The sequence below is a fragment of the Diadema setosum genome, unplaced genomic scaffold (assembly GCF_964275005.1).
Source record: "Diadema setosum unplaced genomic scaffold, eeDiaSeto1 scaffold_47, whole genome shotgun sequence".
NCBI classification, from domain to species: Eukaryota; Metazoa; Echinodermata; class Echinoidea; order Diadematoida; family Diadematidae; genus Diadema; species Diadema setosum.
The window spans coordinates 19937-92025 of record NW_027307673.1 but is presented as its reverse complement, the minus strand read 5'-3'; the positions used below and the strand labels follow the sequence as shown (position 1 = coordinate 92025).

Sequence of the window (72089 nt, the reverse complement as noted above, 5' to 3'; positions counted from 1 at the left end):
GGAGGGGAGGGGGTGGTCGGGTTTTTTATGACTGATTTCATTCTAGATTCGTGTAATGTATTTGTGGGTTTTTTTTATGTATATGCCCTTGTAAGTAAGAAGGTGTTACATGATCCAAACCAATGTATTCAAGGAATATAGGTTTGGTAGGGCCCTACATATCAAAACTTTCTCGTGAAGGAATTGTTAGTAGGGTTGGTCTATAATCGAGTTATCTATGTTGAAGTGAGATTATTTGTGGTATAAATTGACAAATGGATTTGTTTCTGTTTCGAATTGCCATTTGTAACTTTTCTTTTTTCATGTTACACCCAGAATGAGTCGATTTATGAATGATTTGAATGAAATCAATGAATATCAAGGAAAAAAGTGTTGAGTTGGTTTATTTGCATTATGAGGATTTGTTTGAGTGTTTGTTGGTGTTTGTTTGTATTACGTATGTATTAGCGGTGTGCAATGGCAGTTCGTTTGTGCTAAAATCAACTAACGATTGACAAATTTTTTACGGCGTGTGGAAATTATTCGCTCATGCATAAAGCATGCCAAACCTATTCTGGGACAAAGAATAGTGGTATGGACGTTCTAGTTTAAAAGACTGATGGAAGAAAATGACTGCAGTGAAAAATGAACAAAGACAAATAACATTTGGGGAGGGTACCTCCCTCGTATGTATTTTCTCTCGGTCTCTCTCGCGCCTAGCCTGCCTCACCGCTGATATTGGTTCACACACCCATACTATTTTTAGATCAACGCTGGTGTGAATTTTTTAAACACGTGCTCATACACTCTGAAGGCGTTTGTATTGCCACAGTAGCGCCGCTATATTCCACATACACACGTAAGCATACAGGCACACGTATGCACACCACCGAACTAAAACATAGTGGAATGCGTGTTCACCCAGGAAATACGCAGCCACCAAAACTTGCTACCACCGCCATTTTGTTCGGTCAAATTTTCCTTATGATGGAGTGCGGGCTGTGTCTCCGATGCGCAAGACCATTGTCATGTACAAACGTGCATTGTTACGTCATAATCACTAGCCACTGGACGGCGTACTCTTACTCGCGCGCGTACCAGGCCCAGTCTGACCGCGCCTAAGCATGCACTCCATGTAAGGAAAAATTGACCGAACAAGATGGCGACGCAACACGGTAATTTGGCTGCACGGTCTCGTGTATGTTGGGAATAGGGACACGCATTCCACTATGTTTTAGTTCGGTGATACACACAGACAAACAAACCACTACCACTATGACCACCACACATGCACAGTTTCTACATATTGTATTATTATACTCCAAACACACACATACACACACACACACTTACACATACACACACACACACACACACACACACAACAAATCATACACATCACATATCATGCAGCTCACAATACACACACACACACACGCACACACACGCACACACACACACACACACATACGCATAACTTACCAGTCATACCCATCCCACCAAAGCTTAACACCGGTCTGGAGGAACCACCCCGAGCCCGGGGCGACAATCTGTGACGGGGCGACAATCCGTGTCGCAACAATTTTTTTGCCAACACGGATTGTCGCCTTCGAAGTCAAAAACTGGGAACTGCACTAGCGTCACGGATTGTCGCCAGGCGACAATCCGTGTAGGGGGCGACAATCCGTGCCGCCAGCGCCCGTCACGGATTGTCGCCCCGAGCAGGAGGCGACAATCCGTGTAGGGGCGACAATCCGCGTCGCAACAGGGGGTCTACGAGTTTCCATTTTTGGCGGTCATTTTGGTGGCCATCTTTATTATCTCAAAACCATAAGGATACAAGAGTTTTATCAAGATTCTGATCCAGCACCCTCGAACTAGGGTAAAACCATCAACAGTTTTTCAATTCCTCACTATTTAGAAGGAACTACAGGGGAATTTCCGGTTTTAGCAGCCATTTTGGCGGCCATCTTGAATATCTCAGAACCCTTAACGGTGCAAGAGTTGCATCATACTGATTCGGATTCACCACCGTCGAAATAGCTTCGAACTATCACTTGTTTTCAATTACTCACCATTAAGAAGGAAATAAATAGGAATTTCCGGTTTGGGCGGCCATTTTGGCGGCCATCCTGAATATCTCAAAATCCTCAAGGATGAAAGAGTCGCATCAGCCAGATTCGGATTCAGCACCCTCGAAATAGGGTAAAACCATCAATTGTTTTCAATTTCTCACCATTTAGAAGGAAATACATGGGAATTTCCGGTTTGGGCGGCCATTTTGGCGGCCATCTTGAATATCTCAAAATCCTCAAGGATGCAAGAGTTGCACCATGCAGATTCGGATTCAGAACCCCCGAAATAGGGTAAAACCATGAAAAAACATTGGTTGGACGGTAAAACAAGGTTCAGCCTTTGGCACCCAGACTATCTTCTGGCCTCTCTCCTCCAATCACCGCAGCTCGCGGTGACAATGTTTGTGTATGATGCGTACACACACACGCACGCACACACACACACACGTGTCTCAGTGGCAGCATTGTTCCACACGTTTATGGATATACAGTTCGACCTCGATTATCCGGCCATGTCGGGACCGGCGCTCATCCGGATAAGGGAATAGGCCGGATATGGGAGACATGTTAATTATGTACATAGCTGCCGTCCAAGCTGTCGACCCAGTGCACTGGCAACTAGGCAGGTAGCGTACCCCGCGACGGTGGTGATGATGACTGCTTACTTTTACGATTATAATGTGGTGTGAATTTATGTTAGTTCTGTCGGAAATATTGTAAGTAAATCGTGTGAGTTTTGTAGAAATTTTAATTGAGTTTAAATTCACTGTTTTTTTCTCAATTTTTGGATGAAAAAAAGAGTCCTTCACTGCGTGAACGCGTCCGGATGATAGAGATTTCCGGAGAAAAGGAGGCCGGATAATCGAGGTCGAACTGTAGCACCGAGTCTGGCATTGCGCAATTGCATGCACAAACTTCGGTCGTTCGGAGTTTACGTACCATTAGGGATGGCGATCGGCTGCCTTTAAGCTTAACTTGAATTCTTCTGTTATTCAAAAAACTATGTATCCATGTAATAATTCTTCCACGGAAACCCATCTTTTGCATCTTATAAGTAATTGCTTCTCTGTACAACACATCATAAGCTTTTTCAAAATCCAAAAAACAAGATATAACATATTCCTTGTATACCAAACCTTCATGTACATTATTTTCTAAACTAACGATCGCGTCCATTGTGCTTCTATGACTTCTGAAACCAAATTGATTAGAGGATAATAACTGACATTTCTCTATTATCCACAACAATCTGTTATTAATCATACGTTCCATCAACTTACACATCACCGAAGTCAGAGATATTGGTCTGTATGACGAGGGTTTTGATGGGTCTGAGTCTTGTTTCAGAATCGGGTTAATGATTGAATGGGTCCATTCTTGTGGCAGCACAGATGTTTTCCAAATAAGATCGAAAATTCGTAACAAATAATATAAGGCACACTCAGGAAGGTGTGTAATCAAAGGTTGGCAGATATAATCATGCCCTGACGCAGTATTTTTAGTGGCCTTAATAGCCGTAAACAATTCAGAAATAGTAAAATCTTCATTTTTAATTTCATATTTATCGTATTCATTAAAGTAAATATAAGACTCCAACGTATCTATTTGCTTTCGCAGATTTTGAGCATTTGGCGGATGGAATGATGTGTACATCCTTGCTAACTCCTCTGCCTTTTCCTTATCATCAGCAACAACTCGGTCTTCAAAAATAAAAGCTGGGGTCCTTTTATTTACCCCGGAAATATTACCGTTCATTGACTTTATTTTATTCCATACTTTCCCAATCGGGGTGAAACGGTTTAATGTTTCACAAAAATTTCTCCAATGAGAATATTTTGTTTGTCTTATTATTCGTTGTGCTATTGCCTTTTTGCGAAGGTATATTTGCAAATCCGAATGAAGTAATGTTTTCTCAAATCTATTTTTGGCTTTATTTCGTGTTTTCACAGCTCTCTTACACTCGTTATTCCACCATGGTGTCGGCCTTCTTTTTACTGTTCTCATCTCGTGTAACTTAAACATGTCATTTGTAGTACAAAAAAACCTTCTCGATAAACAAATCATACTGCTCATGAACAGTACTTTCACGAGACATAGGATTGTTGTCAGCACAGAATACAAAACAGATTTTCTCAGAGTACAAATTCCAGTTAGCATTCAGGAATGACCAAATATGTTTTCCATTATTTCCAGATTCATGGACTTCGGGGGAAGTACCAGACATCTTGATGGTGGTACGGATAACATAATAATCACTTCCGTGATTCTGTGTAGTAGCAAACCAATTACAACGTGCGCCGAGGTCCTTTGACACTAAGGTCAGATCAAGGCTAGAAAAGTTTCCACTGCGGGGATCTAACCGCGTGGGGGCACCGTCATTCAGTAGCCGATCGTTTTTATGCCTCCGCCACGAAGTGGTGCCGGAGGCATTATGTTTTCGGGTTGTCCGTCCGTCCGTCCTTCCGTCCGTCCTTCCGTCCGTCCGTCCGTCCTTTTTTTTTTCAATTTTTTTCAATAGTTTATTTATTTTTTTTTCAATAGTTTATTTAGTCCTTTCAATAGTTTATTTAGTCCTTCCGTCCGTCCTTCCGTCCGTCCTTCCGTCCGTCCGTAATGAATTTTGTGGACAGGGTAACTATCAAAACCTTTTGAGGTATCCTAATGAAACTTGGCATGTATGTGTATTAGGGGGTGAAGTTGTGCCTATCAACTTTTGGGTGCACATGCACAAGGTCAAAGGTCAAAAGGTCAAGGTCAAATACACAAAATTTCACTGTTTCCACCATATGTATGCAATGAATGAAGATTTTTTTTTTAAACTTAGTGAATACATGTATTACCCAATTAAGATTCTCTTGTGAAAGTTTGGGTCGTGAGGTCAAAGGTCAAAAGGTCAAGTAAAAATATTAAAACTTCATCTTTTTTCTCTGTACCGTGGAAATTGTTCAAGGTATCTTAATGGAACATAGTATCTATACATGTACTGACTGGCAGTGATTGTCTAGAGAATTTAGGGCTGATGGGGTCAAAGGTTAGGGGTCAAAGGTCAAGGGCAACACTTCAAAATTTTACTATTTCCCTCATGTTTATGCAATGCCAGGAGGATTATTTTTTTACACTTGGTGTATGCATGTATAACCTTTTAGAGATTCTCTGGATAGTTTCTTTTTTCTTTTGTTTTTGCCTCAAAGGTCAAAAGGTCAAAGATCAGGTGAAAGTGCTCAACTAGTTTTTCCTCCATATCTCGGAAGTGGCTCAAGTTATCTTGAAACGTACTACATATCTATGCATGTTCTGCCTGACAGTGATTATCTTATAAATTTTAGGGTCAAAGGCCAGATGAAAATGGTAGCAATTTACTATTCAATACAGAACTTGCACTTTTTCTCCATACCGTGAAAATTACTCAATGAATAAACGTATGAATGGGTCAAAGTCAAGTTAAAATCCTTAAATCCCAAATACATGTTCTCCTATTCATCCAATTAAACCTAGGTCAAGGAAGGTGAACATTCAACACATTTGTGACAAACTTGTCATTTTAATATTTTGCCAATTTTGTGAAAATGTAATCACACATTGTCCACATTTACTATCCAGACCTATTAGGAGAATCACGCGTTATGGCGGAGGCATACCAGTCGCCATAGCGACATTTCTAGTTCGCTATGAAATTCTCAACTACATCTCCGTTTTTATCAGTGTGATCACTGTCCCACAGAACATTATGGCTGTTGAAATCTCCGCAAAGGAATAATCTTTTCCTGGATTTGTCTATGAGGCTCTGTAACTTGGTCTCTGTCAAAGTCGAACAAGGATTATAAAAATTTATTATCGAGAGTATGAATTTATCAATAAAAATATCTACTTGTTGACATTCTGCTTTCACATTACATTCGATAACTTGGAAAGGGATTGACTCATGGATGTGGATAGCACAACCTCCCCGTGGGGTATCCCTGTTTCGGGGTATGCAGTGGTAGTGAGGAATATGAACAATATTTAGATCATGAAACCAGGTTTCCTGTAAACATATGACATGTCCCGGCGTACGTTGAGAATTTGACTTTGTTAAATATTGAATAAATTCAAAACCGTGAGCGTTAAAACTCTGTGAGTTCCACTGTAATATGGCGATTATGGGAAGTAGTCGGGCCGCCATCGTTTATACTTTCAAGTCTGACAGTAGTAGATGGATATCCTCTGGTTTGACAGAGTCTATACCCAGGAACGCAATCGCTGCATCAACTACAAGTTTGATTCTGTTTGAGTGTGATTTGTGTGAATCTAAATTGTTGATGATAAAAACAAAAAACGACAGAAATTTAGTGAAGTCAACATGGACGATTAAGTTGTTGTTCGGCTTTGTATTTCCCACCTTCTCTGTTCTCACTGATGTATGGTTTTCGTTTGCCTTTTCACAGAGAAAATCCACTGGGGTAGGTTCTTGAGTAGCGGGCATTGCCGTTTTGTTAAACTTCTCTCCATTGTTCCTATTTCGAGTATGGGAGTTTGAGTCAATGATTTCCTGAACATTGGCAGTGCGGCTTTCAGCCTGTTTTACTACTTCCTCGGTATGTGTAGTCTGCTTGGTGCGATTATATAGCTTCGCTGCGTCTGTGTAAGAGACGCGTTCTTGGTACCTGATGTTTTGTATTTCCCGCGCTTCTTTGTATTTTGGAAACCCTTTGTACGCGGCTGAATGATTCTAATCACATCGTACACATTTTGGGTTTTCTTTTGATTTGCATTCATCGAAGGAATGAGGGCCGCCACAGCGGACACATACTTGCGTTTTTGAATTACAAGAGTCTTGGGTGTGGTTCAATCGTTGACATTTTTATCTAATTGGTGGTGGAGTGAATGAAGAGCCCTTGTGGTGTTCGTAACCAAGTTGAATGGATTCTGGAAGTTCTTTGCTATTGAATGATAACAGAACCGACCCGGTGGCTTGCAAAGCCCCGTTTCTTTTCTTCATGAAGCGTTTCACTCTTTCTACCTTTTTTGTTTTTAGGTTGTCTAGGATTTCTTCGTCTGTTAGCTCCGTATCTACCTGATGTATAACACCACGTGAAATGTTTTCGAAAGGCTCGTAGACTTTTACACAAACCGACATTCCCCCGAACTCCGTCAGCTCGAGAAATTTAGACACCTGTTGTGTGGTTTTACACTTGATGAGTAATGTGCGATTTTTGCATCTTTTCACAGACTGCACATCCCCAACATATGAGTGTATTTCTCGTGCAATTTTGAGGAAATTCAGGGAGCAAACGTTCTTTTTTTTCCAGGGCAGAAATTACTACCGATTGGTTGTGAGTTTGAGTACACCTGTGCGGACTTTTTTGGTTGTTAGTGTGGGTTTCATTTTCTGCAGTATTTGATCTTGTCGTGGAGACAGACGACGAACGTCTTGGTCTTTTTTCCTGGTATTATGGGAGTCATCTGACCCACCAGTATTTTGTCTTTCTTTCTTTTTTCTACCAACAGTCTTCCACACGCCTTCTTCATAATGGTCAACATCTTCGTCCTGGTCACTGTCACTAGGTCTATCTTTACGTCTATGGATCATGGAGAGGGAGGGCCGTAGATTTTCTACAGGAGTATCAGGATTGGGGGAGGCCAGAAAAGAGGCATATTCTTCGTAGGCCTCCTCTCCGGAGGAGTCCGACATTGTTCCTTTTTCAAGTTTCAGAGATGGGGGTTACATGCCTTAAGCCCCCGTCACACTAGAGCGGATCGAGCCAACGAATGCCCAGCGGATCCGAAAATTTGGAGATACGCTCACATCCGTTGCTCGTCGTTCGTGACCCGCTTGACGTTCGGTGTATCCGCTAGCTGTTCGCAGAGATTCGCAGAGATCCGCCGGAGCCAAATTTTGATTTTGGACATGTGCAAAATTTTGAGCGGATGACGAACGGAATGACAATCCGCTCTGTGTTCGCTTAGCATCCGCTGATCGAAAGTTTTGGTCGCTCTGCGTTCGTTTCTTATTCGTCCGCCGTTCGTCCAAATTCGCCAAGCAAATCTGCACAGCAACACACGTTAATTAAATGTAGTAGTAAAAAGCAAATAGATATTCATAGCACACATAATGACAATAATGATAATAATAACAATAATAAGAAAAAGGTCTTATTAACCCAGGGTAGCCTCTTCAGTGTTGCCATTGCTCGACCAGAGGGCCCTGCTATTATCATTACCCTAACGTTGCCAGGTACCCATTTACACCTGGGTTGAGAAGGATATCGTAGGTAAAAAATATTGCCCAAGGATGTAAGCACTGGGCGGTATTCGAACCCGGGTCCTCGGTTCGGGAGTCGGGAGTCTTATCCACTATTGCACACCCTCTACATGACATTTAATTATACGTATTCTGGCATTAAGTAATAGATGGGAACTGTCGAGGGTAGTGACATCAGGAGTACTAGTACTTGGTGGTGACTTCTGCTTCCTTGTTTTGGGGGCCATTTTCACAGTCACAACATTACTTGACACTGTCACTGCTCAAAATTATTTGGTGAAGTGTACGTCAGCCGAGATCAGTCACGTGATCGCCGCAGTATCGCTCTGCATATGTTGGGCATTCGCTGCTCATTCGCTTTGTCCGCTCAGCATCCGTTGGATAGACTGTACGCATTCGCTTTCATTCGTTGTTTTATCCGCTCGTAACACGGTTAGCATATGCCGATCATTCGTTAGGCATGTTAGGCGAACGTTCGAAAACCACATTTTGCTTGCGAATTCGAGCGGATTTGAGCGTATCTGGACTTTGCCAAATTTTGCCCATCCGCTAGGCATTCGCTGATTTATACGCTGTAGTGTGACGGGGCCTTTAAATAGGCGTTTTCCAGGCCTGTTGGCCCACTTTCAAAAAAAAAAATATCAATACTGTCCAAAAAAGAGAGGAAGAGAGACAATAGTGCTCGTAATCGTATATGCTCGGGGTGCTGTTAAGGTGCAGCCCTGGTGCTTCTAAGAAAAACCCGCTATATCTACGTGGGCTTACCTGTCTGTTTTCGGTTTTGTGAACTTTCAGTCTGGTTGGTGGAAAATCAGAGCAGAAACATAGAGTAGAGCAGAGCAGAGCAGAGCAAAGCAGAGCAGAGCAGAGCAGAGCATAGCAGAGCAGAGCAGAGCAGAGAGTAGAGCAGAGAGCACCCCTCGCACGTCCTCCCTCTTCGCAAGTCCTTCCTCTTCCTAGTGCCTATGCTATACATACATACACACAGATGATGCACACTCGGAATAAGAGCGAAATTCCATGATTTTTACATTTCCATGAAAAAGCCCTATTTGTTTCTTAGATTATCATTATTATGTGTTTGTTTTTTGTTTTGTTTTTTGTCTTTTTTTTTGAGGGGGGGGGGGGATTCCACCAAAAGTTTGCACCAGATCGCTGAATTGCAGGTCTGAAAATGCAAAATCACCTTCGTGTGGGAGGAGAAATGCCCCTTTTCTACACCTTTTTGTGCTTGCTTTTTCTGATTGAATTGCTTAACAGACAGCGTTAATGGTAATTATTCATCATAAAAATTAATACAACTACTTTATTTGAATAATACTATTTTATGGGCAAATTGTTCATTTGTAATTCACATCAAAATATTCTGCTACCTTAAACAAAATGGACTCTTTCAAGTCGATAAAACACGCAAATATGCATAAAATTGCACCATTTTTATTTTACAACATCAAAATCCAAATCACCGTGGGAGGGGGAACATTCCTTTGTATACAAGAAGTTTGTTGTTCAATAATTATCTATGTTACCTCACTCCGGCGGGGGTGGACGGAACATAGGTAAACTGAAGGAAGAGAAAATGACGTCCAGTCACAATGGATGCGGGAATGAATGTGTCTTTCTTTATTCTGGTATAAATTATACCAAGTTTCAATAATCATATTAATCGTAATCAAGTTGATTATCAACCACTTCTTCTCATCAACACAGTGTGAATAACACATGCAGTCTGTTGATACAAATACCTAATTCTTTATCCGTGTAACTGATACTTTATCCCTTCCTCAATATGATGCCTGATTTATATCTCAAAAAATCTCTGAAATCATACGTTAATTGTACCACTTACTCATACCAATTTATCTTAATATTCCTTTGCAATAAGCATACCTTACTGCAAGCTTCTCCTTTAATAAAACAGTCAAACTTAACTTAACCTGTCATTTAAAATATTAACGATTGAATCAAATAAACACAACTTAATATCATTTGATTAATCTCTGTTTATATCTATGAATTGAAATGAAAATAATTAAATAAACCTTAACCTGGAATGTATTCACTTCTTTGGCAAGAATTATTTTAAAAGCAAGAAGGAAAACCGGTAGTCTTTATACACTGCAAAACAAATCTAACTTCTTTAGTTTTCCTTCATTTCTCTAAAAGCCAGGTTTTCTCTCTCTTTCCTGCTCACTTCTGTATTTTATTCCCCTGATATTAAAAAAAAAAAAAAACGCCTCGGTAAAATCCTTTACAATATACTTTTTCGACATTTGAGATGATCCCTGCCGTCAGGCAAAAGCGAAAGTATTTCAAGAATGCGAGACACATGCAAGAGCAGTCGCTCTGAAAACCAACTTTGGGGACGATCCCTGACTAATTTCCTTTTAATTTCTTTATCAAAAAGTGAGGAACTGAAGAGTTGGGAAAGTGAGAGAAGTACTGACCACAACTATAAACACACCGTCCAGAGAGCTAGTTGTTAGCGCTCTGGCCGATAAGATGCGGAGGTTGCTGTGAGTCATACAGAGTGCGTGTTCATACTGAACCTTCGTTTCTACCTTCAGTCTGTAAGGGTTCGTTAGACAACACACAGAATGACTGATATCGTCACCAGGAATATGCAATCTGTTCTCTTTTACTTTTGCCGACACGGCACACAAGCTTTACCTCTTCGTCGTTACATCGTCGTTCCTCCTTCTTTTTCTCTTACATCGATTTCCACCAATCGTGATCGTGATCGTTCTACATAATCGATCTACTATCGTAATCGTTCTACATAATCGATCTACTATTCCCCTTACACTCCCCCCTCAAAATTCTTCTACAGAATTTTCAAACATTTAACCAAACAAAGACAGGTTAACACAACTTCTCATACTTTAAATACTACGGCTACTAAACAATGCACACTACCCTGAACTAAACTTTCGTTTTAACGTCTAAATGTCACTTACACCACAGTGTAAATAAAACTATGTATTCTAACCTCTGTATACCAACAACTTTAGTATTCATATATGCTGCTACCCAGGCCCTGTGTCATTGATACATGACAATACGACTGAAGTCCATGAAACGTGCAAATGTGAGAGTATTATTTTGTCCACATAACTGACCAAATCTGACAGATGTTGTGAATATAGTGTTGAATTTCCTAGGCCTTTTCACCACTTCATTGAAATCTTTCTGAACAGGCTAAAACAAAATACCAGTGCACTGTCAGCATGCTATAAACATACTGTATATTAATGTCCTTAACATCATAACAGATACTGTTAGATACAACATGGAAAAATAATCCATGTTCACATACACATCTTTCAAAACACAACAAAAAACACCAGTCCTTTCTCCAAAATCAGCAAGTACCAATGTCCAAGGTGATAGAAAACAATAAAAACTTTCACTTGTCCTACTATTCTTTGTTGTTGTCGTGCAATACACAGTTTTTTCAGCGTTCATTACACTTCCTGTGACAGTGTTCAATCGTCCTTACAAAGTTTCATTTGGTCCGCATGCACGATGCGTGTGTCTCGGGGGTTGTTCTTGTGGACAACCAAGAAAGTCACAGGTGTCACACGCTTTCGCACAATGCATTGTCCCGCCCATCGTGGCGCTAGCTTCGCACTGAAGGACTTTTTTGCGTTTGACAATGGAAATGTCTTGATTAGCTCCTGGTCCCCTTCTTGCACGCGTACCTCACAACGGCGCTTGTTGTAATGCTTCGCTGCGTCATCTCTTGCCTTCTGTTGACGAAGCTCCAACTCCGGGTCGCTTGGAAGGTCGGTACACACTGCTGCAGGGGGTCCAAGCCTGTTCGTCATTGGGGAGTTCAGTTTCCTACCAAACATGAGGCGGGCAGGCTCCACTCCTAGGGCGTCGTGGCAACTGGAGTTCAAAGCAAAGGCGAATTCCGCCACATGTACATCCCATAGACGATGATCATCTTCAGTGTGTGCCTGGAGCATTGCCTTCAAATTGCGGTTGACTCTTTCCACCCAATTACTCTGAGGATGATATGGAGTGGTGAAAACTTGTTCCACTCCCCATTCCTCGCGCACCGCTCTGAGATTCTTCCCCCGGAATTGTGAACCGTTATCTGAGATGAGTGCCTTGGGAGGTCCATATCTGCAGAAAACTTGTCTGACCAGGGCACTTGCGACTGAACTACTTGCGGCAGACTTCAGTGGGATCACTTCCACGAACCTGGTGCATCGATACACAGCAACCAAAAGGTATTCATGTCCCCCATAGCTTCGAGGCAGTGGTCCCATCAGATCTACACCAAGCCTTTCCCATGGAATCACTGAACCAGTGGAGATCATCTTTCCTGGTTTCTTTTGGTACACTGGTTTGGTTTGTTGACAGATACGGCAACTCCGAACAAAACTCCGGACGCTTTTGGACATTCCTTTCCACCATAGATTCATGTCCTTCAATCTCTGGAGCGTTTTTCTTCGTCCAAGATGTCCTGCACTTGGTATTGCATGGACTTCCAGTAGAATTGCTGGTTGCAGCTCCTTAGGCACTACCAACGACCCATCCTGGCAGTACAATAGGTTGTCCTTGAGGTAGAAGTGTCCATGGTTGGTATCAGGATTTGTTGCCATCTTCTCACGAATGAGATTCAGCGTCGGGTCCTGTCTTTGTGCAGTGGAAAAGGCTACCTTATCCAGTGGCACAGTGTGTGCTGTTTTGGCGTGTGTTTCAGGAGTGTTGGTACTTGTCTCTTGGCAAGCCGGGCAGGAGAAGAGTTCCATGGCATCTGCCTCTTCTTTGGTGAGCGAAACACACCGTTGGTGGAACCAGCCATCACACTGATCGCATTGAATCCAGTCGATCACTTTTCCACTAGGCCGACAGCAATCTTTGAAGTCACACTCTTCCTCTTCAGTTGGCACTACTTCCACCACCCCAACCACCATGGGTATCCCATTTATCCTAGAGAGAGCATCTGGGACATGGTGTTGGGAACCTGGACGGTAGATCACCTGAAAGCGGAAGTCCTGCAAGCGAAGTACCCATCGAGCAAGTCGTCCATCCTGTTTATTTTTCCGGAAGAGCCAGCACAGTGCCTGGTGGTCAGTTACCACTCGGCAGCTTCTCCCCTCAAGGTATGGTCGCCATTTCTCCAAGGCCCAAACTACAGCCAGGCATTCCTTCTCAGTGGTACTGTAATTGCGTTCTGCTTTGGAGAGGGTGCGGCTAGCAAAAGCGATGGTCTTTGGCCCTGATGGTGTGCTCTGCGTGAGAATGGCACCAAGCCCCACATCACTAGCATCCGTGTGAACGGTGAACATTGCAGTCTCATCCGGATAACCAAGAATGGGTTCAGTCATGAGGGCATCCTTCAGGGTTTGGAAGGCATTTGTACATTTGTCATTCCAGGTCCACTTCTCTCCCTTCTTCTTGAGGGCAAAGAGGGGTGCAGCCACATCTGCATAATGGGGAATGAACTTTTGGTACCAGCCCATCATCCCAAGAAACCGTTCCAATTCCTTGAGATTCTTTGGGGATGGGTAGGATTTGATGGCTGAGAGTTTCTCCGGATCAGGTTTTAGTCCTTCGGCACTGACAATGTGGCCCAAATACTTCATCTCGGCCTTCATCAGTTGACACTTCTCCTCATTGACTGTGAGCCCAGCCTCCTCCAATCTCTTGAAGATGGCTCGAAGATCTTCCAAATGTTGGGGAACATCTTGGGAGAAAAACACAATGTCATCCAAGTAGACATAGCAACAGCGACCGATCAGCTCTCCAAGAACCTTTGACATCAGCCTTTGGAAACTGGCTGGGCCATTCACCAGACCAAAAGGAAGGACCTTGAATTGGAATAGACCCTGGTCACAAATGAAGGCTGTTCTCTCAACGTCTTCAGCAGCAATGCCCATTTGCCAGTATCCGCTGCGAAGATCTAGAGATGAGAAGACTGTTGCACCATGTAGTGCCCCAAAATGGAATCAACAGTGGGCATCGGGAACGCGTCCAGCTTTGTCACCGCATTCAGACGCCGATAGTCAACACACATTCTGTACTTATTTCCCTTTTTTGGAACCATCACAACTGGGGATGCCCATGCGGTCTCCGAAGGTTCAATCTTTCCTGCTTTCAGGAGGCCGTCAATTTCTTCCTCTATAGCCCTCCTCTTTTCTGGTCCCATCCGATACGGGTGCCCACGCACTGGGATCGCATCTCCTACATCTTTCTTGTGTGTAGCAACGTTGGTGTGTCCCGCTTCAGGTGAAAAGACAGTGTGAAACTCTTCTATTAAGTCTTGAAGGTGTTGACTTTCGATAGGGGTGAGGGCAATCTCTGGTTGAGTGGGTTGCCCCATATGTTCGACTTCATCGTTCTCATCGATTTCTGTGGTTTCTTCAGGGTGGAAGCCCTGCATTGAGAACTGCATGCACCTGTCATTTCCCTCAGGACCAGTTGTGCTGAAAGAACCACTACTGAAATCCAAGACCAAGCCAACCTGCTTGGCAAAATCTACTCCAAGAAGGACTTCAGCTGGGAGATTCTTTACAACTCTGAAGGTCCTATCCACAACACTACCCCTATTTCGACTTTGGCATGCACCATTCCCGCCGGAGTCAATATGGTGCCATCAACCATGCGAAGGGATCCATCTTCATCTTGAGATGCTGGATTGAGCCCAAGGTGATTAGCTAGCCTAGTAGTCATGAGAGATACGCTGGCGCCAGTATCTACCAGGGCATGAATCTTGCAAGAGGTTGTTTGCGGACCACTCAGCCCAATATCCACCATCGGCATCTCTTCTCGATGTGGTGCCAAAAAACTGCAGTCTGCACTAGTTTTGACTGGAGTCGAAGCTTGAGTTGAAGCTTGGGTTTCTTGGGCTGGGAGTTTGGGGACGTTTTTGGGGCACTCCGCGATGCGGTGTCCAAGCTGGCCACATCCATAGCAACTCATGTTGAATGTTCTTCTGCTACGAGTTGGATCACCACCAGTTCTTGGCTTGCGAGGAGTAGGATTGTCTTCAACCATGGAAAATTGGCTTTGCGATGAAGCAGTAGCTCATCTGCCAATCGTGCCAAGTCATGCAATGACTTGCACCGTGCCTCTCTCAGTTTCAGACGCAGGGATTCGTCAGACACAGACACAAGAAACTGGTCCATCATGATTAAATTCAGGCTGCGCTTCACCTCGGGTATGTTAAAGGTGCTCTCTGAAATCTCTAGCCACCTCAGCAAGTTCTCTTGGAGTCGATATCCAAACTCTTCAAAGGTCTCACCTCCTTTCTTTGCATCAGTTTTGAATCTGACCCGATAGGCATCAGGGGTCAGGTTGTATCTGCGTTTTATGGCTCGAACAATTGTGTCATAATCCTCCTTGTCTGTACCATCCAAAGCATGAAATGCCTGCTGTGCTTTGCCAGTCAAATATGGTTCTAGCAAACGGGGCTAATCTGCTCTATCCTGATCTGCAGATGTGGCAATGCGTTCAAAAGTGCTGAGGTAACACTCGATATCATCATCAGAACTCAGCTTATGCAAACCTATCAACCGTGGACTCGACTTCGGAGCACTTTGGTTTACTATATACTTGCATGAATGAATCACATAACTTTTCAGTCTCCTCCTGTCTGGCTATGTTCATATGTTGCATCACCTTGAGGAGTTCATCTGCAGTAATGTTTTTTTTTTTTTTTTTTTTTTTGCATTTCTGGTTTATTCTCTTGGGAACGTACCTCTTGCACCACGTGAGGCAACTCCACCAAACATTCTATTCTCTCTGCCTTGGTTTTCACTAGTTGTGTATCTATGTGGTTCAACTCACATAGCTTAGCAATGTATTCCACAGTAAAGCGATTAAGATATGCTGACCGACCTGACATCTTGGTGACCTCAAGACATATAAACTTGGAAAAAAATAAAAAAGAAAAACTGAGCTCACACACTAGAGGCCGCACAGTATCAACAAAAACCAAAGCAATTTATCTTGATCGCAACCAAAAAACTCAAACCAGCCAATGCAGTGTTAGTGTGTCAGGATATTACAATACTTGGTTTACGTGTTATATTTTCTCTCTTTATTTAAGCCCTTTTCATCTAAATTCTACAATCAATTCAAAATTTAATTAAATCTCAACCACCAAAGCTACCAATTACAAAAACTTAAAAAAAAAATTACTCTAAAAGTAACATACAAAATTCCTATCCACTTTCATATGCAATAGAAAAAAATCATACACATGTGCCTTATTGTTTGTCTTGCGTTTGTGTCGATATTTTGATAGAATGTCTACCGTGGTGATGTTCCTTACTCTTGTATCTCTTTTCCATTAAGTGGTGTATTTGATAAATTCGTTTAGGGTTCACCTCTTTTTCCGTTTTCACCACAAACGCTAAATCAGCAATGAATTCATGTGGACAGAAAAGTGAACTGATCCTCAAGTAAGTCTGCCAAGGGACAGCATTCACACAAACTCTCTGTGTACCATGTGAAAAAGCTCCACTTTAAAACCATCCACCGACGAGTGCTTCTAATCTATTCACCCGTCGATGATACGCAGCGGTGGGAATCACTACGTTCACTGCTCACGGAAAAGTGTATAGCTGGGGCTACACAGAAACTACACAATGGGACACCAATAGCATGTCGCCACATCAAATCGAGAGTGTCAAACCCGGTTAATATCCTACATTCATAGTCATCATTAACCCTGCTCGCAGCGCCAAATGTAAGGGTTCGTTAGACAACACACAGAATGACTGATATCGACACCAGGAATATGCAATCTGTTCTCTTTTACTTTTGCCGACACGGCACACAAGCTTTACCTCTTCGTCGTGCTATACATCGTCGTTCCTCCTTCTTCTTTCTCTTACATCGATTTCCACCAATCGTGATCGTGATCGTTCTACATAATCGATCTACTATCGTAATCTTTTGTTTCAAACAATATTTTATTTCGATTCCATCATCCATCGTTGATTACAATTCAACATTTAGTTGTGTTGCTTGCTGCGTGACATTTCAAACGTATATCAAAATATTACAAAATAATTCTTAGGACTGTCATTGTGTCAATTTCTGATTATTCTACTATACAATACACAGCAACTGCTTCACAAATATAGTCATCCCCGCAATAATTATAAGATCAATTTTTGATAATGCCTCATGGGTCAGCAATACCAATATGTATGTACAATACACATTACAAAATATATCCATTGACTGCGTCCTGTATACTCATCACAGCAGTAATCATTAGATAATGAAATCAAATATTGTTGAGGGGTCAAACAAAAGGCCTGCATACCTATGTATCAGGGGTCAACAAAAAGCCTACATACCTATGCACACACATACATACAAAAGCTTTACAAATCTACATGATCAGTGTCTGTACATAATCCATACCTATAAAACATTACCCCTTCATCGCTCACCCGTATAACCTCATCAACACTTCCTCCTCTAGATAGGCATACTCCAGGTATACCTCACTCCAGCACAGATGCACACACACACACACACATGCACACACACACGCCCACAAACACCGAACCTGTTCACCAAACAATCAACAACAAAAAGCACAAAGAGGTAGCAATAGATTCGGAGTACGAATCACCGTGTCATTAATTGATTCCATTTCCTGCTGTGCAAGGCCAGCGTCCCTCGTTTCATTGCTAATTTCCTTTCTTCTTCTCGACTTTCTAACATTCTTTCTCTAATTTCTACATAATCGTTCTACATAATCGATCTACTATTTCCCTTACAAGTCTATGTACACTGTGCCACTTGCCATTGTTTCTATCTTATACAATGCTACTATACTACTCTTTTAACTTTGTACAAATATCCATGTCTATTGCATTCACAATTTGTGCAATTATTAAGGCATTAGGGTTGTTTTCCATTCAGAAATGACATAAATATCAGCTAACCTGGATTCGGTCCCAAGATAGCCTATAAATGTCAATGGACTCTGGTGCGGCGCACCACTGAGGAAAGTGTTTACACTGACTGCTCTACTCGTCCTTCGATAACACAGCCTATGGCTTGTTCACACTCACACTAGCAGTATTTAATCCGAAACTAAATCAGCTTAGATAGCAATTATGCATTTTCCATAATGAAAGTGGTTAAATTACTCAGTACACAAATATGATAATGACACAAGAACTCATATCCATATAATCACTAGCACATAATCAAGCAGTCATATCCGGTATTAACAATAATGAATAACTATTCGATAACTTCACTGAGAACACCATTTGTAATCTGAATTCCTCTCTTTCTGAAGGAGGAACCCTGCAATTCAACTACAACACACTAAATATCATGTAATCTACCCAAATTTACCAGTCGAAAAGAATGGTTTACAGAATAATTCAATACGAATAAAAGTTAGATTTCTTACTTGAAGGAAGAGAAAATGACGTCCAGTCACAATGGATGCGGGAATGAATGTGTGTGGCTCAAAACCACATCCATCGAGATGGAGTCAGATTTCAAGAATTTGAAGAAACTGGGTGAGCTCCATTCTGATTTCAGGGGTGGGTGGAATAAACTTATGAGGGTATATTTCCCTATTTATACCATTCTAGAGACTTCCAAAAAATTAGTGGGGGGTCTATTTTCCCTGGGGCCTTTACATCTATATCAAAATATTCTGATACCTTAAACAAATGGGACTGCTTCAAGTCGATAAAACACGTAAAAACGTGCAGCAAAATTGCACCATTTACAACATCAAAATGCAAAAAATTCTCACCGTGGGAGGGGGAACATCCCCCCCCCCCCTTCCTCGGGTTCGGTCGCCGTCATGATATTCAGTATAAGAATTAATACAAGAAGTTTATCTATATGATACCACTTTATAGCCAATTGTTTCAAGTCGATAAAACACGCCGAAAAAAAAAATGCATCAAATTGCAACATTTACAACATCAAAATGCAAAAAGATCTCACCGTTGAAGGGGGAAACCCCCTCTCACACCCTCCTCCCCTCGCTCGCTTCGCTCCCTCGCATCTAACCGCTCCCACTATCTTAAGATAAAATCCTGATGGCTACGCCGGTGATAGGCCCCACTATTTAGTAGGCCTTCACAGTGATGTCGCACAGGTGGAGCAAGAACTGAAATACCACGACTTTTTTGTGAATATTTTATTTACATACTTGTTTTTTTTAGGAAAAAATCCAAATTTTCACCCAAAAAGTGTGCACCAGATCGCTGATTTTCAAGAAATTTATTTATAAGATACCATTTAAGCTAAATTGTTTAATAATAATCGTCGACAAAATATATATTGCTACCTTAAACAAGTGGGACCGTATCAACTCGACAAAACGCGCAAAAACATGCATCAAAATGCACCATGTTCAACATAAAAATGCAAAAAGTTATCACCAAGGGAGGGGGGACACCCTATTCCACCCCCCCCCCACCTCTCTCTCCCTCCGCTCACTCGAGCTTGGTCGCGTTCATGATGTTCAGTGTAATAATTAATACAAGAAGTTTATTCAAATGATGCAGTTTTGTAGGCAAAATTGTTCAAAAATAATCTACATGAAAATGAACTGCTACCTTAATCATGTGGGACTGTTTCAAGTCGATAAAATCAAATTGCACCATTTACAACATCAAAATGCAAAAAGTTCTCACCGTGGAAGGGGCAAACCCCCCTCCCACACCCTCCCCCTCGCTCGCTTCGCTCCCTCGCATGTAACCCCCCCCCCCCCTCCCCCAAGATCAAATCCTGATGACTACGCCGGTGATAGGCCCCACTATTTAGTAGGCCTTCACAGAATGTCGCACAGGCGGAGAAAGACCTGAAATACCACTATTTAGTCATTCAATTATATATGAATATTTCATTTTCTTACTTGTTTTTTTTTTAAGGAAAAAAATCCACAATTTCACCAAAAATGTGCACCAGATCGCTGAATTTCAGGTCTGATAAAGCAAAATCTTCCTCGTGTGGCCACACCCTCCCCCGCTCCCTCGCACAGACATTTCAAAAACAAAGAAGGTCGTCATACTTTTAAGGTCTGATTTTCCGCCGAAAGTCATCTGACAAGCAAAAAAAAAAAAAAAACATCTCAGCCATTTCAAAACAAATTTTCATCGAATAAACTTTGAATTCCTGGTAGAATTACGTGCTCTTTCATATTTCATAAGAGGTTTCTAATTATCCCACACACAAAAAAAGGTGGAAACCTGACGCGCCATCTCAGCTAATATATACTATACCATCCCTTTAATTTTGAATGCCTTCCCCCCCCCCAAAAAAAAAAAAAAATATGCATAGAGAAAGTGAAATGCATGCAAACTGACAACTAGCTTTTTTTTTCACTTCTTACAATGGGTACCATAACTTGAATATCCGACCTGTACACCTAAATATGTGTCCAAAATCGGGTTTTACACACACACACACAAAGTTGCAGTTTCTTTTGGTAATACGTAATACAACTATTATAATGTTATGACAAAGGCTATCATAATGGAGTGTAAAACCCAATTTACTTAGTATTTACGAGAGCTAGAAATGATACAAAGCGCTGGCTTACATTTTGACAGTTACCATAACGACATAAATTCCATGTGTTACCACGTCAAACACACAAAAAAGTAGAGAACTGCATTTAACTTGTCATTGAATTCATGCAAAAATAATGTCTTACCTAGTGACTAATCGGTAGGACAAGTTCGATTACATTCCACTCTTCACAGTGAAGCTTATTAAAAGAGATGTTACATTTGAAACCTGCTTGTTGAGTATATTTGATTGTTTATTTGTTTAAAAGCCTTTATTTTTAAGTCCACGCATGCGTGATTTTTTTTTTCCAGCTTGAGACATGTTAGAGTCGCAGAATATGGTAATTATTTCAAATAATAAATGTATTATCCTGACAATGATGAAGAAGTGAAGAAGGAATCGGAGGGGACGAGCTCATCCTCCAGAGGAGAAATACCTCAACTTATACATACATGACTGTAATGATATTACAAATTACGACGGCATTCTATACGTCGCCGATAAAAGTTTGTATGGAATTGCGTGTGTTTGTGTGTGCCTGTTTACATGTGTGTGTTCGTATGTGTTTATGTGACCAAAGAGAGTCTGAGTATGATCGCATCCCCTTTTCAAAGTGAACATGCCTCTTCTGATATTGTTGTGATGATGATGATGAATTCTAGACTACCGATAAACGTGAAGCTATAAGGAGACGATAATGGGGGTGAGAGCGGATAAGATGGGCATTTAAACACTACATGTAATTTCAAAGGTTCTTGATGTACTTGACCTCAATACACACACTCATGCGCACACGTGTCAACGAACACATAAGAAAGTAATTACAACTGCAACACCATATTTTGTCACAACAAGAATTTACAAAAATTTACGGCTTTACGAACCTTCATTTTCGGATTAGCGAACCTTATTTCATTTTCGGATTAGCGAACCTTCGGAATAACGAACCTTATTTTATTTTCGGATCAACGAACCTTCGGAATAACGAGCCTTATTTAATTCTCGAATTAGCGAATCTTTGGGAATAACGAACCTTATATCATTTTCGGATTAACGAACCTTCGGAATAACGAATCTTATTTCATTTTTGGATTAACGAACCTACGTAATAACGAATCTTCGGAATAACGAACCTTCGAAATAACTAACCTTAATTCGAATAAAATAACCTTCGAAATAACTAACCTTAATTCGAATAAAATAACCTTCGGAATAACGAACCTTCAGAATAACGAGCTGTAACCGTATACGGTACGTGTCATTTGTATTTGAGTGGACGCGGATATATAAGGCAAATCAGATCCTCAATATTAAACATCGTGTCTTTCCTTTGAACCTCTTTTTGAATCTCTAGGTGCAGATAAGCATTCATGACAGTTTTTAGTGTTAAGTTGATGAGGAATGAACAATGCTCTCGAGTGTATAGTATGTAGGAGAGTTGATGTAAACATTTTCGAAGTCCGTTTAATCTTTCCTGTACATGTATGAATTTATAGACCGAAAGCACGAGGTCATGAGGTAGATATAGGCATACATGTATAAGTGGTCGCGAAATTATTAGCTCCTGAACGCCTAAAGCTTTCGACATCATGTTTTTTTTTTCTCTCTTTTTTTTTTTTTTTTGGGGGGGGGGGTTGTCATCATTAATCTTGCGAAATCCAACGTGGAAATTAAAAGACAGTTGATAACACAACAGTTAGAGGCGTAGACATAGGCCATGGAAGGCATTTGATTATCGTTTTCAAAGCAAGTTCAAGAAAACATTGAAAAATTTATTTCTCATTATTTTCCTACCAAAAACATGTACTTCATCTTATTAAAGGGATCTTAAACCTGAAACAGTAGTAGATAAAAGAATACATCAATAATCTATTGCGAAATCCGACATGGAAATTAAAGATTAAAATTCAGTAATCATGCATGTTTCCAAATACACTCAGCAAAAAAGAAAGTAAACACTTTTTCGAGGTCATATTTTTCATAGAATATTTGTACCATATTAAAGGTAATTTAATTGACTGTTAAGCCCATAGGTTGATTAAAAAGAAAACTTTAAGCATGAGTGAGCACATTTGTTTTTGTCCTCCAAGGCACAAAATTAAAAATTGCAAAAATTGACATGTTCTCTTTCACTTGCAAATGCCCTTCACGATAACATTGACAACAAAAGACCAGTTTAACACAATGAGAGACATGAATGAAATAGCAAAAACGATATTTCTTTCTCTTTATCTCTGTATAACCTCTAAGAAATGCAAAGTGGGAAACTAAAGGGGGAAATACGAATTTATTATCATGTGAAACTTCAAATGACATAGGGAATAATGCACATAAAGATAATTAGAAGAGCAGATTTTTTATCTATTTCTATTAATCTAGTGGGTTAAGAATTCATGAGACAAATTAAAAAACCAAACAATATCTAGAATGTCCTAATTTGACAAAAAAAAACCCTCACATTTCTACCATATTTGTTAATAAACATACTTCTCTTATTTTATTTGAATTTAGATTTGACATAAGATTCTATATTTTCCTCCATTATTCTTAGCCTTCACTGATCATTTGGGCTTTAAAGATATAGAGATAAAAGCTTTATTTTTGCAACTTAATTTATGTTTCGTTTTGTGTGAAATGTATTGTTTGTTCTTATTGTTCAATGGAAGAGCACATACGCATGAATGAGAACTTGTTCAGTTTTGCAATTTTTACTTTTGTGCCCAGGAAGAGAAAAACAATGGTGTTCACTCATGCGTAAAGTTTCTCTTTTCGGCGACATACCAGGTTGATAGCCAATTCAATTACCTTTAATATGGTATATAATACATTCACTTTCAGCCAAATACTCTATGAGAAATATAAACTTAAAAAAGCGTTTACTTTCTTTTTCTTTTTTTTTTTTTGCTGAGTGTATAATACGTGTGTGTATGTTGGTATTGCACAGAAATGGATGTGTTTCACAAAATGACCTTGTGTAGATACTGCTTCTTCAACAGCACCACAACATATGATCTCGACGGTTTCAACTGGTAAGATATTTTTCCCGTATCTCTGCAGAGAATGTAACTATCATTCACGTTGACATGTCAAATAGTGATCCTGATGACTGAGATAAATTTATATATATATATATATATATATATATATATATATATATATATATATATATATATATATATAATATTCAGCTGTGATAGAAACTGCAGATGATGAGACACATCCGACTTTTAAAGGGACATGAATTTAGGCAAACAGATAAGTTAGGGTTTCACTATTAAGAGGTTGAATGTAGAATAAGATTGTGAAATTCCTTTGTGTCTCACGATATGATCGCAATCGAAAAAAAAAAAGAAATAGATGCAACTAGGAAGTCACATTGCCCCTTCAAAAAGTTTTCTTTAACACTTCACTCTACTATGAAAACTTCCTATTTCTGTATTGTTTATGTCATACGGAACATTATTGAAATCGTCCGCTTCAAATAACCGTGAATTGATAACCTCGCAATGCTTTGTTGTTAAAATCACAATTTACTATTTGCAGATGAAACAAAAATCCAGCATTACTGCTTGAGATTAGTTTCACAATGTGAGTTAAGGATAGAAACTACCCCTGTTAAAATTTGAACCAGTACGATAATGTTAAGTATTGTATCACAAAACTTCTTACATATGAAATTTTTACAATAAAACCTTGACTATAAGGAGATATCACTATTTTTGTCATTAACACATGACTGTAGACAGTTTACAGGTTTATTCTGGTAAAATTTTTATTATAATTATTGTTCACATTTTGTATATTTAAAATACTTAACATTATCGTACTGGTTCAAATTTTAACAGGGGTTGTTTCTATCCCTATGCATCAAAAGTGATACATGTATCTTGAGCATTTTCTAAATCACTGCTCCCAAAGGTATAAACAGGGTCTTTAAGGGGATGGTGTTTGTTATTGCTTAAAATCACTTAATACCAAAATGCTTTTTATAACAGTCCATCAATAGGAGAGTAACAGACTATCAACTATTGTGAGAAGATGACATTATTGTCTCATCAAAATGTAAGATGCAAAGCGTGGTTGTTTCCATTGTAAGTTTTTCGTATCTCAAAGGTGTATTTTAATAATTAGATTTGTGGTAGTACTTTTCACCATCAGGCTCCGAATCTTATGGAATTGTTTATCGACGCAGTTTGCAGTGTTTATATTGATTAGACCATGTAAAACTTACAAAATTACTTAAATGATGTTGCTAGTGAGTAGTTTACGAGCTCAACGTAGGCCTACACAGACCTAAAGACACATTGGTAATATTTTCCTCTTCTCCCAGAGTTAGATGTTGCTGGTTTACCAACAACAATCTATTCGACATCGGCCATTCAGATCGGTAATGCTTTCCATATATTTTCCCTACGAGCTTTACTTTATTTTCTTTTTGTATCAAAACACAAATATGTCTTGACTGCAGCTAATGGCTAACGTTTTCAACCCTCACATTCATCACGTACCACACCCTAAGCACTAATCAGTTTATGACTAAATTCAAGAATCCCCTTAATTTTTGGTCCATGCTTGGACCGATTACAGTCTGTTCAGTTTCCGACGAATAAACAGCCATCGGACAGTTTAACTTGAGTCTTAGTTTTGGGGCCCTTCTGGCATTGGTACCACCTTCGGTGAGCCTTTGTGAAATGCTCTGGGTCTTGTCGTATCAGATTCAATTAGAACTCATCGGAACGCCATTATTTTTTTTTTCACATTTGGGATCTGATGATTGTAACCCTTATTGCTAGCAAGTCGTAAATATAAATCAAATCATGATGTTTAAACTTAGGCGCAGTTAAAATCATTGGGCCTCGTACGGAAATAAACACTGTAGGATATAATGGAGAGGTAAACAAAATGTGGATATTATTATGCGAAAGTCGGACTCAAACATTTGCATTTCCCTTTAATAATTATCAAAGTATACAAAGATGTCTACACACACATAAATTATGCAGGTACACTGTAAAAACATCGGTGTTAGATTTAACACCACGGGTGTTAGATCTAACACCGATCAAACTTCAATAAAGGACCACACCCACAGGTGTTAAAAATGCACTGTGATGGTGTTGAAAAGTGTTCACTTGACACTTCGTGGTGTTAATTTGACACTGTACCTGGTGTTATTTTGACACTGTACTGGTGTTAATTCAAAAATGACACCACATGGTGTTGATTTGATATTTGTTGGTGTTGATATCAATGGTTTAACACCCGTCCAGCTTCAATAAGAGACCACACCAGCTGTTGTTACTTTGGTGTAAATTTATTTTCACATTTTTTCAAAAATCTAGTATTTTAATGTAAAATTCTTGATCGTCTTGTTTAAATTAAAAATCAACAAGAAGTGCAGTTACTAAGAAACTCTTCAAAAAACAGTTTAAAATTTGGAAATGACACCCGGAGGTGTTAATTTAACACCATAAATGAGCACCGAAAATTTAACACCAGCTCGGTGTTCACTATTTAACACCGGATTTTTTGCAGTGTATGTTTATGTATACACATGTATGCCCATTACACGTTATTTGCATCTAACTTCAAAAAATACACTCAGCAAAAAAAAAGAAAGAAAGTAAACACTTTTCAAATTTATATTTCTCATAGAACATTTGGCTGAAAGTTAATGAATTATATACCTTATTGAAGGTAATTGAATTGCCTATCAGCCTAGTAGGTCAATAAATAGGGAAACATTACGTATGAGTGAACACCTTTGTTTTTCGCTTCCAAGGCACAAAAGCAAAAATTGCAAAAATGAACAAGTTGCCATTCATGTGCAAGCGCTCTTCCATGTAACAATAAGAACAAAATACAAGTTTAACAAAATTAGATGCATTACTTAAGTTGCCCAAATAAGCCTTGGATCTCTATATCTTTGAAGCCCAAAATATCAATAAAGGCCAAAAATAACGGAGAAAAGTGAGAATCTGTGGTCAAACCCAAATTCAAATGAAACAATTCAAAGCAAAGAAGCAGTGTAAACAAAAATGATAGAAATTTCAATTTGTTTTCAAATTAGGAAACTTGTAGATGTTATTTGGTTCTTAAATTTATCTCATGAATCCTTAAATTACTAAACAGAAAGAATAGAAAAAAAAAGAAATTCTGTTTATTTAAACATCTCTATGCCATTACCCCTATGTCGTTTGAAGTTTAAGCTGACAGAAAATTCTTATTTTCCCCCTTTAGTTTCCCATTTTGTTTTTGTTTGATCTTACAAAGAGGTAAAGAGAACAGAAATAGTTTTTAGCTATTTCATTCTTTGCAACTGATTGACAAATTGCCCTACATCGACGTTGTTGTATTTCATTCTTGTCTCCCATTGTGTTAAACTGGCCTTTTGTTGTAATTGCGATCGTGCAGGGCATTGCCAAATTAAAGACAACTTGTACAATTTTGCAATTTTTACTTTTCTGCCTTGACAGGCAAATATGAATGTGTTCACTTATGCGTCAAGTTTCCTTTTGAATTAACCTACTAACTTGATAGTCAATTGCCTTTAATATGGTATATAATACATTGATTTTCATCAAAATCTTCTATGAAAAATATACGAATTCGAAAAAGTGTTTACTTTCTTTTTTTGTTGAGTGTATATAGCAGCTTGTAGGATTTTTTTTCCAGCACTAAATTATTCACGTCAATGCTGTTGGGCGTCATTTTTTCACTTTAAGTAACGCTCATTTGTTAATAGCACGTGATACTTGAAGTGAAATGCACTCTCCCTGCCACAGGCAAAGTCATATTCTATCAAAAATGTTTTCAATGCAACAGATATTATGCGGATATTAGAATGAACCGTTTTATTCAAGTGAATTTCATGATCACTATTTTGCCCATTTTCATTTTGAAATACTACTTGCACAGCAATTACACTGAAGATACTGTCGTAACAGATTATTTAGAGGAAAACTGTTCAGGAATCAAAGGCTTTGTGAAGAAAGTTTTAGAGAGCAAAAGGGACTTTTTAACACTCTTCAAATCAAGGTTTCTGTAACTTAGTTTTTCTCTTGCGTAGTATTTTCAGCTTATTTCAAATTGTCGGGCCTTGTAGAAACAACAAAACCTGTTCAATGTCATCATGTAAATGTAGTGTGTTTATTAATGGATCTTTTGTTTCAATGTGGAGTTTGTGGAGTTTCGTAATGTTCGAAAAACTGCAAATTGTACCTCATGGAATAGCCACAAAGAAACAACATATTTTTTTTTTTTTAAGTTCGGTATTTCAACGTAATTTGGATTGAAGGTGCACAACACTTATTTTGATTTCATATTTCATCTTGTGCTAACTGCAGTTCTAACCAAACCACATCATTTGCCTATGCATGCGTACGTGTGTGTCTGGGTGTGTGTGTGTGCGTGTGCGTGTAGAAGAGGGGTTGTTGAGGATGTATGCATTTGCAATTTTTTTTGGGGGGAAGGTATAGGACCTATCAAGTTATTGTAGGTTTTCCCGGCCGATTTCATAAAACCACCATCTATTTTTCGTGTTCTTAATGCTTCCAATTTCATGTGTTTCAAGCGATAGAGTGACTTTCGTCAAACACTCTAAAAAATCGAACTGGGAACTGGGTCCGTTGGGACACACATCGTTCTGGGTTAAAAATGACTTGGAATTTGGTTATGAAGACCCCGAATGGTGCGGTCACCCTGACCCAATTCATGACTCTGGATGGGGTCATATCTGACCCCATTCCTTGTCATTTCTGACCCGGAACGGTGTGTGACCCCAGCGGACTCAGTTTCGGGTCAATTCTGACCCGGATGTGAACTATTTTATGTTTAGTGATTTCAAATCCATTTGTAGTACCGAAACAATGGATAGCACTCATTTCAGTGTTTGGAAAGGAATTTCCATCATGACATCCTTTGACCAAAGTCATTACACCGCTTCAAACACACGAAGTTAAATGCACATGGAAACGAAACATGGATGATGATTTTATGAAATCGGCGGGGAAAACCTACAGTAGGCATAGTAGGTTATGCAGCTTAAACGAGCAATGTCTTGTAAAGCGTGTGTGATAAAGTGATGGATGCGGAATGATATGTGAGGTTGCGAGAGGAGGAACAAATTTAGATATCTACTTTACAAGTGAACATCATGAATACTCATAATCGCTCTATTCGTTTCGTTTTTAATCTAAATGTAAGGTTTTACATCAGGTTGTGGTATTTCTTTTCTCCGCTGTGTTGTTTCTCTCAGTTTCTCAGTGCCTGTGCGATGTTGTGATGATGTCGTTATCGGCATTGGATGATTCGAGAGATACTCGAGAAGAACGTCCTTTTTTCGAATAATATTCATTTACTTCCATTCAGATAATACCAGAACATCAATTCACTTTGGTATTACTGTACAGCATAACATGACAATTTCATTTAATAGAGGTGAGAACTGAAATGATATTTTTCATTTTTCAATATAACACGTCAAATACCAATAGTTCAGCGATTACCCCCCCCCCCAAAAAAAAAACAAAAAAACAAGCACCAATATATATAAAATATATATATATATATATATATATATATATATATATGTACTTATCTAGCACAAAACTCATTCCCAAACGATTCTCCCTAGATAACCTAACTATCTTTCCTAACCATACACTGCTATAAACTCCCCCCCCCCAAAAAAAAAAACCGACAACAATATCAACAGTATAAACACACACACACACACACACACACACACACACACACACAGTGAATCTAAATGATTTCTTCTGGTGTTAGGAGATTTTTCTTGTAATGTGAAAAGCAATGTCAGTGTGCATGCAACACTGAAATAAATTCAAAAATGTGAAAATATTTCTGCATTTGAATTTCCCGAGACTGTTTGTTTTTGTTTTCATATTTCATCAATATCATCATCGTTCATTTTTGGTGCCGAGCACGAGGGCTTTTTACACTTGTGTTTCTTAACCCCGGACTTTCTCTGACCCAGGACTTTCGTTAGTCCCGTACCAATTTTTTCAGCTTTTTACACTCGCCAATTAGTCCCGCACTATCTCTTGTCCGGGGCTAAGGAGAAAACTGACCTTTTTACACTCGTATTTCTTAGCCCCGGACTTTCCAAACCACATGAATATTCATAATTACGCTGTGTACTGTACACGTACACGCACGCACCGGCAACACTTGATTACCTCGTTTCTGATTGGTCAGTGAGGGCCGGACTTCGTCTCCGTCGCTTAGCCCAGGATTATTTTGTCGTTCTGTTTACACTCACTTGCTTGGCACCGCAATTGCGGTGCTAACCCCTGCTATTTTGCAGGGCCAGATAGTACCGTACTATCGGTGGGACTAGCCCACTTTGGCAAAAACGAGTGTAAACAGAAAGTGGGCTAAGGATAGTCCCGGACCAACGGTGGGGCTAAGGCCCCCCCCCCCCCCTTAGCCCCACCGTTGGTCCGGTGCTAAGCAAAAATTTACAAGTGTAAAAAGCCCTCTAGTGTAACTCTGTACGGAGCGCACAATACTAAAAACGTTACCTCGGAACAATTATGCTGCAATCATGTTCTTCAGATTCTTCAGAACCAACTCCAGCGGACAACATAGTGACACGTGAGTTAGCGTGTTTCATTTCCAACCACAGATTATACGCTTCTCGCTGTTTCTGTTATGTACTTTTGATTCCTTTAATCAATCGTTTTTTCTGCAGCTTTGCTTACAGCTTCTTTGCCAAGAACAGCATTTTTTTTTCATCTGCGGCCTATTTCACCATCATACTCGATATCATCAATACTCGTAATGCTAATGCGGTGTATCATCCCTAAAATCGCTCACAACACTCTCAGATGAACTTCAGTTATTCATAGGAAAAAAAAAATCCGTGCACAAAAAACAATAAGGACCTTCTCACCTACGTCGGGCCCATTTTAATCGTCAATGTGAGGAATATTGCTTGCACTTCTCAAAATTCTCAGTCTACTCCCGCTTTTAATTACGCCTGACAGATGTTTAGAGAAGTGATAAAACAGAAGAATATCTGTTTTGATTCATATCTCATTCAAACACGGAAAGCGTCCCAAATCGCCTTCCTTGCAGAAACATAAAAAGAAAAAAAAAATACTTGTTCATCAGGCTATTGTTCTGTCGTGTGGCAGTATGTCCCAGAATCGCTATCGGTATGTGAATACCATAACTTTAATCAGTCAGTATAAATCAAAGATGAAGCAGTTGTTCCATGTTTGCTAACAGACGACGTAATAATTAAGAACAAAATAAAAATAATGAACGTCGCACATGAATAAATAGGTTCATTAAAAAATTTACCAACACAGGATTGCAACTGATTGACACATTGCCCTACATCGACGAAAGAATTTCATGAATTTGAACAACACAGGATTGCTATGATAATAATCCAGTTGTAAAAGAAATGGTTGTTTTTCAAATATTGATTTTGGGGAAAATGTCCTGTGGTATTGGGAGCGATTGAATTGGAAAACACTGCTTTCTCTCGGTTAAGTTAGCCTTATTCAACTCTACTCTTTATTTTACATAACATTCTTAAAGCTGCATGGAAATTGGGATGTTGTTTATAATTCGTATGATTATGCATTGCAACTTCTCCTTGCGTTTTGAAGAATATGCTATAAAGTTATAAAGTTAGCTTCCCACCTGATATTGAAATAAATTGAAATTGAAATTGATACACATACCTCACATACTCGAGACTAACTGCCTCGCCTACAGTTTTATGTTGAATTTTCTCTTGCCATATATAATGCGTAGACTTAAGGTAGTCAAAACTTGATTCCGTTTATGCCATTTCATTTGCTTAACTATATTCGCCCTCTCTTGCTTCTGTACAAAAGCATCGCTCTTACTGCAATTTGGTAATTTAAGATTCGGGCTTGTCACACATACTGAGAGACGGAACCCACTCTAGTCCTATTCTGTGAAATGTATCGGTAAAGGCCCAGTGTAACTGTTTTCAGCTGTTTTCAACCACCAATGCTTCAGATGCGTGAAAGTGCAACATATCACTCCTTGTTCTCTTTTGATATCTTTTTCTATGAGTATTTGTTATTTTGGTGTGTGCGTGTGGGAGTGCACGGTGATTCCGTGATAAGTACCATGGACTAGACATCGCACACCTCACAATACAGCCGACAGTTCGTCAACTATAATACTCTGTAACGTTTCACTCATAGATATAAATAAACCTGACTAACATCGTTCTTTTGTTAGCTCCTTGGACATACAGTACAAGCACAGTTAACTTTTTAGCATCCTTTCAGCTGCAACGATAAGCTTCCACCGACATTCATGTTTTGCCTTTTTTTTTTCTGCTGATAGACACCCATCTCGTCAGCTCCATCTGCCAGCACGGTCATGAAAATGTTTAAAAAGATCATTTAATGGTGATTTTAGTTGATCTTGCGTCACTCACGGCACATATATGCTGATCTTTAAAAAAATGATGCACATAATTATCAATGATAATATAATTATGTAGATATAATGTGTGTTATGAATGCAGTGAACTATTGACACACTCAGTTCAAGAACTTTTTTCTTTCAATCCAGCAGTGCTTTCACAATGCAATTGAATGCATTCGAGTAAATACATGTAGTCATGGAGACATGTCTTTAAATCCCCTTGAAATTCTTCTTCTTCTTCTTCTTTTGATAATCTCCAAAAAAAAAATAATGCTCTAGAAGAGATGAAAAGTAGACAAAATAAAAATTCTTTTAAGCCAGATACCTTTTTAGTAGATACAGTAGTGAATGTATTTTGAAACGTTATCAGTCGAAGATCCCTGGACATAGTAGCCCTATCGGGGCCGAAGGGAAAAAAAAAAATACGTGGAAGGTGATCTTGCAAAACACAGTTGGTGATACACCCCAGGCATGCCATGGGCGCTTTTTAAAAATTATTTTTAAGAGCCGGAAGTGTGTTGAGGGGGGAGGGGGGCGCCAGTTGTTATTTTCTCTCTCTCTCTCTCTCTCTCTCTCTCTTTGTGTGTGTGGGGGGGGGGAGGGGATTGATGGTTGCTGCCCCAGGTACCGCGGCCCCTGGTCTGTCCTCCCGTTGCCTAGTACAATGGAGACGGGTACAATTTTCAGTTCTTGATTATCACACTTGCAGTATGAGCTGAAAATAGTCATCATTATAATCGTGTACACAGTTTGCCAATGTGTTGTTTGGGGCAAGGACCATTTTCTGCTCTGGATCTCTAGGAAATCTGCATGGCTCCTAAACGTTGCATGCATTCCCCATAACGTGCTGTAAAGAATCTTGACACATATGAGACAAAAGTTACTATCTACGAAATAATGTATACGAATTTCCAGAGGAGCGAAGGTAATTAGTGTTTAACCATACATCCATTCTGAAAACGACATATTGCGATTTTTATTATCTTGATATAGTTTGCCCATTTCCTGAAATCGCAGACACTTTCTTTTGTACCAGTAGTGAACTTTCTCTTTTCTCAAACCCGCGTATATATATATATATATATATACATATATACATATATACATATATGTATATATATATATCCTTCTTGAGTCGCATTAAGCTGCATATTTGCTCACACTTTTCTTGTGAAGACGGTGTGTTTTCCTGCTCTGTCGCCATTGTTCTGCGCGTGGTAAATTGCAGTATGAGTGATTATCATGCCGAAAATACAATAGCCCGAATGTAGTTTATAATAGTGTGTGTCTACCGCTAGATTTCACAATGTACATTTCGACCAGCTGATTGATGCAAAATAAATCGTAACGGCATTGGTAGGGGGAAGAGGAAAGTCGCATGTTTGCCTCTAATCACGTAGATTGTGCTCTTTTTCTTACACATTGTTCTTTCTATTTTATATATGGAATATTCTGATGTAGATGATGACAGGAAGAAGCAGTTGCCGTCCTGGGCCTTGGCCTTGGTCATAATTATTCCGATCGGGTTTCTTCTCTTGCTTGCGGTCATGGTCGTGTTGAAACGCGCACTTCATGATAAGTAAGTTTCGTACACAACTGTATCTTTTATTTCGGTTTGTGTTGTGCTTGCAATTATAACTTTGATCAATGTTATATATACAATACATTCACGACGTCATGCACAATTATGCATTATATATATATATATATATTATATACTTTGTATACATATATGTATGTGTATATATACTTAGTATACTATATGTATATATATATATATATATATATCACGACTTAAACATTTTCTTTTAAACAAACATTTTTTTTTTGTATTAGTATTGTCTTAACCAATTTCACTTGCACCGCCGGACGTTGCAATAAAACATGTTAAACGTAATATGACAAGATGCATCAAAATACAATGTTGTATCGTTTAGACAATCATTTCTGAGGCCATTGTCCTCGTCAAGCGTTTGCTTATGATGATGGTCTCCTGAATTTCTGTACAGAAAAGGGGGTGGAGAGCGGAAGTGCATACTGTAGAGGTGGGGTGCAGGGGATATGCTGGTCGATCGGTAAGGAGGTGGGTCAGAGGGATGGGAATAGGTGGTAGGGACGGGGAAAGGTGGATCAGGAGAATTTGTGGGGCAGCAGAGACAGGATCTGCATGGATAGTAGGGAAGGCTTGGGGAGGTGGTGGGAATAGGGGGGTGTAGAGAGAGTGTTTCGGGAGTGATTGATGCCAAGCTTTTTTTTTCTTTTTTTCTTTTTTTTTTCTTTTCTTTTCTTTTCTTTTCTTTTCTTTTCTTTTCTTTGAAATGCCATGGGGGTGCTGTCAAGGGGATCCCAACGCAGCACCGGCCAGCCAGGGGTAGGTGTACAGCACTTAAATGGCCGAAACACTGGTGATCCCTGGTGTGCTGCTGACGACCCGTGGCATTTGCGGAATTAACATCTTTCCGTTTATTATCTTGTTTTTGAGACGCTTGGGAGAGGCCAGGTGACGACTGCGAATAGAGCAGTGACACCCCGGATAGGTGGGGCATCAGGGAAGGCTACCCTGATGGCTATGGCAAGCAAATAACCGGCCCCTCAGAGTTACCGGTTTTAAGTGTGGCCCATTTGCGGCGTAGGGCTGTGCGCCAGGGCTGAGGGGTGGCAGTGGGAGGGGTTTTCACCCCTATTGGTGAGTGTGTGCCCACTTGACTGAAAGGCTACTCACCCGCCTCATCCGCTTTTTCGCATTGAGTCATGCTGAATAAGAATCCATACTGGATTCTGAAAGGGCGGGTACTTTGACTCACGACAATGAACAAAGATCAAGAGGGTGTGTGTGCGGGATGCGGGAGGAGGTTCAAGGGGAAGAGAGGTGTGGCAGTTCACAGAGCAAGAACGAGCTGTGGAAGAGTGGCAGTAGGGCATGACTGCACCAGCACTGAGCTGGGTGAGACAGTGGGAGGTCCCAGTCAGGTTTCAGACCACAGAGCCGGAGACCCTCAGCATGCTCTACATGCTGTGTTTGAGCGGAAGGAGCCGATTGCTTGGCCACCGGCGAGAAGTGATAAGTGGGAGCTTTTTGACATCAAGCTTGCGGGAGTTTTGAAAGTGGAATTGGCTGGGAGTGTTGAAAAGAAGATGCGTATGTTTGAGGGGTTGTGTTATGGGGCTTGTGCAGAAGAGTTTGGGATAAAGCCTGTGGGTAGTAGAGGTGGGGGGAATGTAGAGGGGGATTTTGGAAAATCAGGGTCGAGGAGACAGCGGTTGATGGCCCAATTGAGGGCGGAGAAGAAGAGCTTGCGGCGTAGGTGGAGGCAGGCAGACGGAGAAAGGGCTAGTCTGAAGGGTCTGTATGAGGACCTGAAGAAGAGGTATGCGGATGTTAGGAGGGCCGAATATCAGTGTAGGAAGCGGAGGAGGAGGAGGAGGGAGAGGAGGGAGAGGAGGGAGTTCTATAAGAATCCGCACAGGTTCACGAAGAGGTTGTTTGAGGAAGGGGTTTCAGGAAGTTTGGAGGTGTCGAAGGAAGAGCTCGAGAGGCATCTGAAGGCCACATACTGTGATGGAAGGAGAGAGGAGCCTTTTACTGGGATGGCGGGGCTATTGAGGCCACAGGAGCCAGAGGTCAGTTTTGACTTGAGTGAGTTGAAGTTGTGGGAGGTTGAAGCCGTGGTTAAAAAGGCCCGAGCTGGCAGTGCAGCTGGGCAGAATGGCTTGTCCTACAAGCTGTTCAAGTACTGTCCTCGTGTCCGAAGGGTGCTGTGGCGGATCCTAAGGGTGCTATGGCGGGAGCGGATTGTTCCAGTCAGCTGGTGTGTGGCAGAAGGGGTATATATCCCAAAGGAGAGGGATGCCAAAGGCATTGGCCAGTTTAGACCGATTTCGCTTCTCAACGTGGATGGTAAGATCCTCTTTAGTGTCTTAGCGAGGCGGTTGTCAGCATTTGTCATGAAGAACAAGTTTGTGGACACCTCTATACAGAAGGCAGGGATACCAGGTTTCCCTGGGTGCACGGAGCATGTCCAGATGATTTGGGAGTCAATCCAGAGGTGCAAACGTGAGAAGGAGGATGTGGATGTCATCTGGTTGGATCTTGCAAATGCATATGGATCAGTTCCTCACAGGTATCTCAGCTTTGCTCTTGAGTTTTTCTGGGTCCCTAGGGTGATCCGGGAGATGGTGCAGAGCTACTACAGCCAGTTCAGGATGAGATTCACGACCCAGACTTACACAACAGAATGGCAAGCGCTAGAAATTGGCATCCCCATGGGGTGTCCAGTCTCGCCGCTGCTGTTTGTCCTTGGGATGGAAGTGTTAACCCGGTGTGTGGCCCCGAGAATTGAGGGGTTGATGCTGGCTGCAGATGTGGTTGTGCCGTCGATTAGGGCTTTCATGGATGATCTCACAATCGTGTCTGGCAACGAGACCCAGGTCAAAGATGGCCTCCATAGGTTAGAGGAGTTGGTGGCCTGGACACGGTTGAAGTTCAAGGCCAAGAAGAGCCGCTCAGTGTCAGTGCGAAAGGGGAAGGTGGTCGCAAGGAGTTTTCAGATTGGGGGAGAAGATATCCCTCAGGTCACTGAGCAGGGGGTAAAGAGCCTTGGGCGGTGGTATGAGGGCAAGTTGAATGACAGGCACCGAGGAGTTCAGATCTATGAGAAAGTGGTGGAGTGGTTGAAGAGGGTGGACAGGACACTCATCCCTGGGAATGCGAAGGTGTGGTGCTGCCAGTTTGGCTTGCTACCACGGATCATGTGGCAACTGCAGGTGTACGAGGTGGCAGTGTCCAGGGTTGAGAGGATGCAGCAGAAGATGAACTCGTACTACCGGAAGTGGTTAGGCGTTCCAAGAATGCTTACAGATCTGGCATTCTTTTGCAGATCAGGCAGGTTGCAATTTCCTATGACGTCAGTGGTGGAGGAGTTTAAAGCTGGCAAGGTTAGGCTAGTGATGATGATGAGGGAGTCAAAGGACCAGGTAATAGCAGGAGTTAGGCCACCGATCCGCACAGGGAGGAAGTGGAGGGCGGAGGAGGCTGCGGACGAGGCAGTGGCAATGGCAAAGTGGAAGGAGATGCAGGGTGCGGTTCAGGTGGGTCGGAAAGGGGTCGGGTTTCATGAGGGTGTTAGATGGTACAGCAAGCAAGGCAGGAAGGGTAGGAGGGAGTTGGTGGTGGAGGCGGTTAAGGAGAAGGAGGAGGAGTACCGCTTTGCCAAGGCTGTACAGCAGGGAGTGCAGGGAGCATGGACCCGATGGGAAGGGGTGGAGCAGAGGAAGGTGTCATGGAATGACCTTTGGTCAATGTCCTCTGGAGCTGTGCGCTTCATGATCAGTTCCACCTTTGATGTTTTGCCGTCTCCAGTAAATCTTCAGAGATGGGGCATTGTGGAGGATGGTGGATGCAGGGTCTGTAACAGGGCGAAGGGCTCACTAGAGCACATTTCGTCAGCATGTGGAGGTCTATTACAGGCCTATACATGGAGGCATAACCAAGTGTTGAAGGAGATGGCGGAGGTGGCGAGGATGGCAGTGGAGGTAAGGAAGAAGAATGGGCCTCCTAGGGTGAGGGGAATCCGGTTTGTGAAGGAGGGTGTGAGATGCAGTGTGAGAAGGAAGGGTCAGAGGGATGATGGTGGGGGAATCTTAGCAGCGGGGGATGATTGGGAGGTGCGGGTGGATGAGGGAAACCGTACAGTGCCAGAGGAGGTGGTAGTAACTGCCCTTCGGCCGGACATGGTGCTGGTAGCTAGGTCTGTGCACAGGTTAGCAATGGTGGAGCTGACTGTGCCATGGGAGACAAGGATGGATGAGGCAAGGGAAAGAAAGTTGGATAGGTATGCTGAGTTGAGGGAGGAGTGTGAGAAAATGGGGTGGAGAGCGGAGGTGCATACTGTAGAGGTGGGGTGCAGGGGATATGCTGGTCGATCGGTAAGGAGGTGGGTCAGAGGGATGGGAATAGGTGGTAGGGACGGGGAAAGGTGGATCAGGAGAATTTGTGGGGCAGCAGAGACAGGATCTGCATGGATAGTAGGGAAGGCTTGGGGGGGGGTGGTGGGAATAGGGGGGTGTAGAGAGAGTGTTTCGGGAGTGAGGAGAGGTGATTGATGCCAAGCTTTTTTTTTTTTCTTTTTTTCTTTTTTTTTCTTTTCTTTTCTTTTCTTTTCTTTTCTTTTCTTTGAAATGCCATGGGGGTGCTGTCAAGGGGATCCCAACGCAGCACCGGCCAGCCAGGGGTAGGTGTACAGCACTTAAATGGCCGAAACACTGGTGATCCCTGGTGTGCTGCTGACGACCTGTGGCATTTGCGGAATTAACATCTTTCCGTTTATTATCTCATCTAGAATTGCCTAATTTGTCTTTGAACAAGAGATATACTGTAACTTATGTATGCATATTATATTTATGTACGCACAAAATTATTTTTATTTTTATTTTGCATTGTGTCAGGGAAAAAACGTTGAATATTTGAATTAATCATTTATTTCTTTTAACTGTCCGATTCAGATTTTACTGTGCTCAATTAGTTTGTTCAATTGACTTTGTATTTCATTTATATATGAAAAAGAAATTCAGAAATAAAATCAAAATAAAAAATCAAAACTCTAGCCAATTTAAAAACATTGTGTCTACGGGTTACTCTTATTCATCTTTGAAATGTGCTCGGAGAAATCACGGGGTTCGTTACTCACATTTCTTTTACCATTAGTACACCAATGTTAATCAGTGTGATACGTATGAAAGTGAAAATCGTGAAGTACAAAGTATACGAGATTATGTTTTATCTTTTCTGCTATCATGGCTATAGAACAAGTGTCTGGTGTTTCGGTATGATATGTGGTTCTAGGTGTTTACAATATGTAAAGGTTACCCGTCTACAATGAGTAGCAAATTATTCCCAACTATTTCCGTTGTAACAATCGCAAGGTAGGACAAGTAACTAGTAGGGTATTTTAGATGTCAAAAGAGTTTCCCTTGAAAATATTATACTGTTATTTTAGGAATTATAGTGCTATAATTGTCCTATCGTATGTTGTCATTGTACTGGTCAGGTGCATTGACAGTTTCATGAACGAATATAGAATCAAATTCAAAGTACACAGTGTGGAAATACATGCTTAGTCAAGATGTTAGTAGAACATAATGCTGACTCAGCTTCAGAGTACCAATGTATATAGATCATATTCAATATTTCAAAATAGATGTACTTGCTTATTTCAGCGTTCTTCCATTTCCACTGATTTAGATTTTGATGTCCATAATTGTAAGAAAAAATAAATGCGTAGTATTCCCGCAACGTATTACTGTAAACAAGCTCTCGTTGGTTTTCTTTCTATTTAAGAAGCTATTGAATGTAAAAAACTCTTATGGACAGTGGATGCCCTAAGGTTGAGACTTACAGTGCGAAAGCAGTGCAATTTATAGGCAATTGCGTTAAAGGGACAGTACAGTATTGGTGGAGATGAAAATTTGATTTTAATTTTTTTGCTAGATACCAAGAAAACACTTATGAAATGGTACAGAGCATACCATTTTAAGAGGAATTCAACATTCATTTGATGAAAATCGAGTTTGGAATAGCTGAAACATCCAAAAACAAAGTAAAACAAAACGATCATAGTAAGAGGTGGGTCCCATAATTTCTTGGGATCACTCTGTTTCGGATATCTTGGCCATTTCAAAACCAATTTTCATCAAATAACATTGAATCCCTCTTGGAATTACATGCTCTTTCAGATTTCATAAGAGGTTTCTCACTATCTCACCAAAAAATGATAAAAACCTGATGTTAAGTCTCAACCAAAGCTATACGACCCCTTTAAGGTGTACTTGTTCAGACGTGCAGAAATATAAAGCTGGTCTAGACTCACCAGCATCAGAAACTGCAATTAGGCAAGGAATCGGGCTGATTCGACATCTTCAATAACATCTTTCTTTCGGATAGCATTCTGAACGGATTCAATCTAAGATTGTAACAGTGCAACTTCACCTCGATCAGAAGTTGACTATCTGTAAAAGTGGAAATTTTCCCGTATTTCGCGCAACAAGAAACCAGCGCGAAAATAAAAACACGCTGATATTTATGCACGCCGTATTTTCCACTAGTAAATGTATTTATTCCGCGGAATTGAAAATAAGCGAATTTTGAGTTGACGGCATACAGTACCCTCTGAAAATTTACATCTCAGTGTGGCTACGAACAATGACACAATTCAACGAAAACACGTGAAACTGTAAAATTCCATATTTTGTTTACTGTCTTCCATCTTAAGCTCACCTGGGCCGAAGGCTCCTGTGAGCTATTGCAATCGCTCTTCAGCTGGCGTCCGGCGTCTGGCGTCCGGCGTCCGGTGTCCGTCGTGCGTCGTGCATGCGTAAACTTTTTACATTTTAATCTTCTTCTTGAGAATCCCATAACCAATTTTCACCAAAAACTTGGCAGGTAGCATCCCTAGGGGGATAGGATCTCAATTTATTCGAATGGGCACCATTCCCTAGCTGGCGGTCCCCAGCGCGCCCCCCCCCCCCCCCCCACCATAATTAAGGAATCTTCGATAATCTTCTCTCGAACCAGAAGTGATAGAGCTAATTTGATACTATGACTTAGCACATTGATGACTGTAGTTTCAAGTTTGTTTATGGCGGAATCAGAGATACCCCCCCCCCCCTTGGCACCCAGGTGTGGGGGGGGGGCTCCTAATGAGGCCTAAATTGTACAGTTTCACTTTCTTCTTGAAAACCAATTATGACTTTTCATTAAACTTTGCAGGTAGCATCCCGAGGGGGATAGAATCTCAATTCCTTCAAATGGGTGCCATTCTTTACCGGGTTTGTGGGTCTAGGGGCCCAACCCACCCCAGTACGGAATCTTTAATGATTTTCTCTAGAACCGGAAGTGATTGCGCTAATCTAATACAATGTGTCAGTAAATAATATTGATGACTGTTGTTTCAAGTTTGTTCATAGCAACAAAATCAGGGGCGTCCCCCTCCCCCTTTGGACCCAGGGGAGTGGGGTGGAATGGGTCCAAATGGGGACTTAAATTGTGCATGTTAATATCTTTTCTTGTTGAAAACCCCTTGATGAATGTTCACCAAACTTAACAGGTAACATGCCAGAAGGTTAACATCTCAGTTTATTCAACTGGGCACCATGCTCCCCTTGGGGCCCCCTACAGGGTTCAACCCTCCCCCAACATTGATGAATATTTGCAAATACTCTTCTCTAGAACCAGAAGTGAAAGAGCAAAGTTAAAACCATGAGTTTGTACATTGATGACTTTAGTTCTAAGTCTGTTCATTGCAGATCCAAATGCAGACCTAACTTGTACATTATTTTTCATCTTCTTGCTGAAAACAACCTTAATCCTCCTAAAAGAGTACAATTCAATAATATTATTCTCTAGAATCAGAAGTGATAGAGCTTTCACAATTTTTCTTTTTCTTCTTTTTATAAACTGCATAGTCCAACCTTCTATAAAGTACAATATAATTGGTAGGTATTTTCGCCAGTGCGATGGAATATGGAAATGGACACCATGCCACCAGCTCTCAAAGCTGCCCCTGCCCCAAGTTCCCAATGTTCTCAGGTAAGAGTGTGTAAGAATGCATGGAAGGTGAACTTGCGATACTCAGGTGAGACCTCCAGGTCTCTTGTCATCAAATATTTGCTATATTATTCGTCTCACTCGATGAATTAATGTGTACTTGGTGTACCATGGTGAAGAATGTCATGTTCAGTTACTGATATCAGTAAGTACCATGACGATAGAAACTCTAGAAAATTATGACACACCCTTATGGAAAGAACACAGTTTCATTGCACTATGTAACACAGTGTGCAACACAGTGTGGCACACAGTGTCGAACACATTGTGGAACACAATGTGTAACACAGTGTCGAACACATGTGTTTAATAAGTGTTTAATATGTGATTTTGGGACGTGTGGTAACACTGTGTATTTACCACAGTGTGAAACACAGCGTCATAGCGTTACCACATGGTCCAAAACACATTAGATACACTGTGAATCAAACCACAGTCTCACACACTGTGACCACAGGGTTATAACCACATAGTCCATTACACTGTGGTAGTCACCACATAATCCACCACATTATGGTATTCACCACATAGTCCACCACACTGTGATAGTCACCACATAGTCTACCACACTGTGGTAGTCACCACATAGTCCACCACACTATGGTATTCACCACATAGTCTACCACACAGTGGCAGACACCACATAGTCAACCATAGTACATCGCGGTAGTCACCACATAGTCATCAGATGTGTCAATACATATGTCACGACATATTCATCAGGTCTATCAATATTTGTAATGCATGAAGGCACGGTTACTGACTAGATAACACTGTTATTGAATATGAAATTACCTTTTCATAACAACATTTATGACATTGGGTATGACATAACATTATTACACAATAGTTCAAAGGAAATCCCATCATAAATACTTCGAATTTAGAAGTATTATATGAATTTTCTACAGTTTAGGTTGCTTTTTATGAATATTCATGAGCTATGCAAAAAATCTGTACCACAGGAATACCACAGGAATACCACAGTGTTACCACAAGAATACCACAGAAATACCACATGAAGTATCACATGCTGTACCTCAGCACTCCCACTTAATAGGTAATACTGTAGGAGTATAGTGCAGGTTAAGTACTGCTTAAGTCAATTGTCATAATTCACAGCATAACTCACCTATTAATGAGATTCTGGAATATGTGTTTTGTTTTGTTTTTGCTTTGTTTTTTATTCCAGTTGGTACTACTGCGTGGTACTGCTGTGTGGTATTGTCCTGTGATAGTCATGTGGTATAGCATGTCAAGAAAAAAAAAGCAAGAATATCCTGTGACATTTTTCTGTAATTAAAGTGTACAAGAAAGCAGTTGGAAGCACAGTTTGTATCCATACTACTGAATATTCTTGGCACATTACCAGAAGAAATTCTATTACGTAATACTCGTATAAGTCTTCAGAGGTTAGCATTTCCCAGGTGTTTAAGGCAGTGAAGTCACATAATGAAATTCAAAGTACCCCTGTAGGTAAAAATTCCAGGCAGTCCCAGTTGGCTATAAATACCCGTGTCAGTGAGCAGTAAGCATCTTTTTCAAGTGTGACGGCAGTGAATCATACCAGGGAGGTGAGACACCTCCCTGATTATACATCTCAAACTCCAATGTCTAGTGATCGGGAAGACGACGCTACCTCTCAGCCCCCATCCCCGCGGGGAGATCAGGGCATGGAAGGCCGCCTTGAAGCTCAACTATGCTCTCTATAGAGAGACCGAGATACTCTCCCGCTTCATGGATAGGGCGGCGGCACACCGTGGTAATGACAAACGGCATGCGAGCCATGCCAGCTGGTGCAGGAGAGCTTCTCCTCCCGGCGATTAGTCCGGACATGCGAGCCATGTCCACGGGGACAGGGGCGCTGCCCCGCCCATCGAAGACTTCAGCGAGCTAGCCATCCCCATCGGCAGCTCATCAGACGACGATATTCTCATGTCAGCCTCCTTCCCGGCAAAACTGATTGCGTTGCCCTGTATGGGTGGCCTTGACTCTGCCCTTGTGGTTATGGTCATTTTGACAACCGAATTGATCCGGATGCCATGCCCTTACAGCCAAACTCTTTCAAAGCCTGGTACCAAATTTGATTTTAACTGCAATTCTGATCTCATTTGGGCCAAATTTAAAAATTGGCTGATTTGCTAATGAAGGCAGTCACACTGCCACATCAGAAGGTAAGTCTCTATAAAATCGCGAAGCAAATGCTCAATTGCCATCGAATGCCCAAGTAGTTCTCACACCAAAAATCGAGAGCAAAATTTGGGCTATCCTCCTTCACGAGGCCTTGGGTCTTGTGAGCTCCCAACTTCTACAACAAAATGTAGTGAAGGGACTTCTATACCACATAGATAAATCCTTTCTGAAATTCACAGATCATGCACGGATAATCATCTATGCAATTGACACAATGAGAATTTGAACAACTCATGTCACCATCGATGGCCTGACACTCCCGGGCTTTGCTTATCGTATGATCTGAGCATGCACCATCGAGGTATCTTGACACCCCTTCTCAACCCTTCTCAACAACACTTGCGCAGCAAGTCGATTCCACTTGGTAGAAAGTTGTTCAGAAAGACATCTGAGAAAAATTGACAAGTGTCACATAAGCATACATCGTGGGTCATGAATGTCTCTACGCAAGCCAGCAAAAAAAAAAAAAAAAAAAGAATGAGTACTGTCCAGAATCGTTCAGTGCTGGAAATCTCAAGCTTTCCAAAGATGACTGGTCAAAATAATTCCCGAGCCTTGGATATTGGCCACAATATTTGGCTATGAAACCAATAATTTCATTTCAACCCCATACCAATAAATTTTTCCTCTACAAAGTGTACATTCTACCGAGGAGGAAAAGGCAACCCATGAAGAATTGTCTCCGAAGATTCTCGCAAAGCAAGCTGGTATTAGAGTGATTCCTCACATGGAGTATCAACTCTATTCTAGCGCTACCAAAGACTGGCGGTCTAAGTCCAATCATAAATTTGAAAAACTTGAACAAATTTGTAAGATACGAACACTTCAGAGTGGAACAGTTTCGCTTGATTACGGCCTTAATTTGCCCCTCCAAAGGGTGCATACTTATCGGTACCCGTTCACCTTGTTCATCAAGCATAGTCTTTCGAATGGAAATAAGTATTTTTACTGCATTCCAGAATTCAGTGCCTTCCATCTGGCCTTAATTCGACCCCGCAGAATTTCCTTAAAGTTATGAAACCTGTCTTTGCCTCGGTGAGGAGTAGTGGCATTAGAACAATCACCTATTTCGATGATATCCATATTCTTTCTCACACAAGAGAAGAGTGTCTTGACAAAGCCAATTTTATGATCAACTTGTCACCCTTAAAGAGTTTCAGTAAGGATTTCGACAAATCCAGTTTCAACCCAAAGCACGTCGAGACCTTCCTTGGTTCTCATATTAATTCCCAGCAAATGATTTTCAGTTGTTTTTTTTTTTCCTCAGAACAAGATTGACAAGGTTACTGCCCTTGGAAATACACCAATCTTGTATATGGCAACGAAACCAAATTTCGGGATTTTAATGCTTTCCACAAAGAAATCTACATTCTCGTCACTTGGGACTAGAAAAAATAAATCAGCTAATGCTCTGCGTAAAGCAGAAGATGACTTCGACACGAAGTTTGGTTTCGTTATCTAGTCATCGCAAGACAAAGAATTATTTTCCACCCTCATTAGCATGATAATTTCAAGCGATGCTTGCATCTGAGTATGGAGAGTAGTTAATTCTGAACAATGACAATTCCTTTGCTCAGAGAGTCTGGAGTGCCAAACAGAATTCCCCGCATAGCAATGTGTGTGAACCTCTTGCAAATTTAGAACGGTCTTGAAGCCCTGTGTGGCTCGTGTACAAAAAAAAAAAAAAAATGTGCTTATTCATAATACGGTCAGACATTATTTTCTACAGCTAGTAGCATATTCTGACCCGAACGAATTCGCGGCCAACATTGGAATTGGTGTCTAGCAATTGGATATCAGCTTCACATCCAACAGATGTAGATAATTCTGAAGTTTCCTGCTTGTCTCGCAGAGACTTGAACAACTAATTACTATTTTACATGTTTTTCACCACATAATCCACAAACTCTACATATAGATTAGCAACGCTCCTCATGCCAAATGGAAGCCAAGTTTTATTGCAATGAATTTTGATGCCTTTTTCCTTATCCTATCAACGTTTTCAGTCCTCCACAAGCTTCAACTGAACAAGGTGACCTGAGCAATCCTCACTGCCCCAATGGTGGCGGCAGCCATGGGTCTCATTATCGCTCGAAATGCGAATAGCCCCACCCCTATTTGTACTTGTACTCCACGGGAAAATTCTTGCCCCACACCCTCACCCACCGACGAGCCTCCAGCTCACACTAGCCGCCTGCATGGGCGCTCTCTGCTAGCGATGACAAGTGGCAGACACATCGCAGCACATTGCAAAGCTCCTTTCATCATCATGGCGAGACAATACCAATAAACAAAACAAATGAGGGTGCTTGAAGACAGTAGCAATGTCTGTATTCTGAACAATCTTGTGATCCTTTTTAACCCATCTACAGAACACGTCGTCAACATTCTAAGCCTATAGCATAGCTTTTCAACAAAGCCCACTCCACGATTAACTCATAGACCTGCTCGGTCTTCCATACTACCTAAAACCGAGAGCTATAGGCAAACAGCCCCTATAGTCAGACTTATGAAGGGCGTATCTAACTCCGACCCTCGCAAGGCTAAATACAACAAGACTTGGGATGTTTCAATTGTTTTGAATCACTTTTTATCGTTTCAAGATACCTATGAACTAAAGATTCCTTCAGTGCCTTGAGCCAAAAACAATTTTCCTAGCTCGTTTCGGCAAAACGTACACAAATGCTGAGACATCTAGTTCTTATGACATTACCGGAAGATGAGGCCACGTTTGCACATTACAGATATGAAAAGTATATCTCTAACCAGGTAATTAAAGCGCCTTCTTTTACCTCCAACCCTAAACTCTGTGTTCCGATCAACTCTTCACGAGTATATTATTAAATGCACAGAACATCTCCAACGAGCAAGTTCAGAAAGCAAACTCATAATTTCTCCGAAACATCCCAACAAATCGGTGACGACAAGCATCTTGGAGCGGAGGCTGAAAGCCAGTCCCTCGCAGCTGCTTGTTGTATAAACACTTAAAATATAACCAATATACTGTCAATAGCTGTACGTATACATCCCTGTACACTGTACTGACTGCTGCATACAATAAGTATGAATGTATTGTTGCTATGGGAACACGTACCGAGTTTGTTCTGTCTTCGAGATCAGTATGAAAGGGTACCACAGGACGTACCTCGTGTTCACATACATAAGGATTTGGGAGCACAGTCATCCCGCGTTCATCCCAGACTCTGGTCTGGTAAGACATCCAAGGATGCCAATATGAAAGGGGTATCACATTCTCAGCTCATAACTACAGAAGCGCCGCAACTTCTAAACTTTTGCGCATGGAGTATAAAGGTCTTAACGAAATCTTGTCCACAACTGACTGGACGAACGCTGGTGCATTTTGAACCTTCTAACAATTGATTCCACATTAGTTCAACAATTCTCAGTTCTGCTGAGTTAAAAAGATACATGTAAATTGTGATAGTATGTGTATACCTGTATATTAGTATCTCAATTAAGAACAATGTCCTAATACGAGTCAGATAAGACACAAGACTATAAATCACGTTACGTTGTGCATTGGAAAATGGCGACACATTACTCGGCCACTCGTTTAGGAGATTCGGTCCACCAAACTGATGAATTTAAACTCTAATATCAACCCAAAATGCAGTGGACTTGCCTCTAATTATTGCTGCAATATTACTATGCCGAGATGAACTGGTTAATGTCTAATTCTTCCTTGAAATGTACAGGAATTAAGGAACATGATTATGATTATGTCTTGATTGGAAAATCGGTACAAGAGGTCCATTTGATTTGTCTGTGCGCTATCATGCTTAATCCTGCTCCAGTTAAAGCACGCAAGGTATCAAAATGATATCATACTCAAAACCTATGCCTTGCACCTTATACTAGTAGGTTCTCAAGCAAACTTTGCTCGAGTTCTTCTCCTGCTTGCGACAATGTGTGTCACCATCGATAAACACTCTCTATGCATGAGGAGTCATGACCAAAGTTTCAACCTTGTTGTGAAAACTGTCCATCATCCTTCTTGTCCTCTTGCCCTCACTCATGCCACAGACTGACTTCTGTACGGAACTTTGAACATGCTAACCTCTGAAGACTTATACGAGTATTACGTAATAGAATTCCTAAATTATACAAGTAATAAGAAGTATAATTAGAATTCTATTAGTAATAATGAAGTATAAGTCGAAGAGGTTCCCACCCAGCATCTCATTTAATCGATACTCTTCAGTTCTGAACCCTCCCTTTCCAACACTGTACAGAAGTCAAAACTGGTGGGCCCTACTGTATGCTGATGTTCTGCTTAATTGCTTGACATGAAATGTCCATACGTATAAGAATGCTCCGTGCCTTGGAACAGCAATGATTGTGCTTTATTTATTGCTTGTCTGTATGATGAGAAGGACCAGTGAGCTAATTGTCTGCATTGCACCCAATACTGCATGGTGTTGCTGGTCTGTCTATTTAAAGCCGTATTCTCTTTGAAAAGATGCTTACTGCTCACTGACACGGGTATTTATAGCCAACTGGGACTGCCTGGAATTTTTACCTACAGGGGTACTTTGAATTTCATTATGTGACTTCACTGCCTTAAACACCTGGGAAATGCTAACCTCTTCGACTTATACTTCATTATTACTAATAGAATTCTAATTATACTTCTTATTACTTGTATAATTTAGGAATTATTGTTTACAAGTAACAGGCAATGAAGTGGCATTTGTACATGGTTTTGTGGTTTTGGAAGATGATAGTGATGCCTTTGCTCTCATTAAGTATGTAGAGCATGATGGCCCATTTGTAAAGAATAGAGACAGGGAGAGCCATGCTGATGCTGGACACATCAGAGTAGTGAAACGTGTGACCAATAGATTGTATGCAATACCTCCTGGTGAAATCATAGGAAAACATGTGATTTATGAGAGAAACAGGGAAGTTATATCATGTCACTTTTTGTTCTCTTTCCACAACTACAGATACTCCTAGTATTATATCATTTCTAGTGTTTGATGTTATGCATCCGTAAACAGAATTAACACAACATTAAATGCATGATTTTTTTCATCTGAAGGTTGGATAAATGACATGTATAGGTCATATTCTCACATTAAATAAATCTGTTGTTCCATGCCAGTATTTGAAATTTGAAAGGTATCAACTGAAATTAGAAAAATAAATAAGTATTGAACATTTGCAAGTACCGCGTACTTAAATTGTGTTGTTATTGTCCAGCTATAAGTGATTGGTTTATTACTTCACTGGATAATAAGACCAGTTAAGTTTCTTTACAAACTTGATAAAAATCTCTGGGGAGTACATGTAGTGATGAGGTATATTCTTTTAATTAATTTTGATATATACATGTACATTTATTAATAAACTACAATACTTGAATCCTTTGACCACACTGGTAAAATGCTCCCCCCCCCCCCAACAAAACCAGAAATAGCCTGGTCTTATAAGGATTAACATGCCATGTGGTAGTACATGATCTGAAATCCCATACTGGCAATACTATAGCAAAGTTCATTATACACCACAATGTGGTAAACATGAGTCATTGTGTGTCAAAGTACTAGATGTTTAAAAAATAATTTACGCTTTTGATTGTGAATAACTGAAAACCCATGAAAATATAACTTTCCAAAAATTTACACAGTAGGTAGCTAATATAGGCATACAATCTTGTTGTATGGTGTTTCCTGCAATATTTTGAAACAGTACCCGACAAAATTGTGCGCATATTCAGCGGCTACCTACTGCGTAAATTTGAGGAAAGTTAATTTCATTGTTTTTAGTTATTCAAAATAAAAAATGTAGTGTTTTTTCCTAAACATCTAGTATGTGGATATTATTGTGTTAAATCAATGATTTGAAATCCCACTGTGTAACAACATTATGGACACAGGAGTACACATATTTCTATATATACCACACCGTGTGTTCAGTATGCCAAGTATGTGGGGATGATGTAGGTGAATGATCTGAAACCCACAAAGTGACAACACCGAGCACAGGGTTTACACATAGTTCAATATATACCACACTGTGGTAAGCACAAGTCACAGTGTCCGGTATGCCAAGTCTGTGTGGATTATGTGGTAAATGAATGATCTGAAATCCCACAGTGTGACAACACTATCAACACAGAGTGTACACAAAGTTCAAAATATACCACACTGCGTCAAATATGATTCACAGTGTGCTCAGTATGTCATCTATGTGGGGATTATGTGGTAAACCACTTAAACTGAAATACCAGACTGTGGTGGCATTATGAAGACATAGTTCGATACATACCACACTGTGGTATATGTGTACCACTCTGTGTTCAGTATGCCAATAATGTGGTACACTATGTGATCTCAAATCCCACACCGTGAATACGCTGTGACCACATGGTTAGCACATTGTTTACACATAGTCAACTATGTGAACACACTGTCGTAACACTATACCACACTGTGGTATATGTGTGCCACTCTGTGTTCGGTTTGCCAATTATGTGGTAAACTATGTGATGTCAAATACCACACTGTGACAACGCTGTGACCACATGGTTAACACATTGTTTACACATAGTCAACTGTGTGAACACACTGTGGTAGCACTGTGTTTGTTCCATAAGGGCAATGCCGTCCATGTGAATTCAGGTTGTCGAAATTGAGTAGCAACATACCTTCAGCCTTTCAATAACATCTCATATAAAAGGAAATATTTGTAAGTGATTTTACTTTGTTCCCTTTTGCATCTTGAAGAAAGAGAGATTAAAAACCTACCAAACTTGCCAAAGAACCTTTTTCATTTTAGCTAAATATGATAGTCGGTATTGAATTATTCCTCTCTAGAAATGTTATTGCAGAAAAAATGAAATGAAGTTATATTTATGGTATATACGAACACACACACACAAACATACATACACGCACTTATGTATGTATGTTAACAATATTTAGCACGAGAACAGAAAAAATTCCTCCGGAAACTTATCATGCTGAAAACCACAAGTTTATTGGAAAAAAAAAAACAGAAAAAATCGGACATCTTGCTCTGTGTCAAGTGAATCAAAGACAGAGTCATAAACAATAACAAATATGTATTGTGCATCTCCTACGCTGTTGATATTGTTTGGCCAACAACGGGACTATACGAATTACTACACACACACACACACATATATATATATATATATATATATATATATATATATATATATATATATATATATATATTAGTCCTTTAGACGTGTTCGTGGTTCTGATATACATGTATTTAAATATATCATGTATGTTGTCAAGGTGAGACTGACATCGGTTATCGCACATTTCTCTTGCACTCTTGCATTAATATACCACAGGTAATGCTGCCAGAAGTTTACGTGTAGATACTAAAGGTAATTAGGACTTTCGAATTACGATGGATATATGTATGTATATATAGGGGTGTAGGAGACCCCGTTGCTTGATTTTGTTTCTCCCTTTCGTTGGGGGCAGGGAAAAGGTTCTTGTTCCCATGCTTTTACCAGGATTTGAAATGACACGGTGTAAAGGTAGCATGAGTGATACCAAAAACTTTTACTCAGATTCGCAGCATTATGATAGTTGGCATTGTGATAAATATGGAAATTAAAGGTACATGGTCCCGGTGTTTTCATGCGTACGCGGGCGCAAGGCGCAAGTTTCCTATAGAGACCTATGCTATCGACTCCTCTTTGGCGCTTACGCTGTGGCCCACTTCCCCGAGTCCGAAGGAGTCCGATCCACTGTAGTCAGTGGTCCGATCGCAATTCGGCTCATGATTCGGCTGAGGGGGATGTCTTATGTTTCTAAGTGACATATATTATTATGTGAAATCAGTACTCCCATATCAAAGAGTATACACTGTACCTTTCTGCAATCTTTTTATGGAGTATGAATGCATGAATACCTGTTTGGCAATTTTGTCTTCATGTTAAGGCACATATTTGACACAATAGAGCAAGTCCTTTTTTCATCAAAACACGTATACTGTGTTGAGAATGTATCTCTCTTATAAAATCCGGAGACATATGGACAAATATTGATTTTCTTTAAAATTAGAATGATTTTTCCACCCCAACCCCATCTTCGAAACTGTACTTTACGTGTATTACTATAGGCACTTCCGGGTTCAGGCTTCTATTAGTCGACCGCTTATCGGGTTCGTTGAGGGCAGCAGACAATTTGTGGCACTGGGCGCAGCCATATTTAAAGCTCATTTTGAGGTGTCTTAGCCGACCCCCCTCCTCTCCCCCACCCCATGCACGGATGCGTTTTTTTTTTAAGACGGCACAGTTTGGGGCGTGGCGCGTGTTAAACCTATGGGAAAAACGTTGGGTTAGGGTTTTTGGTTATGGTTATGGTTAGGGTTAGGGTTATGGTTGGGGTTAGGGTTAGGGTTAGGGTTAGGGTTTGATGGTTAGGGTTAGGATTAGGATTAGGGTTAGGTTTAGGGATAGGGTCCCCGATAGATTTTTAGTTTCCCCAATCTGTGCCGTCTAAAAAAAGCACGCGCACGGACAACATATTTATCGCGCACTTGTAACAAAGGTTCGCGCACTAAGCAAGCATTCGCGCACTCAGTACGAGACGCCCATTGGCTATAAAACAACCAGGCATCAGTTTTTCATTCCGTGCGCGTGAGAGGGGTGGGGAGAGAGGAGGGGGGGGGGGGGAGAGGTCGGCTGAGACACCGCAGTAATGGCGCTGCCCATGCCAAAAATACACATAGCGCGTTACAGAATCGGTCTATATGCGAGCGTGCTCTAGTTTCTGCTCGGGCGAGGCGCGCCGCGCAGCTGAGAGTTTATGACGTAACAGAGGCTATTGGGAATGTCGGGCGATCTGCTTGGCGAAGGTCTGCGCTCTCAGAGTGCTTTTCTAGTTTTTGTTTTGTTTCGGTCTGCATTTGCTGAGCACTATGCCGTTTTGCACGCGGCATTTAGGTGTAACAATCGGCTGAAGAAGGGGTGTGCGTTGAAAGACATTTCACAGGTTTATATATTTTAGTGATGAAGACACACGAATTCTAACATTCAAAATTTCGCGTCAATCTAAAAAACAAACAATCAACAAGCGCGTTCAATATGCACATTTAATTAAGATTCATGATTCACTCACACTAATCACAGGCAAGCTTTAAGTGATATAACATGAAATCTTAGAACAATTGTGATATACATGTATTAGTATGTGATAAAATTAAACAAGTTATTCGGCTGTTACTAATTCGTATTATAGTTCTGAATAAAAAAAAAAACAAACAAACAAACAATGGCACTGAGGCTGCATACTAGTAGTCATAGATCTACAATAATGTCGCCGCCTAACCCCCACAGCCGGAGCTCGCATACTCGTACAATAGACTCTAACCACATTGATCGTTGAGCAATAAGCTAGGAAGGAGAGTAGATAGTGTCACCGGACCTTTCTTTTATTATTATTATTTGTGGCTCTTAATTCCGTACTCAGAGGGTGAAATTTCGGCCAAAATAGCACCAGTTATTCACAAAGTCCTGAAAATTAGGAATTCATGAAAATTATGACAATTGTTAACTCCGATTTTGTGAAATTAGACTTCAAATATACCCCTCTCTCTCTCAAAAAAAAAAAAAAAGGTCGTCCTTTACAAATAGTTTCGAGGTGTAAAATCGCATTATAATTCCGGACACGAAATAAATGTCAGTTATCAACATAATAGTCCATAAATCATGAAAAAGATAGGAACGGGAAATAAATACAAATAGTGGGAAAAGGGAGGACACGATATTGTGATAATTAGATCTATATATATGACTAGCCTATGACTAGAGATTGCGGGGAAAAAATGATTGTCGGTTGTATCATACAAAATTCAATACCATTCACTACGTATAGAACGTGAAGGATAAACAAAACAAAGGATAAGGAGATCAAAATTGTCTTCTTACATAAAAAGGTACTTCCCACGGCAAATGAGAGCAAATAATTGCTGAATTACATGTCATAAAACATGACAGATGAACAGACAAATGCCGAACAGACCGAATCATATCATAAAATTAAAAAGCTAAATTAAAATGCTTCACATTTCCCTCGACCTTGATAAACATCGGCTATTTTGACCCATCCAAACCTTGCTATTTAAAAAAAAAATAAAAAATCAGCGTAGCCGTTAGTAGGCCTGCAAACCCTGTTTATCTCAAGCCGTGACGTAACAGAAGACTAATCAAAATGGCGGCGGCGTGTGCGCGCAACTGGCTATAAAGCAAAGAGATTAAATCTCTTTGCTATAAAGCTACGCGTGGGTTGTGAATGGACTTGATCATTTCTAGGTAAGCACTATAAGGGCACCCGTCCCGCTTCATCATGAATATTCATCATCTACATGTATCCGTAGTACCGTGGAAATACATGATTTTTACATTTCCCGGCAAAACTGAACATTTTTCCATCTCCCGGCGAGACGTTTTTTAACATTCCCCGTTGATGCAATTTTTCGAGATTTTTATATTTCCCGGCGATACGTTTTTACATTCTAAGGCACGTATCCAGCGTTCTGCCATTTACTAGTACAGTATCTTACTGCCTGATGATTATTCATGATGAAGCGGGACGGGTGCCCAAATAGTGCTTACCATCTGTGACGGTGATCGGCAGTATTATCAACAGCGCCCTCCACACTGCCGGGACTATGCACCTTTAACAGAACGGTATCACACATGAACGGAACAGAAATAAAAGAGACTGCCATCAGTGACAGCAGAAAAGGAAATATTTAGATACCGGCTTTGGACTAATATCTTTTCCTTGGAATTACTGAGTTAATCAATATGATCATCCTTGCAACTACAAAAAAGAGAAAAAAATGTATGGAGGGATTTGATGTGGTATATAAATAGAAACGTGTATGTTTCCACGCCCCCTTTCAGTTAAAGAAAGAGAAAAGAACATAATCTGGCCAAATCGGGTTCAAAAAAAGGCTGAAATGAATTGAAATTTTAAAATCTTTTCCTCTTGTCCGTTTACCCTAATGTGCATGTTTTGTGTATGCGGTATGTGTGTTTCTGGCTAGCAAATGCAGCATCATGATTTCTTCCCTCAACATATCGTGATACCCATTGAGTGAAATTTGCAACATTAAATTATCATGTGCCTCGTTCTTTTGACAGAAACAGACCATATCAAAACGACTAACAATCCGCATAATGCATGATGCAGAAGTGCGAACTATTGATACGAAAAAAAAAAAATGTAATGAATAACTGGAAGACCAGATTGAACAAAATCATACTGGCTGGAAATCAAAATATTTCTACTGTGGAATGATCATTGTATGCAAACATTTCAGTGACTGCAAATTATCTGCTATCGAATATTTATGTATGCATGCATACATACTTACATAGAAAATGAGTTAACATATAATGTATATTCACAACCAAAGACGCCTAGAGAGGTCGCCAAACATCGATTTCTAATTTTCAACTATTCTGGAAGAATTATTTTTGCAGTGTTATCTATAGGCTTCTTTGTCTCACTTAATAAAAAACAGACAAACCATTAAATAAAGCACCATGGCGGAGATGATAAATGATTGATATCTAAAGCATCAACTGTCCTGATTGTATAATATTTGCAACAAATCACCTGTTAAGATGCCAAGTTTGGTTTTATTTGAGATTGTGTTTTTGACAAGAGAATAGACAGGGGTGTTAATTTCTTAGTTGAAATTCAATCGAATATGCATGATTAGTCGTCCGGTAAAAGAGGGAGGGGGAGTAAATATCAATACTAACCATGCTAACTGGACAATCCAATAGTGTAACGAATTGTTCAATGCTGCGTTGTCTTCAACCTCGCCAGTTTGCAAACTGTCATTCGTATACTTTTTCTTTAATTTTGTTTCCTTCGGTCATTGTCGGTAGGCCTACAAATGAAATTTATACGATCGGCAGTTGCGATCTTACAAATTAATTGATACAGAGAGAGACAAACTTATAGAAAAACTGTACTAAATCTTCACCCCTCTGCTTACTAATCCCTTGCTTTCTATATCTGTTATTTTCATTTTGTTCTATTTGTAAGTTCTTGAATGTGATGTTTCGATGTGTTGGTTTTGCAATCAAGAGGCTTTTGATAATCGATATTCGTACTGGATTCTCGCCTGTAAATGTTTGCGTTTGGTCGTCCCATGTGCTGCATTTTCTTTTTTAATTGAGCCATTGCCTTAAAGGGATGGTATAGCATCGGTTGAGATTGGATTGGGCTTTTAACTTTTTGCGAGATACAAAAAAAAAAAACAATTATGAAATAGTACAGAGCACACACTTCTAAAACGAATTCAAAGTTTATTTGATGAAAATCGTTTTTTGGAATGGCTGAGACATAAAGGTGGGTCCCAGCTTTCATTACAATCGCTCCGTTTTGGATATCTCAGCTATTTCAAAAATAAAAATCATCAAATAAACGATGAATTCCTCTTGGAATTACATGCTCTTTCATATTTCATAAGAAGTTTTTCATTATCTCACAAAAAAATGTTAGAAAAGAGAAATGGATCTCGACCAAAACTGTACGATCCCTTTAAAAAATGTGACGGCCAAGTATTTGCAAGTTACCTTGAGCTAATGGTGTTATTCTATAATTCTTGTCTGCAGCTTTTATGACTAACCACACTTCGCTTTTCAATTTCTTTACATTATTATACTTCTCCAGTAATATATGCTTTGTGAATACAGATTGATATCACTTTTCCGGTTGTATGGTGTATGAATGCATAGGCCTACACACACACACACACACACACACACACACACACACACACACACACACACAGAGAGAGAGAGAGAGAGAGATGTATTCGTAAAGATGTATCTGTCTATGACATCTGTTGAAAGTACTGCTATCACCTTAACCCTTTATATTTCACATTTTCCATAACATTGGAATTTTAGTTGTAGATTGATAAGATAAACAAAGGGTTCTACATACAAACCTTGTGTAAAAGATATAAAATGACACGAAATAAATAATGATATGTGGAAAATACTTTTTTGTCAATCATCTTTATCATATCTATTGTTTGATGCCTTTGTCACTTACAAAAATAACGGAAATAAGAAGAAAACAATTCATGGCCATTCACAATCTGCATTACTTTGTATTTTGGTCTAATAGCAAATTAGAGCCAAAAATTGAAACCCGAACATTTCCTCCACTATCATATTGTTAACTGAACAATTGGAACAGAAAAACATGCGAACAAATCTGACTGAAATGGTTGTCAGTTTTCGTTTGCTGTTAATGGCAACCAGCGATATTGGACATTGCTAGATTATACATCGAAAACATTGCATTAAGATGCTAAGAAAATTCATTAAATTTGGTTTAAATTGGATTAATGGCGTAGGAAAGGTAAATGAAAATGTCGTAGGGCACACAATGTGCCCTCCTTAGGTTAACTGTATTGTTTTTTTTTTTATCATTTTTGCTCTTTACACTGTATAATGTACAAGCATAATCATGTCAATATATCTTCATGGGAAATAAAGATGGGGGGGGGGCGACAAACCTATTTTTTTTTTGTGGGTGTCTAAGATATATCAATGTTTTTCAAACAATATCTAAAGTCGCAATATATGAAGCCTTCAAACTTCAATTCAGGGGAACATGTACTTAAGTATCCGTCGTGCCTGTGCTTGAAGTGATTCCTATAACAATAATGTGCTGATTTTTCATTTTCGTTTTATATTATTGATGTTATGCAATATCCTGATGCTATTTTTCTTATATATTTTGTTGTATAAAATATTTTTTCTGTTACTTTTTCTTTCGTATTTGTTTGCTTGCTATTTAATTTCATTTCCGTTTTAATTTTTTAAGACTGCCTAGCCAAGAAACTGGCCATCGTAAGCAACTTACACTCTACTGCTTTTCTTTATTTAGTCTGATTTCACCGTCACCATTCACCATATTGCACGGCATTATTGTGCTAGACTTGACGTAGCCTCATACCACTTAAACTGGGTTCATTAGCCCACATGGATATTCGTCGTTGCCGGACGGGAAACCATTCTTCATTACATATTTTTAATTTCCTGTAATTAAATGTGACCGTGCACCACAAAACGAACATAAAGTCGCACACACTGATTTTGCGTGAGGACTGAAAATAAGTGAAATGGGTCAACTTTGCCGATCTTGACTTTTTCATATTTTCTGAAAGAACAGATCTTCTTTTACATTATGCTTGAATTTGATATCATAAAACGGGCAGGAAAGTGTGTTTTTTAGCAGTTTATCTCAAACATCTTGAGTTTTGGTAGAATAATGTGATTAGGTGTGTCTTTAGAGTCCCTTTTTCATTTCTGAAAAACATTGTATACACTCTTCCCTCTCAACTCTAATAACTTTTGAAAGGATAGTGCTACTGCTTTGAAAGTTGCCATTGATTATGGACAGAATGTGTTAATGGGGCATGCCTATTTTCAGTTTAATCTAATAATCTCTTCATTGTTGTTACTCTGGTGGTTTACTTCCTGTTTTTTGTCCATTCATCGCACAGCCAGCACGCTTTGGTAAAGATTGAGCGCTTGAATAAACACTGTGCTTCAGAGCCTCTTTTCTCAGTTCACACTTTTCCTGAGTTCGTGCTTTCTTTCCAATATTTAGATAGGTTAGGAGAGTCTACTTGATTTGAGTTATACATCATTTTAAAGCTTAAAGTCTGCTCTTTCAGACTATGGTCTTAACTAAAAATTCATGTCTGGCGACTTTTTGTTTGTTTTGTGGTGCAGGGTCACAAATGATATAGTATAGTGCACTCCCATTAAATGATATAATATAGTGTACTCCCATTACAACGAAAACGGTTATAACGAACATTTTGTCATTACAAAGTAAGAACTTGTGTCTCAAAATCATCGTCAATAAGGCTATTGTACAAAATGTGGCGTTATTCTGAATGTTCGCAATTCCAAAAATTCTTTAATCCGACAGTGAAATAACGTTCTTATTACAAAGGTTCGTTAATCCAAAAGTGATACGAATCTTTGTTATTTCAAATCTTCGTTAATCGGAACATGAAATACGTTTTGTTAATCCACATTTGGAAAAAAAAAAGTGAGTAAATTAACAAAAATTCGGAAAAACGAACCTTATATTATCACCCTCGGAATAACGAACCTTATATTATCACCTTCGAAATAACGAACCTTTTTTTTATTTAACAAACCTTCTGAATAACGAACCTTATTTCATTTTCGGATTAACAAAGCTTCGGAGCAACGAACCTGTCTCACTTCCGAAATTACAAACTTTCGAAATAACAAATCTGTGGAAGAACGTACAGTAGCTTGAGAAAAACGACCTTTATTTCATTTTTGGATTGATAAGCTTTCAGAACCCGGAATCATGGGATAGGCAAAACTTCGGAATAAGGTTCCTGATGGAGCCTTCAAAATGAGGAACCTTGGTAGTAACAAACCTTTGGAATGCCAAGGTGTAACCGAATCATAAAACAGGCATGAAAGTACAAGCAACTTTATGCTCTGTCTTAATGTAACATTTAAACGAAATTAATTAGATAGCATCCCATTTGACATTTCCAGCGTGTAATGAGTATTCAATACAATGTAAGTAAACAACATACAATGTACACAATATGTTTTCATCACATACTGTGTTTGTTGGGTTATAACGGGAATGCAGTGTTATCATGTTATCATGGTTTGGGAGGATAATCCTTATTTTGCTGCATTTTGCCTTGAATGACACTGACATACAATACATCAGGGTTAACTTATTGCCAACCAGAAGCACAGTTCATAAAAAGGATTCAGTTTTAAAACATTCTACTACACGTGTGTAAACGCTGCAGACAAATCACTTCTTGTGTCTTCTCTTCTCTTAAGTATTACCTAATTCAAAGGAGATCGAATCGACTGGCTCAAATTGATAGATAAATTTAATCAATGCAGTAGTCAAAGGTGCAGCAGAATTGGAAAAAATAGTAAGATCGCATAGATGCTAAATTCTAAATAAAGTCCGTCGAGAACACATATTTCACCTGCACCGAATTTATTTGCATAACTATTACATCGTTAAAAAAAAACTAAAGGGAAGACAGCCGCAAAATTATAGATGAAAACGGATGCCTTATTCTTCTTGAATAAACCTATGTGGGAGGGTTGATCATCAGTTGTCGCCTGTGGTCATGATTACAATCCAGTCTTTGTCCACAAATGTTGTGTCTTTAACACTTTTGTTTTATTTCTTTTGAGATGTTATGAACATCCAAATCATCTGTATGGATTACAGTTAACTACTCTCTAAGTTCTTGAGATTGAGATGAGGGACCAATCCCAAAATTACATCGAAAATCACAATCTAATAGATTTAAAAATCAGTCTTTTTCTCAAGCTAATTCTGCATTGGTCCTTTACCATAATCTTATAGATTGATTTCCAACCTGAGGAATTTAGAGAGTATATTACATAACACAAACATGTTCGTCAAAGCGTGTACGTAGTTAATGATAGATTTGTCCCCTCAAGGATATAAAAGAAGTCTTATGTCAGTCAGCTGTCTGTTCGTTTACGGTATTTCAAAGATATATTATGCCCATCATTTAAACTCAACCATTTGCCCATATTTTTCAATGTTAGTGCTGATGTGGTGACGTGATATTTCATGAGCTAGTTGTGTCCCAGCAGCGTAGTTTTGCATGTCCTCAAGCTGCTTTGTTATTGCCGTATTGTTACTGTGCTCTACCTGCATGTATGTCAGCTTTGCTTTCATGGTTCACTGATTCCTAAAGGGAGAGTGGAATTGCATGATGCCCTGCATGATACCTGGTGTATGGTTGCAACATGTGCGCCCCTAGCTAGTTAGCTATTCTATACATGCTTAGTGTCTCATTTTCAAAGTTATGTCAATAATGGCCTCCGCAGGCTACTAGTTTCATTATTTGCGATAAACTGAAAAATGCCAATTGTAGCTCGAGTGTTGAGATAAATCTGCCGATTGTATCATAAACTACATGAAGTATACGGGCAGTGTTCACTAAGATTGATACATTGCCATGATTTACTTACTTCAGTAATTAAGATTTACCCTGTATGATAGCTTACCCAATTTCTTGAACTTCAATTCATACCTGCATGCTTATCGTCTACACAGTAAGAGTTAACCGTTAGAATCGACAACACTAACTCAGTGATATGACTAAAGTGTTCTTATAGACATTCAATTTTAACACTATGTGAACAAAATTCCTGATTCTAACTTTCATCAACTTTCTTGTCAATTATTACAATTCTATAACGTATTTCCACATTTTTCTATAGGGATTCTTGAAGATCTTTGAAATGGAAACCCGTGTATATGTTTCAGTTCTTTTTGTTTTCCTATTTCAATTAGAGAGAAGTTTGGACAGAGAAGAGGACGACCAAGAGAGACATCAGGAACAGGTGACCATAGAACAAGAAGCCCCGGGCCGGGAGAATCCTGGAGAAATACAATCAATGCTGTAAACATCGAACCACAGATAAACCCAATTTCATCGGAATATCCGACGATAGAAGTTTCTCCTGTATTTCACCCACACGGCCAAGTAGGTGCGGCTCCCGTGGAGTCTCTAGGCGCACAACCATTGCCCCTTCTGACAGCATTAATCAACACACAAGACGACTTCGTAGGTGCGGATAACCCATACGTTATCACCGACGTGACCGATGACTCGGACAACGCCTCGTCTACTGTCCCCTGCCCACCTGTTCATCCCGAAATACCCTCCTTTTCGGAGGCTTTTAACCAACGGTCCACTCATATTACTTGGCAATCACCCAGCAATGAGAAATTCGAGAAAGCACCTGCACTCGAGATGACCACGCGACCTCTCCCACATCGACTCACGTCGCACAAGTATGCTCCTCCGCCCCTTCCTCGTCGCAAAAATGTCCTCACGTCAGTCACACAAAGTGACCACCGCGAACGTCCAAAAGTTCCCCCAAGACCACAGCTTAACGGGAAAGGGAGTCAAAATCTTACAACGTCATGTCCTAGTCCTCAAGAAAGTATGTTAAGAAAGAGGCAAAACTCGACATCGCCTTCAAATGAGAGCAGGTATTATCATGAGTTAGAGAATACATGCTGTCCGCGTGGCGAATGTCACGGCCAAGAGCGATTACCTCCAACCCATCAGGAGACGAAATTAGCCGTGACAGAGTGTTGTGAAAATCAACTGCCTATCTCTGAAGCCAACTTGAGCGAGATTGGGTTTTACCATGTATTGGAGAACACACCTGGAGAAATGTCTGCCGATTACCAAGATACGTCTGTGCCTGGGACAAGCGAAAACGACTCTGTACCAGCTAGATTTGAAGCAAACGGACACGACAGTTATTATTACCACGAAGTAGACTTCATTTGCCCTATGCCTAAATATCAAATAAATTCCACTCATAACACAATGACACCGCATCAAGCGCGTAGCTCAGCACGTAATGCACAAGTAACACAAAGCTCTAGAGAAGACAAGCGGACAATTGACGTCAATGCTAATAGTAACATGGATGAATATGCAGAAGTAAGCATGGTCGACGAGGGAGAGTTGGAAATGGTGGATAACCCACTGTACGCATGTAGATAGCACTCTACTCTGCATCTTTATGAATGTCTGTGTATGTTAATATAATCTATGACCAGACGCATGGAAATGTAGTAATACCATGGTTACAAATCGGCACGAGTCATCCCGAAAGACCCAACACCCACAACTCATACAGCCCACGGGTTCAGCATTGAAAAACAAAAACAAAAACAATCCACATGAGTCATACAGCCCTTGAGTCTTTACACCCAATTAGTTCGACACTACGCAAATAAGGGTCAGGAGTTCATCACACTATAAAAATAGGTAAAAAACATCTCACGAGTTTGACATTACAACAACGGGCTTCATGTCAATCTCGTTGGCCGTGCTTGCTTAGTGTCAAACTCATGGGCTCATGACTCGAGGGCTGTAGGCCCTAAAACTCGTTGGTTGTATGACTCGAGGGTGTCGGTCTCGTGCAAGGGGGGGGGGGGGACTGTTGGGTAGGGCTGTTGATCGATTCATCTGTTAGGAGTTTTGATATTCTCAGGATGTCTGTAGAGAATTGCTTTTAAGTGTGCTACCTATATTTAAAATTGATTGTTCTGTACATGTTAACACTGCTCGTTTACCCATAAAAGTGTTTCAAATTCACTTGAATTTCAGTTCCATGTGCCTTGATTGTAATTATGTAAAAACTTGCCTGAAATGAGCGTCAAGAATTACGCATAATATTTGAATATCTTCATGATCTAGAGGTGCTGATGTGTATACCTATTTTAGTTCGGATTCAGTGTATTTTCGAAGCTTGTTTTCCTGAATATTTGTAAATCCATACATCTTTGAAAAATTAAATCCTGATCAACCCGAGCAAAACAAAAAAAAAAAAAAAAAAAAAACATTTTTTCAAGCATCCTGTTGCATCAATCTTGGACTTCCAAATTGGTGGCAATCGTTTCTCATGTTTTTTTTTTTTGTTTTTTTTTTTTTACATCTTGGCTGCTAATCGTCTTGCCTTTTTTTTTTTTTTTTTTTTTTTTTAGTGTCCTTACATTATGTACCGAGTATGGGGGATATCCAATGAGCAACAATGTAATTAAGAAGAAATGCATGGGAAAGCATGACTCATTTTTTTCAAAATGACCCAAATGTATACGGTGGCTGCAAATACCTTTAAAACAATCTTTGTCACTATCCTGTATCCTGCGTTGCCCTATATAAGTATGATTTTCGTAGTTTGTGCCATCGTCATTCTCACACTAAGTGCTACAGATGCAGAGATCTGTGCGAGGTAAGTTCTTTGACTGCTCGCACAGTTTCCCTTGCATCCATATACAAAGGACCATCTTGATGATAGCCTATAGATTTTGGTCAAGTAGGATCCTACCTCCGATGTAGTTGTCCTGAGCTATTCAACAGCGTCACGTTGTAACGATCACTATGGTCACATCCGCATCCCTCGAGTTTAAGTCTGTTTTAGATACTCATGCATACCATAAAGGTGTCTGCTCCATCATGCTCGTTTTCTGGAAAAGGGCCCGTATGTTTGTTATCCCTGGTTAGGCTCTCAGCTGTTGAACACAGACTGGACCATACGTGTGCCACGTATGGGAGTATTGTCAAAGTACCCTCTGCGGTCAGGGCCTTCATTATCAAAGACCACCTAGGAGTTGAAACAATCCAAACCTTAACTCTTGCTCGACTTTTCATCCATTATCCCTGAAAGAGTAGAGGCGTCAGCCCATGCAAGTTTTGTGAAGCAATGACTTCAGAGAGCACCATGTTGAACTTTGTCGCCCTGTGCTTTGGAATCTGTCAGTGTCGCACATATTGGCAGTGTGGTTTGTGGCAACTGATATAATCATTGTTTTCGCGTCACTCATGCACAATGGTGGTGCGGCTGGTTCGCCAGGAAAATTCATCAGCCTTTTGTGACTAAGGACGCGTTTACACCAAGCTGGTCCGAGGAACGGTACGAACAACGGGTTTTGCTATGGTGCGCCAAATTTGGCGCACCATAACAAAACCATACCTGGTTTATAAAAGAACCGGACACACAGACACACACACACACACACATATATATATATATATATATATATATATATATATATATATATATATAGTTCCTTTTGGCGCACCAGAGAAAAAGCCCGGCCCATTACCCTTACCTCACTCAACGGACCTAGACGGACCTTTACTCTTGCTATCAGCAGTACCCTAAACAAATTGTTGTACTCCTATGGCAAAGAACACGAAAGTGGGTTTTATCCGAAGAAAAGAGCACATCCAACCCATCGTACTGATTCATGACCTGCAACATATGATTGGCCAGCTCTGTTTCCAATTTGAGGGCTGCAAGACAAACAGTCACCGTGCAGTCTCCAAGCCATATCTGCACTGGAATGCCCTCGGCATGAAGCAAGTCCACCCTCAATTCTTCACTTTTTCTAAGAGGTTTTGAGATAGTGATCAGAACTGTAGCAATCTACGACCCTCTTGTTCCCGACACGCGAGACACGGTTTGTCGTCAGTGGCTTCTGATAGATGTTCAGCGGCAATTTACATGGAAATGTACATCTCTCCTCACTGCATGGGTTACTACCTTGTAGTGGTCAGTGGGCTTGCGCGTCTCATTGACCCGGAGAGCTATGCCGGCGGGAGTGTTTACTCCTGATAGGGTCACCCAAGCTGGATTGGTCAAAGGGTATAGAGACCAGACGAAAGGTAACCCACTGGTCCTCCAGGTTGAGGGTTGGGCATAAACAACGACAAGAAAAAAAAAACCACTCGATCTGATGTGGTCAGTTCCCGGAGTTCCAGTCTGGGACTTGTATGACTTGCAATCGTGATAGCCGCAAAGAAGGTACTGGCACGACAAAGAAAGCATTAAACATAGCCAAAGTGAAGATGAAGGTAGGATTTTGGAATGTGCAAAACTATGTATGATAACGGGAGATTAGCTCAAGTTGTTTCAGAAATACAATGATATGACCTACATGCTAGGAATCAGTGAAAGCAGATGGACGAAAATAGGCAAAATGAAGACTACAACCGGAGAGACAGTACATTATTCAGGGAGTGAAGATGGTCAACATCATGAATGAATGCGGTGATTCTAAAAATTAAAAAAAGGGGGTTGACAAATGCCTCTAGAGTGGAAGCCAATGAGTAGTAGACAGATGAAAGTTCGACTGAGGGGTAAACAGGTCAGCTTATCGCTTCAATGTCTGCACCAACTAATTATGCAGAAGAGGAAGATAGGAACATATTTTACGAAACTCTCCAAAGGGAACTGGAGACTGTCCCACGCCATGACCTGGTCATTGTGATGGAAAACATGAATATGAAGTTGGAGATGACAACACCTATCATGTCAGAGAAATGGGCACACATGGATGTTAATAATAAATGAAAATGGGGAGAGATTGGTAAACTGCGCTTTGAACAATGGTCGTGAGAGGAACAGCTATCTTGGTAATCTCTTCACAGAAGGGATAAGAACCTAATCGACCACCTGCTCGTCAATGGCACATGGAGAAGATCCCTACGGGATGTGAGTTTGGAGAGGAGCTGACGTTGGCAGTGACCGTCTACTTGTTGTAGCAGATATCAAGCTGAAGCTCAAGAGAGCAGAAAGACAGCAAAGTCCAAGAAAACGTGTTGACACTGACAGATTAGGAGATCCAAGAGTAAAATCAGCCTTCACTTTAGAACTGAGAAATAGATCCCAAGAATTACAATACGTATAAGTTGAAGAAGCCAACACAGGAGATATTGACACAGCATGGAAAGAAGTAGAGCCTTTTTTCCGAAAGCAGTTAGACATGCATTTTATACAGGCTTGAGAAAAAGAAAAAACAGTGAGTACAAGAAGAGACATCGCAGCAATGAAAGATAGAAGAAGTAAGGACAAGAAAATGGTGGATGCTAAATCAATTCGGCTGAAGGAAGTGTAGTAACGTGTAGTAGAATCATGGCAAAGATCATTGCACAACGTATATCTGATGCTGTGGATGGAGCTCTTAGGCCAGAACAAGCAGGGTTCAGAAAAAACAGGGGTTGCATCGACCAGATCTTCACATTACGAAGCATCATTGAATAGTGCACCGAATGGCAACGAACACTGTATGTCAACTTTATCGACTTTGAAAAAAAAAAACTTTGTTAACATCCAGAGAGACAGTATTTGGCAAATATCGCCTGCGAAATTATGAAATTCCTACAAAAATTGATTTTCCTGCATTGTTTGAAGCAGCGACCTTTACTTCGAGGTGGAAACGGGGTGAGGCAGGGATGCGTGATGTCCCCTATTTTGTTTAACATGATCATTGACTGGACGATGAGAACGACAATGAAGGGGTTGCAAAAAGTAATCCGCTAGACTCTCTTCTCCACATTGGATGACCACTTTGCAGATGATCTGGCTCTGTTGTGACATTCGCATGTTCACATCCGAGAGAAGACTAACCGTCTGTCTACATTATGAGGACAGGTTGCACTGAAAGTGAACCAAAAGAAAACGGAAACAGTCATGGTTCTTAATACATGTACTAATAACCCAACTCCAGTCAAGGTCTATTGTGTCGATCTTCCAAGCACAGCAGTTCACATACCTGGACAGGATTATACGAAAGGATGGTGGAGCAGAACTGCATCCCCCGGGAACAGACTGAACACGGCAAGAAATGTTATGAGAAGTATCAACAACATCTGGAAATCACAGCAATACACGTTGAAAACCTAAATCAAATTATACAATAGCTGTGTGTTGTCAACCCTTGTGTACGGATCTGAATACTGGCGAATGACCAGATGCGATGCTGGCAAACTGTCTGTATTCCACGCCACATGCTTGGGTAGAATCCTGCGCATTCATTGGCCCAACAAGATATCCAACTGCAACCTCTCCTTGCAGTGCCGCACTGAGGACCTGGAGACTCTAATCACCAGAAAGAGAAGGAGATGTATTGGACATGTCTTACGAATGAAAGCAAACTCCATCCCTAGAGTGGCTCTCGTTGGACACCTGAAGGAAAGGAAGACATGGCTTGACCTGACCTGTACATCACTCATCATGGTTAAGTCAACCACATGGCAGCCTGAAAGATCAGCAAGGGGCAACCGGCATCGGACATGAAAGAACAAAGATTCATTTTAGTGAAAGAACAGACAGGTATTTTCATGATACCAGGTAATAACATTTCCTGCTTTCATTCAAAACTGAACCATTAGCAATAACATGCGATTCGACCACTGCAGCAGCTGTAAAGAGGATGCTCCTTGCCGTTGATTAAAAGACCTTTATTCCTTATTCCTTTGTATGCAGGAGCACTGCATGGCTGCTTTATTTGATAACATTCATGAAATAGACATACACGGCTGTATGATAATTTTATGTATGAATGCGTAGTGATTTCCACCTACCGTGCCATGTTTCATCGAAACATTCTTTTTTTACCACACTAGTGACACTTGAGCATCTGTGGTAGTTATTTTGTAAATTGTGCAATAATTTACCATCACACAAGGCCACTCATTTAAAACATACACTTTGCGGGTGATAATGATGTACGGATATCAATACACCAGACTCAAGAGTCTGCGACGCTTGGAAAGCCAAGATATTTAGAAAAGAAAACACAGTCGCCATTAGAAAATCCAAAACAGCCACCACAGAGTGCTTTATAGGTTTTCATTAGGGTATCTCATGGCTTGGAGACTAGGTAGGTGGCGCCATGGCACTCAGGTATGAACTATAGGGTTGTGAAGACACCCCGCCCCCCCCCCCCAACGTCTCCTATAGTAGACTATTACAGTCGGATCTTCAGAGAGTAGCGATAGAGTCAAACATGTTCATTTTTTGTTATCGTAGACCTCTTTCATGTTCCAGCTGGTCTTTGGGACGTCCCCTCGACGTCTCCATCAGTGGCTGCCACGTCGCCTATACTCGGACTGATATTGTCCACGACGTCTCCAGAACGTGTTGCACATGGAGTGTTGGACATTAAAAGCTTGCAAAGCAGAGTCCCTGACTTTATGCTTTGTTTTTCCCTGACTATATGTTTTGACTTATACGACATCTTGCCATTCGCACCATGAGAATACTCGTTGTATATAATGTATACTATACCTGCTTCATTTTGTTCTTGTTTCCATTGGAGCAGGGCATTTGAATCCTTTGGACTTTGTAGCTGGAATGATTATAGTCAGATATTGCTTGTGATAATTCAAACACATTTAAAGTAAGCATGATTAAACATTTCATTATTGGTACATAAAATAAGCTAACGCTAGAAACCAATTGTATATCGGATTAGAAAGGAAAATGTAATGCGTGATTTTCATTGTTTTCCTGATTGATATCCACTAGTTACTATTTCAACACTTGACTTTTATTCTGTTAAGAGTTCAGACACTTATATACATATCAATACAACTGTATATCCTATGCTAACTAGATTAAACCATACATCGTACAGTTAGGCCCACATGCAATCCACTGTATAACAATCCTTGTCAATATCATTTTTGTCGATTGCAATTCTGCAACGTTTTTTTTTTCTTCAGAGATATTTAAAGACAAAGTGCACCAGTAGCACTGAAACTAGAATTGTAATGGAAGAGATCAATTACATTATACTACATCAGAATGTTAGAATAAATTACGTGAAGTTCAGACACTGTCTTGTATGTACATGTAAACATACATATCCTATGCTATAGTTGAATATACCATATTGTACAAAATGCCTTTTTAACCCACTTACTTGTAATGCACTATCACAATCCTCTTCAATATCTTTTTTTTTTTCGGTCGGTTGCCTATAATTATGTGGGGGTTTTTCAGAGATTCATAAAGACAACGTTTACTTTTTTTTTCATTTATGGTTGGAAAGACAACTATTTTACTATGGCAGCCAAAATAGGAGGAATTGAAGCAGTTTACACAGTATATCAACATAAGTACATCAATATCGCAATGAGAATATAAATGGAAATGTGAGAAGACATTTGGACTATATTCTACATTTTAAGAGTGATAGCGTATATGATGCTGAAATAATTTTCTACTTCAATTTCTGTTTCAATTCATTTGCCATTGTTTATTATGAGGTAAGAAAGGGATTTAACATGTGGTATATCATATAAATGGGTCACCTACCAAACGTTATGTTAGTTTTAAGAATACAACGCAAGTCACTCCGGATGTGTAATTGGTCGTACGAGTTATACTTATACATAATTAATAGATATAGCGTATCTAAGTATAATCATGCATGTTGTGGATAGCACGCATTTGTAGCCTGTATAAGTGATGTAACTGCAACATCGAGAAGCCATGTAAAGTGCGGTACGGTGTTTGAATCGTAATCATAATGCTTGATGTAACTATTATGATATATTTATTAAAGGACAAGTTCACCTTCATAAATGTAAGGATTGAGATAATGCAGCAATATTAGTAGAACACATTAGTGAATGTTTGAGGAAAATTGGACAATCGATGCAAAAGTTATGAATTTAAAAAAAATTGTGTTGGAACTGCTGGACAAGGAGACTACTACAGTTTGTGATGTCCTATGAGTATAACAGTATAAAGAAAATGTAAAGAAAATTTAATATATTTTCTTCTCTTTTTTTTTTTTTTTTTTTTGCATAATAAAAGAGCATTTGACCTGCTTCTTTCTAAAGGCAGGGGAATAATATTACCCATAACATTATGTCGGTAACGAGTCAAGGGAATGTGTACTTTTTTCAAAAGATGAATTTTTTTGAAATTCTCTTTATGATGATGATGATGAAGTCTTGTAAAGCGCCGGTATCCGCCAAGTCAGGCGCTCATGGCGCTTGCTCCAAAATAAATACATAATTCAGCTTAAATTTCATGGGTGCACCGCTTGTGATATGACAGTTAAAATAAAAAGAAATAGTTGCAGAAAGTAATTGTCTCCAAATGTGTAAACATACATTCTTACACATTGGCTAGTTTTTCAATTTGAAGAGATGGGTCTTGAGAGCTGTTTTAAAAGATTCTGTGGTAAGAGCTCTGCGGATAGACTGTGGAAGGCCATTCCATATCTTTGCAGCAGCCACGCGGAATGAACGAGCTCCCCAAGAGTTGTGTGCTCTGTGTTCCACCATGCAGCAGGTATACTTGTCTGCAGAACGTAGATTTTCTCTTGCTGGGACATATGGCCCTAGTAGATCACATATATATGATGGAGAACTGCCATTCAGTGCCTTGTACACAACCAAACTGATCTTATAAAATTTATAATAATCTTTATATTTTCCTTATATTGTACGCATGTGACATCGTACACTGCAGTAGTCTTCTCATCCAGCGGTTACTGCACGAAAACTTCAAAAAATCGTAACTTTTGAACGGATTGTCCGATTTTCCTTAAACTTTCCATGATGTGTTCTACCAGTAATGCTACATTTTCTCAATCCTATATGTTTATGAAAGTGAACTTGTCCTTTAAACGTTACTTCTACAATCTTTTTAGTGCAAACTGTGATTCTGCATGTTTTCGCTTTTAGATCACGTTCATCAGCGTTAGAAATTGTGTAATGGCAATAGTTAATTTTGGCAAAATAAAAAGCGCACTATATAAAGCCATAATGTATGAATGAATCGCTTTTTGTTCTCTCACGACGCGTACCTTAAACGAGCACCTCAGAGGATACCGACACACTTCACATTCGTTTATATCATATATATATATATATATATATATATATATATATATATATATAATGAAGAATAAACCGGTAATGCAATATTTCGCCAATATATAAGAAAGAATGGGTTTATTGAGCAACTCAACTCATTCTTTCTTATATATTGGCGAAATATTGCATTACCGGTTTATTCTTCGTTACATTGGAGCCAGTACGTGAATTCGCAACATGCATGTAACACATACAAAGAAGGAGTCTTTTTAGCATGTGAAATAAATTTGAATTTGAATTTGAGTCTCGAATACCCCCTTTATACGCCATCTGTAGTTCCAACAAGGTTTTTTGGAAAATTTTGTGAATAAAAGCCTTCTTGTCGGAACTGCAGTTGGCGTATTCGAGACTCCTTCTTAAACGTTTGGTGATAATATTCTAAGTCAAAAATTGGAAAATTCCAAGATGTAGGTCCTATATAATCATACAATATTATGTCACCGACGAGACAAGTATAGATGTTTATTCGGTATTGATATTACACTAATTATTACACTATAACGCTGACAAGCAAGGGATAACAATCGTGGGAAAGAACGAGACTTGATATACACATATTGCACTAAACTAATCTTCCTTTTAAGTTTTATGAAACCATTTATATACTGTCAAGAGCACAAAATCAGATAACTCTAATACTATGTACTAACAACGACACTAAAAGCAACCACTACCACTGTTTAAGTAGAAGGCAGGTCCTGCATAACAA

General features: G+C 40.0%; 1 protein-coding gene across 1 annotated transcript; it reads left to right on the top strand.

The window, feature by feature from the left end:
• The first annotated feature begins 35073 nt into the window (after positions 1-35073).
• LOC140245864 (uncharacterized) lies at positions 35074-43693 on the top strand. The gene is made up of 2 exons (XM_072325351.1): positions 35074-38119; positions 43485-43693. The coding sequence occupies exons 1-2, from the start codon at positions 35074-35076 to the stop codon at positions 43691-43693; spliced, it is 3255 nt and encodes a 1084-aa protein (XP_072181452.1).
• Positions 43694-72089: the final 28396 nt, after the last annotated feature.

Coding starts and splice junctions, on each gene's coding strand:
- LOC140245864 (XM_072325351.1), top strand. CDS start 35,074: ATGAACAAAGATCAAGAGGGTGTGTGTGCGGGATGCGGGAGGAGGTTC. Junction 38,120..43,484: donor TGCTGAGTTGAGGGAGGAGT/GTGAGAAAATGG, acceptor TCCAATGTCTAG/TGATCGGGAAGACGACGCTA.